At 44.4% G+C, this 67,639-nt stretch overlaps 1 protein-coding gene and 2 long non-coding RNA genes across 3 annotated transcripts; 1 reads left to right on the top strand and 2 right to left on the bottom strand.

Annotated features, from left to right (window-relative positions):
- Window positions 1-13,448: 13,448 nt before the first annotated feature.
- Window positions 13,449-20,395, bottom strand: LOC107214974. The gene is made up of 2 exons (XR_004496074.1): window positions 19,008-20,395; window positions 13,449-13,592 (listed from the first exon to the last, which is right to left on the bottom strand). It is a non-coding gene; the product is annotated as an uncharacterized LOC107214974 (long non-coding RNA).
- A 14,721-nt stretch (window positions 20,396-35,116) lies between these two features.
- On the bottom strand, window positions 35,117-56,120 carry GATA6 (GATA binding protein 6). The gene is made up of 7 exons (XM_015618943.3): window positions 56,032-56,120; window positions 53,786-54,705; window positions 50,249-50,415; window positions 46,767-46,892; window positions 45,366-45,453; window positions 45,121-45,227; window positions 35,117-36,757 (listed from the first exon to the last, which is right to left on the bottom strand). The coding sequence occupies exons 2-7, from the start codon at window positions 54,684-54,686 to the stop codon at window positions 36,590-36,592; spliced, it is 1,557 nt and encodes a 518-aa protein (XP_015474429.1). The 5' UTR covers window positions 54,687-54,705; window positions 56,032-56,120; the 3' UTR covers window positions 35,117-36,589.
- A 120-nt stretch (window positions 56,121-56,240) lies between these two features.
- Window positions 56,241-66,149, top strand: LOC117243938. Its single transcript, XR_004496073.1, has 2 exons — window positions 56,241-57,086; window positions 65,791-66,149. It is a non-coding gene; the product is annotated as an uncharacterized LOC117243938 (long non-coding RNA).
- The last annotated feature ends 1,490 nt before the right edge of the window (window positions 66,150-67,639 follow it).

Below are 67,639 nucleotides of genomic sequence, written 5' to 3'. Positions count from 1 at the left end.
TCCCTCCCTCCATCCCTCCCATTTTTCCAGTTATTTCCTGAAGTACAGCCTTGCTTTTAGCAACAGACCAGGTTGCTCTGGACTGACCTATTTCCCTCAGAGACAATTCAAAGCCCCTGGCTGGGTCAGGGCACCAGTGAAAATTTCAGACTGTGCACAAAACAGAGCGAGGCTGCAAGGAAGCCAAGGTGACAATTAATTTATTTTTAAAATAGCACTATGGGTAAATCTGTGTGGAGTAGTTCCTCAGCAATGGAACTGCTGAACCCTTCACACCCAAGGTAGCACTGATCAGTCTGTAAGCCTCTGATGCTGGTTCACAGGCCCACCTGTGGAATGATACTGCTGGCAGAGACATTGATCCCAGAGCAGCTGGGGAACAGAGGGGATATGTTTATACCCAAGCCTTATCTGAACCTGCTCACAGAATGCATTGTAGTGTTGTACTGGCTTTGCAAATGCATTTTGCATGTGAGATAGCTGCTTTTCCATAGTGAGAGATGAGAAGGTTGTCAATCTCCTGAGCTTTGGAGCCAGGCATTATTTATTTTTTTTTTTCTTTGTCAGCTTCTCTAGAAAACAGACTTTAAACCCAGTCTTTATCTTACTATTTTCTATTGTTAAGTTACTATTGTCCTGGTGCATCCCTTAAGACAGGAGAAAAGAAATGTGCTGGAACAAATGGCCACAGAGGATCTTGCTATAGTGTACCCACCTCTGGCATGGCCAGGTGCAGGCGGCTGTGAAAATGGCTATTGAGGGAAAAAAGTATTGCCCATTTCACCTGGGTGCCAGGATATGGCTGAATGGTTTTATTTTCTCTGAAGTCAAGAAAATATGCTCAGCATTCAAGCCTGCGTTACAATTTTAAAGCAAGATTGCTGAAGGCTGGTAACCACATAGGGTGTCTCAGTTCTGAAACACCACAGAGTCATGGGGTGCTGAGTTCTGAGTCTGTAGGGGATGCAACCACAGCACATTTTGTAGGCTGTCCAGTACTTTCTGATTTACCTGAGCCACTGCCTCTGCACATATTTGCTAAGGAAAAGCCTCTAGACTCAAGCTTGGGACAAAAGAGCAAACTCATCTGGCACTGCAAAAAATGGCACTATTATTTTTCTCCTTAGGAAATGTCAGCAAATGTGTGTCAAATGCCCAGTTCTGTGATTGCACCCATTATACTCATGAATGTCCTTACAGAAATAATGAGGTTACTGGTCCAGTTGTCTGTCTGTGATTTAGTGCCCCATAGTTGGGCTTTTCATTTCTCTATAGTTCTTCTTATCCATAAGCTTTCCAGTTTTTCAGATTTTCTAAGTAAATACACTCCAGAGTAAAAAAAATGTCAAGTACTCCTGTTTTAAAGGCAACCCCGCAGTAAAACACACTCAAACTTAGATAGACTGAAGTGCTGTGATTTAAATCAGATCACAAGGCTCCTGATTCTCCCTTCCTTAGGCGCATCATAGGGTGTCTGTCCATGTGCAGTGTCCCATTGCTGTTCACTTTACTGGTGAGTAGCCTTGATTTTCTGCTCCGATTGAAAAGGCAAAATCACTGTTGTTTTCTCATGTAAGAAGACATCATCCTGAATGAGGTATAAGGAAATAAACAGACAAAAAGCTCCTTATTAGAGAAAAATCCGTATTAAGTTTCTCTCCCATTCAAGACCTTGTTTTCAGTGCATAACCTGATGCTGGATGCTGCTTGGATTATTGTAATGGCTGCATGCAAGGCTGAGGAATACTTTGTTTCCACCCTCCCTCTTCCCCAGTTTTTCCTCCTTTTCACCTTTGTCTTCTATTTCTTTCACTGCAGGTTCAGAAGCTCAGTTGTAACTTACGTTGTTGACATTACATGTTTGCCAAGTTTGGGTATTACAGCACTCATGCAGCTCCAGTTTCATTCAGTTTTCCCAGTGTGCTTTATCCCTTTTATCTTTGGCCCTATTAATGTGATTGCCCTGTGACAACACTTGCTGGAGGACGTACAGGAGGGTGTTTCCTGGTGATGCCGAGTGAATGCTGCCTTCCCAAAGGCACCAGTACAGTCCCCCAGCAGGAGAGAGCAGGACAGCCCGTGCTGCTCTCCTGCCCCCTTCCCATACAGTTATCCAGCTCAGCTCTGCTCCTGCAGGGAGATGTGTGTCTTCCTTGGGGGTCTCAGATGGGCCTGTTTAGGATACCCTAAAGCAGCCCAAAAAGCACAGATTTTTGAAAATGGGCAGGTTTGCCTTCTATTTATTTCTCCTTTTATCCTGCTAGCGAGGGATCATCAGCATGCAGACAGTATCTAACACTCTCAGATAAACTGCATCTGTACAGGCTCATTCAGACACAGGCTATAAATACCCGCTGCCTGTGCACAGCCTGCCGCCACGCTCCCTGGGTGCCTCTTCCAGGGCAGCCTTTCCAAAAGGTTTTTGGAAAAGATCCTCGTGCAGTGCCCAGACCATGCTGGGACCTGAGAGCTGTGGTGAGCAGCGTGTGAATGCTGCTGCGTCAGAGGCACCAACCGCTTACCTTCTCCATTTGTACCTATGTGGTGTCAGGGCTGTGATTTAGGTAGGCTCCCTGTCAGCCAGGACATAAATTACAGCCAGCACTCTGGCACGGGACTCTGGGAGCCATTCAGGGCATTTCCCTTTCCAGAGATTTGTTTCCTCCAGAGCAACTCGCGAAAGTAATGCCTTCCTCCTTCCCACTGCCCTCGACTTCATGTTAAAGACACTGTTAACCTGGGCCTGCCCTTCTCTTAATCCTGACATGGAAAAATGGATCAGGATGTGAAGGAAGAGTTAAATAATTAATTTAGAGGTATCTCGTTTTCCAAATCTTGCCTAATCCGGCTTTCCAGTTTAGCATTCATTTTCCCCACCCTTTTGTATATACCAGTTTCAGCCCTTTATCTCTCCCACTTCTAAATATTTTACTGGGGTTTTGTTTTATACAGTTGAGAGGAATGCTGTTCTGATAAAACAGGGCTATAATCTCCTCAGGCTGCATTTCCTTAGTTCCCACTCTTCATCTGTAGCTTTTAAACAAAAAATCTTTACTAGATGAAAATAAAGACGGTGAATTTCAGTGGTACATTTAATAATTCATAAATCAAATGAAGTTCAAACAGGTTCAAAGTTTAAAAGTTTAAAAGTTTTGCTGAAGCTTTAAAGTTTAAACTGTCAGAGACTTTGACAAAAAACTTTTCCTGTCTGGAATATTTAAGATTGTTAAACCATATTACATGCATGGCTATTGCTACATTTTTTTCAACCATAAGTTGTCTTCTAAAAGAATATTAATTTTATGTTGTCTTTAAACAACTAATACATATGCAGTATAAAGAAGCATATTATTAATGTAAAGAAGATCACAGCTATATAACCTGCATATTGCACACATTTTTTTCAGGCCAACTTACTTTGGCCAGCAAGAAATCACTTGATTTATTAATGCTGCTACATGCTAGAGGGGTAGGAAAGGTCTCCTTTTAATGGCTTGGCTATTATAAAAGAAGAATTCAGGCGACTATACATAACTACAATGTCTGAAAAGCATTAAGTTTTATGCATGGTGTCCTTACAAACTTTGGGAAACACTTTCTGTTCTTGCTTATACCACTATCAATATCAGAGTCTAAATGCCACTGAAACCAGAATGCCACTGAAACCAGTGAGTTTTTATGTGGTCTTATCTATGCTGATTTAAATTCATTAATGTATTCAAGGATTCTTTTATTTACATTTTTATAATTTCCAAAGTATTTAAAGTATTTTCAGAAATATATTGATTTCATTCACTGCATTTCTGAATGCAGTTGTAGCTCTAAGTGACATTCTGTGAAAGGAACATATTATAAATAGCACACTAGGAAGATGCTCCTACCTAAAAAGAGGAACCAGTTTCCCTTGGGGAAAGACTGGCATGGCATCAGAGGAACCTCACCAGCATACAGTGGCTGTGGCCCAGGCTCAGCTCAGATGTAAGCACCACAGTAAGCCTAGAATTTGACATCTTTCCTTCAGTAAAAATAACAAACACTCTATCTGTCATTATTAGCCGCTAAAATTAATTTAGTTTCCATGAATGAGCTCATGAAGTAAGCTGTTTGTTATGGCAAAAGCAGAAACATTAATAGCTTTAAACGGTTTTAACTGATAAAAGTCTGATAAATGGGGAAAATGGAAACAGGCATCATAAGTCCCTTAGTTTCTCAGGGAAATCAGGATTGGAAAGGACAAAGTAAGGGAGAAAGTTAGTCCACAGTTCCTGATGTAGCATAAGGTGGTAATAAGAAATGTATGCCTCAGAGCACTTCTAAAACAGTTATTTTTGACTCTAAAGCAGAGCAGTTGCAATGCTGAAAGTTCAGCAGAGAGCAGAGTCATGTTCTTCCATCAGTCAGGAATCCCTTACTCCTTCTAGTAAGTGCAGATTTCTTCCAGCAAGCAGCAGGGAATGTTTTGCACATGCCACAGGACTTGTCTCCAGCCTCTCCAACTGCCTTGCCCTGGCTGAAGTTAGCAGTGAATAAAGGACAGTTTCTCAGCATCCTACTCCAGTGGATTTCCATCCCCTCCGAGGGCTCATTGGGATAGCATGTGAACTTTTGTGTGAATGAACTGCAATATGGGCTTACAAAGTGTTGTTTTGCCTGCCAGGAAAAAGTCAATAAAGTAGAGGTATGAAACTCACCAAATGAAGCTCTTTAAAAATATGCATTCATGGAATGGTGTTCAATCAACACAATTAGGAAATTTTGGCAAGCACCCAGACCTGGATGCCCACAAGCACATGTAAGGAGTAGTAGTGATAGAACCCAGAAAGCAGAATTAAGGGTTAAAACTGAACATACCATGATGGATGTACTTTCAAAGTGCAGTCCAGAAATCCCTCCATGCTGGGCTGGAAGAGCCCTGTGGGCTGAAAGCACATGCACAAGGTGGATCCAAAACTTAATCCACCACCTCCTTGCCACCCAGGGAGTTTAGATATCTGTCCTAGGGTCAGTGATAAGGTGCTGCTACCCCCACAGGGACCTGTTGCAGCTGGGTGCCTGCAGCTCTTCAGCTATGGGTCTCTAGAAGCTGAGTACATGTTCTCCATCTCACAGTTTCGGGCTTAAAAGTTTGAGATCTCTTTGTTTATTTTGGAGATGCCACTTCAACATAACAACATGACTTGGCAGCGTCTCACCCATAATGATTTTGATCTCGTTTCAATGATAGTTTAGCATCATCAATTTGGAGCTGACTTACTTTGCTCTGCTAAATGCCAACGAATTGCTGAATGACTCTTTTTTAACTTGCTGCCTGGGAAGAGGCAGCAGTCATCTTATGACAAGGGTATAAACGAATCTCAATTCATTTTTTCTGTTAGCTAAAGAGTCAACATAAATAGGTTCTATGGAGCTTTTTTGTTTCAGGGACTACTAAATGGTATGGCTACTTCCCCAGATGCTCCACGCTGATTTTTGCAAAATGAAAAGGCTCCACAAGCCCTGCAGCGAAGGGAAACCCAGCAGCCACACAAACAATGCTACAAGATATCTTCTGCCTAATTTCCAGGCCACAGCTCTTTGGGGACTTCTCTACATTCTTCTGGTGACTTGCCTCTTTAGTACCCTCCCTGCTCTGCTCATCTAGGGAGAAAAAGGGCTCATTACTGCACAAAAATGGGTAGGGCTGTGTCAGAAGGGGCATTTTCACCAAGGATCACTAAGCTGTCTTCCCTTGGTGAAAGGGGGAATATATATACTAATATATATATATAATATATATTATACTCCTTTTTCAGATTACAGCTTATTTGATTCCTATATTTAAAAATTTAAGGCACCTTGTGTCCAAGGTAGAACTGTGACAGGTAGGTGACAGAAAGCACAGAAAGCATGAAAATAGTGAAGAAGTTCTGACAACATGATCTGCAATTGTTACCACCCTGTGCAGGATTCTCAGGTCGGGGTACAGACCCAGTAAGGTTATGACCAGAGGTTAACAGCTTAGAGATGAGCAAATGCTGGCCCCAAGGATTATTACACAAATTACTTTTGTTCAGCATATTGGATGAGGAGACTAATCTGGTCAATTCAGAAGCACAAATAAGGGAAGTAGCTTCCCATGTGCTATCCAGGACCTTGGCACCAGGCTGCAGAAAAAAAGAAAGCAAACACCTGTTTGCTGGCCCACAGAGAGTACTCAGTTTCCCCTGGGAAGTGTTTTTCAAGAAGCCTGGAAGCTCCTCCATCATATACTCCCTGATCTTAATGCTGGTAGCACCCACCTAATGAAGTGTGATGCTGCAGGAGGACAGGACCCAGCCCTCCTGCTGGCTATTTGCAAGGCCCAGATCTGACAGATTTCCCCAGAGCCTTTGCCTTCATGCAGCAGTGGTTTTGCAATGCTCCCCAGCCACTGATGCAGCAGGAGAGCAGCAGGAGACCGAGGAGCCAAAGTGGTCCTTGAGTGAGTGTTTTTGAGGAATTCTCCTCAAAGCTACTCTACTCACAGTCGCCGCCAGTGGAGTGAGTCTGGGAATGTTCCCTGCGCACAGGTAAGGAGCAGGAGGAGCTCATCTGCACACTTGCTGCTGGAAAACTTCACAGTGCCCAACTCTCAGCTAGGTCCTGGCATTTAAAAGAGCTGAGGGTTGGGAGAGTGTAAAACTGATGAGGCAGCTTTGGATGTCACATGAATATCCTGTTGCTCTAATGTCCCAGCAGATATTGGCAATTAACTGAGAGGTTTATGTGATGTGGGCTTTGGAGTGTTACAGTTTTTTCTGCACCACATCTTAAGACAGAGCTGTGCTTTCTGACTACTTTCAATGAAGAAAATGTCTGAGGTCTGTCAGCATAGACTGTTTTTATATAGGAGACCTCTGGGTTTTGAAGACAAAAAGATAGGTTTCCTGGGAAGAATTTTAATTTCACTTGCCTTCGCAAAGGTAATAAAAAAAAGAAAGGAAAGGAAATAATGGAAATAAATACTGGTAACTACTATACTTAGGTGACAAAACCAAACGAAAACAAAATCCCCAATACATTGAGAAAAATCCATCAAATCTGAGACAAAGAAAAATGCAGCAAGAGAGTTTTGGGGATCTGGCCCTCAACCACAATAAAGCATGGGGTGCCTTATTATACCAGCTTGTATTGTAGTATTTTAGCAAGGAAATTGTATGTAGTGATATTAGGCTAGGGTTTGGGTTTTCTTTATATTACTGCTTCAGGGGAACCCTACTCATCCCCAAAGACCCCTGTGTCATGACATAGAAAGAGACTGAATTAAGCACAAAAAGGGGCCACAGAATTTTTGTGTGCAATTGACTTGACTGAGGCATCAGAATGAATAAAGGGGTGTCAATGAGCAGGGCAGTGTCTGAGCTATCCCACCAGAAATACCCTGGCCTGTCGCCAAAAGGGCTGGTGCACAGGGAACAGCATAGAATTTCTCTAACCCCTCCCCAGACCTGTAGAGTTCATCCCTTCCTTTCACCCTGGGGGAAACAAGTACCACATTTCATTCTGAGTTTCTACAGGACAAAAAGGATCCCCTTCTGTTTGTGTGGACTTTTCCCTGGGTGTATTTGATGAGGGGTTTGTGCTGCCATCTGCCTGGGAGGTTTCACTGCTGTGGAAGGGTGGGAAGGCCTCACCAGCTTCAGGGAAGACACCAGGACTGCGACATGCCCCTTTCTGCCACCAGTATTTACACTGCCTCCTAATCTTGGCATCACACAAGCCCAGAGGAAGTGCTCATCCAGCTCTCTGCCAAGCTGCTCCATGGAGCTAGACCAACCCAATACTATTGACTTGATTTGTTTTACAAACTATGAGAAGACAAGGTGGCCAAGGTCTGTCTTGGGTCAGTTTAGGCTGCTCTGGGCATGTAACTTTAATTCTAGGAATGTGATTTGTTCCCATTTCACATTTTTCACACCAGTCACTTTCCTGTAAACTAATATCATTTCTCTCAACACTTGTCTGTGTTCCCACTGGATACAAACAGATTTCCAAACACAATTCTCCTGAAGATTGCTGGTCTAACCTCACTGCAGTGCTGCCAATTATAATAACCTTTGTCCCACATGCTGAAAATAACCTCTTGAAAGCAAAGGATTCCCTGCAAAGTCATGCTCTTGACAGCATTATCAGGATCTTTCTTGCAAAGGCCACTAGCAGCCCCACACATGAGCTTGCTAAAGCTCGTGACACAAAACCAGGGGCAAGCCCTGGAGCTTTGTGTCCCCAGGATCTGCCTCCTATTTCTTTCAGGAGAGATTTGCCAGATATTCTGGCCAGGGTCTGTGGTTTTGGAAGAGGAAACATTATTTGTCTCATAATACAGACATCAAATACAAACATGGGAGCTGCAGTTCCTGGCATGAAAGCTTTTTGTAGCAATTTACTATCCAACATCCTTATAACTAATGAGGGCTGTAAGTACTATTTTTAGTACAACTAAAATTTGCTATAAGTTATTAGAGAAAGAACTGTTGTGTAATATGTGACTAATGTACCATCTCACCAAGAATTTGTATTAGATTGCTGAAAATTGCAGGGAAATTATTTCCAGAGTATTCCAACTGCTCTGAATGCTCTTTGAATGTACAGCACAAAGAAATCTACAGCTTAGCTGGCTTGGCTGGCTAATTATATTAAAGTTGTTAGAAAATTAAATTACTAAAATGTAAATTCAGTCCACACCTTACAAGAAAGATGCAGCCAAGTGTATTTCAGGTGTGACAAAATTGAAGTCATTGAAATTAATTGGGGCAAGAGGTAGAAAGTGGAAGTGGGAGAAGATTACCAAAGGTAGAATTGATGAAATAAAATGTTTCATTTTCTGGGGTAATTAACTTGGCTTTTAAAGACTCTCTGGGGTAGCAGGGCCAGAGGCACCCTGAGGCTGCAAGGCTCAGGCAGAAGTGGAAGAAGCTAATTTGAGGGGGAGGCAGCTGAAACCCATGTGGGTCCTGGGAGAAAGTCAGTGTTTCAGCATGCATTTGGTTTGTTCTCATCTCTGTCCCTGCAGAGGTGGCTGAGTATCTTGTATGATTTCCTTCTCATCACTCATTATTCAGCACCATCACTCATTATTCAGCATCAAGACCCCATCTTGGAAAATGGAAAGACAGAACCTATGTATGTACAGTCTGTGTCTCTGACCCACCATTTCAGTGCCAGTTTCCCAGCCAAAAAACCTCAACTAAAACCTCCCTCCCACACCCTCTCCCCCAGGTAGCAACCCCAAGTAACACCCTTCTTTTAAAAGAAGTAGCATAAAATATTTTCTCTCTCTTCTCTTGAATTGGGGAACATTTTTCCCTACATAATGATGTTGTTTTCTTGTCTGGCAATGTTGTACACACTGTCACAGCTATTTGCTATGCAATTCAATTCATAAAAGTCAGCAACCTGTTGAAGTGATTAGCAGTATTTGCTTAAGAGACGCCCAGTACTGGAATTGCAGGAGAGTGCATTACAGGTCGGAGTTATAATATTGACCAGGATCTGGGAGGAAGCTTGTACAATCACATTAGCCATTCCTATTTATGACTCCTTAGCTAGTTAACCTTAATACAGCTGCTCTTAAGAGATACACATGGGAAGTAGCTCTGTATAAACTGTATAAAGTTTATGTGCAATCAAGTTGAAGATGGAAAGATGGGGGAGTAGATCCTTGAATGCCGATTACTTCAGCTGCTAGACAAGAGCACTAGCCTTGGCTGGAGGATCAAGTGTCCCAGCCCAGACATCGACATGTTATTGAGAGAGTGCTCCAGCCAGGAATATAAGGTCACCAGCCCTGGCTTGGTGCCTCACTGCCCAGAAGAGTTTTGTCTGTGCCTGGAGAATTTTTGTCTGCATCTTCTAGGCACTTCCTAGTAAAGTGGTACAGTGTGAGGCACATTTGGTATTGGTCTAAGAGGCAAAACATCCAGGGAATCTGTGCGACTTTACCTCCACCAGAAAGTAAGACAAAGGTAAAAAGAGCAAGTATTCATTATGGAAGAGAAAACAAAAATCCCTGTGATGGAGCGCAGCCTTCAGAACACAAACTGGACAATAGAAACGGCAGCAGGATTTTTCAAAGCATGAAAGTAACTTAGCAACACATATTTATTTCCTGTTTTAGAAAAGGTGTCATGAAGGCATGAATTCCTAGGAGATGAATCATATATAAAAGACACACATTGTTTAGCTTTGAAATTGCATGTGGAATACCAGTGAGATAATTCTGCATATGTTCTCCTCCATTCATACAGACCTGGCATGCTGATCACCTAGCGGGTGTGCATCCAAAGAGAGGATGAAGCTGCAAAGTCCTTGAGAAAGAGCATTTGATGTATTTCCTCTCACATTTCTGTTGGTGGCAGAACAAGTACCAGGTATAGATGCATCTTAGAGAAATGTAATTCCTGTCCAAGAGATTATATTACTGCGTGAAAAAACTTTAGTTAGAAATCTCCTCTGTGGTCTTCGTTTAGTAAGCAGTCACATAATAGCTTACTTCCAGGAGTTCAAAACTAAAAGAACATGCTTATTATAATGTTGTTTCTGTTTGGGAAAGTGTAAAGCTCAATGATTCAGGATTTATGTTTCAGGGAAATCAAAAGAAAATAAAATTTTACTAAGAACATTGCCAGGTTTTTTTTCTTTACATGAAAACCTTTCTGTTTTCACTAAGATTTTCAATTTTCAAAACCAGCTATGCTTTTTCAGAAAAAAATCAAGTCTGAATCGTCACAGTTTTATGGGATGCATTGGTGACATTTATTATGCAGCTATAAGCGTGAGATCTTTAATGGTCTTGAGCAAGCTAAACTCTATAACTCTGTCCATAAGTGTACAAATATTGTTCCACCCGTGTTGAAAGATATTTATTGACACTTAGCAATTTATATGAGGTCATGGACCTTTAAAACAGGTCTCTTTTTTGAAAATTTTATTGCCGTGTTACATTGCTTGACTAAAAATAATTAACTATCTACATTGTTTAATGACACTGCCAAACTACCAACAGTAAGGTGAAACAGAAATGTGAGACTTTAGAAAATTCTGCCTCTGTCTCACTGAGCCTTGTTTTTCAAAAAGAGAAGCTTCTTTTAAAAAAAGAATCCACAAAGGTATAAAAATGTCCCCTATTCCTGAGGGGTTTGCATGGACCAGTAACTGCAATATTTACACTGCCTCCTAATCGCTAATATATTTTCCTCCCAGCATCTTTGTGAGAGAGTGAAAGGACTTTTATTTGTTTCAACAGATGGATATCTGAGACATGGAATAAATAGGAGAGGACATGGTGTGGGCATGGACTGATTTGTGAAATGCTGCAGGCATTAATACAGATTAACAGGAAAACATTCTGGAAAACATTTCTTGCAGCAAAAAGCCCAGGTATGTAGTTTTTCACCCCACAGGCAATACTCAAAGTAACCCCTGATATTTGCTCATTGCTAAGTGTCTTGCTTTTCCTGTTAACAGGAATTACTAAAAACTAAAAATTCACCTGTCTACCCCTGAAACTGTCTATAACTGGGGATATCTGGGCACATCTTTAGTCCTTTCACATGATGCTGTCTGTGGGATCACGATGGGAAAACTCCCTGTGGCAACACTTGACAGGGAAGAACAAAACACTGCAGCTTAATGGGTAAATTATGAAGGATGGAAGCAGAGCCACAATAAGACTGTGCTCTGGAATTTTAGCAATCGATAACAAATAACTACGACACCTGACAGCTGAGTGATGCTGTGGAATAATACTCTTTTTGAGATGTCACATATGGTTCAGTCTCATTGGCTGTCTTGAAATGTGTGAGAAAATGAGGACATTTCATGTTCTCCCCTTTTCAGAGTTTTTCTTTATAAACTTATACTTACAATGAAAATAGCAACTTAGTGTTTTTAGCAACTGTCTTTTATATTTGCCTTCTTACTTACAGAAATAATAACCCAGTCTCAAGTAACAAAGATTGATCTCTCCCTGACAGCTTCAGTCTCCCTCTCTCCAGTGGAAGATGGGAGATGGTTCAGGGCAGAGACACAAGAAGGGTCCTGGGAAAGAGGACTGAGCATTTCTCTTGTGCCTTTCCTTGCCCCACAGCCCAGGCCAGCCATACATGTCAGTAGCTCTGTATCTACTAAGAGGGCTCTGTAGCCATTTAGAAAATCAATTCCCAGGGTTTCTGGCTTGCTCAGTTCTCTGCAAGTCAATGTGCACATGATTTCACAGCTGATTTCAACCCAAGCCACTAATGACGGTAATAAATGTCTTCCAATTTTATTAAGTCAGATGTAATTGGATATTTCAAAGCAACTAGAGGAATGGGATAGATTAGATCTATGAAAATATGAGATTAAATTCCTCTTTCACTTGTGGCAGCTCTATTGGAGTATCAGAACTAGTGCCTGTGTACTACTGATTTATCTGTGTCTATTTATGAGGAAATGGAGTATCTGTGCACATATTTAACAGATCTGAGTACTTTTAAAAGCAGAATTTGCCTTGTTCTCTCTCAGAGGAAATGGGAATTCATCACTCTCTTAGCACATGCCCCAGAGCCTGCAGCAAACACTTTGCTTTGGGAAGCGTTCCTTGTTCTGCCTGTGCCCATCAGCTGGACAACACTTGTAAAGTGAAAACTGCTCTTTTTGGCTGAGTTTAAAGGGAAGAAAATCCAGCCACAGGATTTGCACATGCTCACAGGAAATGGACAGCATTGCTCTGCCAATAAAGCATGGTCTGAATGAAGGAGAAGGCAGGATGTGTGTATAGTGGTGGATATTAAAACTGACTTTTGGATATTTTGGAGACACTCTGTGCGCCCTGCCTGCCTAAGCCATGAGTCTCTTCCCAGTGACTAGACACTAAGTAGATACTGATTAAGAACCAGAGACCCCAAAGCCTGCATGTCTCTGAGAGAATCGAGCATTATTGACATGAGAAAAGGGAGAACAAATGCATATTAACTTCAGGGCTGCAGGCTTTTACCTCAAAGTTACAGGAGCAGCAGTGACTGAAGCGAAAACATGAACTATTTAGAAGATGTTACAGGAAGTATTTCTTTGCGAGAGCCAAATTGGGTGACAGGATTATATTTTGAAGGGGAGGGCTAATGTGACTGACTTAGAAAATTATGGATAGCTGTGCAAAGCCAAACCCACAGAGGCTTCAGAAAAGACCTGCAGAGTGCCAGAAGCATAGGTACATTGTAAGAGAGTCACATTTTCAACTCACAGAGTCATACCAGCTGGAAGGGAGCCCTGGAGGCTGCCTGGCTCAGCCTCCTGGCCAAAACAGGGTTGCTGAAGCATTGAGCAGGTAGGAATCAAGGTTTGTCAGACTATTAATTCATTCTACTGAGCTTCCTAGAAGAATTAATAGAAGTGGAAACTACGACTTGATAAGAAATTACATTGTTTAACTTATTCAAAATCAATAGAAGTTGGGAATTACTGAGCTTTATTAGGCTGAGAAATAAATGGAACAGTAAAGGCTAGTTACTTAACCAAGGATGTTGTGTGGTAGTGTTGCAGACACTGTATGCTCCTCCACACCAGCATCCTGCCCAGGTTTGAGATCCCACTGCCTGTAAAAATACACACAAAAAATATTAAAATATGTAAGCAAATGTCCAGTGTCACTGTTGAGGCGTCTGCATGACAGTCAGTTGGAGCAATTGCTTTCAGATGAACTGTCTTATCTAGGGGAAAGTCATAACATCATCAAGTTACTTTCATGTTCAAGATGATGAATCATTTGAAAGTGTCACAGATGGGAGTGAGCCTGGACCATTGCCTGTCAAATCCATTTTAGCCTTCCAAGTGGGAAGGACTCATATTATCCTTCAAACACTGGTGTAGTTGAGGTCTCTATGTACAACTCAGCAGAAAAAAAAAAAAAAAAAAGCAAAACCAAAAGCCAACAATCAACCCTCTAAAGAAAACTTACCCTGAAGGATTTTGGTACCAGATAAATATCATATACTGATTACCTGTACTGCCCATTGCAAGTTTCTATTATTTCAAATGTAATAAATTTATGGCAAGAAAACATAGAAATTACATATTATATATTTTTTATTAATTATAACTATTGGGGTTTCTTTCTATCTTCCTTCATTTTAACCACTCTTTTGATATGACATATGCACAGATTTGTCTTACTGAACTCTAAGAGCATATTGATCCATTTGTGCCTGAGATAGGAATCCTTTTAAGTCCTATGCTGAACTTATGCAGACCTGGTAAAATTTTTCAGCAGTAGAGAAAAAGCAACTATAGGGCTGATCATTTAAAAGACTAAATGTTTGTTCCTTTTCCTTCAGCATGAGCTGCTCTAGCCAAGAATATTAACCTGAGTAACAAAAGGGATGGCCGAAGGGGAAGTGCAAGATGAGGCTTAACATCCTCCAGGCCTGAACCTAAAGTACTTTCTGCAGCCAAAGCTGCTATTGTTGCTAAAAAGGCTGCTGTGAGTTCAGGGACACTGGAACCTTTATCTATATTGCTTTGTCTGGATCACTTGAAATTTAAGGAGAATAAATTACTGGATTTATAGTGTGAACAGAGTATCTTGTCATATGGGAACATCCAGAAATGTTCTCATGTGCATCTTCAGGAAGGTTCATATTTTCCTAGCTGTTAAGGATTCACTGCTTAACAGCAAATTTCCTCTGAAAGCTCTGAAGATGTTGGACTCTCACCCAGCCAGATCACTAGATAGCTGTGCTGTCTGGAGGAGTGGGAAGGACTGGGTTGGCCAGCCTTGGTGCCAGCAGCCAGGCTTGCATTCCCTGGGTCAGCAGAGCCACAGGAGACCTCAGAGCAGAGAAAGTGTCTCAGCTTGCACATGCCTCCATCCCCATGGGGCAGTGCATCTTTCTACTTCCTCTGGGTAAACTCAGAGCTTTTGCTCAGGCCCAGTTGCATCTTCACCAGAGCTAGTGAAATGCTGAGCCAAGGACTGGCCAAAGCCTGGTGTAATTGTCCTGGTGTTGGAGCACGTGGGTGTTTGTCCCAGGGTGTACCCATGACCGGCAGGGAGGGATCTGCTGGCACCCTGACTATGATGCTGAACACTTCTGGGCTCCTTGCAGACATGCTGAAATGGGGAAAATTGTTACTCATGCAAATAATAGCTGACCTTCTGGTCAGAGCATGCTACCAGGCACAAATAGGCATCCTATTGCATGGACTTTGTTTTCACTACCCCCTTGCACGAAATAAGCCATTTAAGGCTCAGAGAGTGTTTCCCACAAAGGCAGAGGGCAGAAGGTTAGTGGCTTCCTTCCTTAATGGGACTGTGGGGCTCCCTCAGCCGTGTTGTGGCAGGGGGCAATGGAGGAAGGAAGCGGATAACACACAGCCGTCCTGCACGCACCCAAGGGGCACGGAGCAAGAGTCAGAGGTTGTGAGCTGTGAATATCTGGGTGGGAGAATAAAAGCCAGGTGGTACCAATCCCCAGAAGCAGCCAGAGCTGGCTGTCCCCCAGAGCTGCTGTTGGGTCTGTGAGAACCACGCAGGAACTGAGGCCCTCCTGCACGCCTTGGGCAACACTTGCTGTCCTGCCCTCCAGCCCTCCTGCCATCCTGCCATCCTCCCATCCTGCCATGCAGCCATCCAGCCATCCAGTCATCCTGTCATCCAGATATCCTGCCATCCTCCCATCCTGCCATCCTCCCATCCTCCCATCCTCCCATGCAGCCATCCTGCCATGCAGCCATGCAGCCATCCTGCCATCCTGTCATCCAGATATCCTGCCATCCTGCCATCCTGCCATCCTGCCATCCTCCCATCCTGCCATCCTGCCATCCTGCCATCCTGCCATCCTGCCATGCAGCCTCTCACCTGAACCAAAGGGCCAGACTGTTCAGTGAGTGGCCAGTGTGTTATGGATGAGAAAGTCCCAAGAAGGAGACAGAAAAAAACTGCAAAACGGAGATAATTAGTCAACAGATACTCTCCTCCCTCCCCAAACCCTTCAAGCAAATGTTTGTATCTACACTGTTTTTCACTCTATCTGTGGCTATATACCTATTATCTGTCTTAACAAGAAGTAGTGTGTCAAGTCAATGTATGATTTACTATCGTCTACAAAAAAGATTGCTTTCTATGTTCAGTCTTACTATTAAATGAGCAGGGAAGCAAGTAACAGTCACTGGTTTTGGTGGGAGGCATGTATTTCCCAATATTATAATTTGATTTCTATTTTAAATAAATACAAAGAACCAGTAAAACAATGTGCCCACAAAAATTGCAGTGAAAATTACAAATTAGGTATTACTTCAATATCTAATTAGACTGAAATCTGAAGGAAATTAGATAATATCTAGGTAATGTGAATTCAAAAATTAAATCCTCATTCACAATTGAAGAATGTCTTTTGCAAAAAAATACACCAGATTAATTACAGGATTAAATGCAAGGATGAGGAAGAAAAGAAAGTGGGTGAAAGTGGGAACAAATGAACAAAAGAAGGAAAGATAGTAAGCTCTTGTGTTTCAGTAGAGCCTTCCACTAGGCCACAAATTTGTGTGAGACTGAGAACAACTTTTTTCAATTCATGTTCAAATTTCAATTCATGGTTCAAAGATGAAACACTGGAAACATGTGTGCTCTTTTCTGCCCTATGTAAATCACTTCAGGACAAATCCATCCCTGTTGTAAGTGGGTGTAACTCTGTTCAATCCAGTGGAGTTGCACCTGCTTGCACTAAGGGAAAATTTGGCTCAGATTGGATCCAAATTAACTCAACATTTGGAAATAAGAATTAGAAGCTTGGCATATTCCTGCATTTCATCTGGAATCTCATAAAGCCTGACATTAGTTTATCTAATAGATTTACAACTAGAAAAATATTTTGTTCTCCTATCAACTCAGTCCAAAACTCTCCCTTTCCCTGCTCCCTTCATCCTTCCTCCCTCCCCTCCCTGGGCAGGAGGATTGGTGCTGCCTTGGCCCCTGTTGTCCTGCTGCAGCTGGTGGAGAGCCCAGCTAATAACAGCACATCCTTTTTGATCTCCAAAGTGCTCCACAGGAGGTTGTTCCTGTTGGTAAGGCTGGCCCTGCTGCACTCATCTGCCAGCTTCTCCTCAGACTGTAAGGATGTGAGTGCCTGAGGATGAGGGACGCTTCCTGCACCAGCACTGCCAAGGACTGGGACAGCAACGTCTGGCATCACTGAGAAGGAGGAAGTCTGGTTTCCTCCCTTAATTGCTAAAGCACTGGTACAGAGGTTTGTGTGGGGAGGAAAGTAATTTTTTTATTTATTTTTTTTTTTAATCTTTGTCTATCTACGAGTTTTTAGGAGTCATAAGGGACAAGTAGTTAAGCCTGGAAACTCATAAGCGTTTAAAGGGATGTCTTTCAAAGAAATGCAAGCACAAGGAAATGTCAAAGATCCTCCACACGAAACCCACCCGTTCAGAAAAAGCCTGAGTAAATAGATAGCCTGTGCAATGTGTTGGGAAAGTCAACAAACCCAGGGCTTCTCACAGGAAGGGGGAAGTGAATTCCTGAATCAAGGATTCTCTCCTGAGGAGACCAAGCCCACAGCTCTGAGAAATACAGGGTTACAACCTCTTAATGCAGTTTCTTTCCCTCCAGAAAGAGCACTCCAAAAAAGCACCCCGGAGCCCAAGAGAATCTGGCTCAACAGAGCAGAGGAACTTGTGTTATGCTTGGAAAGGACTGGCAAGAGGGATTAGTCTTTGCATTACACATTTGTTACGTTTGACCATTGCTATATGTGCACAGAGAGGTGTGTGATACCCCAGCCTTTCAGGGACAACCACGTGAGCACGTTGTCAGGATCCAGGAAGGGCTGTGAAACCAATGGAAACACTTGCAGGTTTGGTAGGTGGTAGGAAACACGGCTTGGAGAAGAGGAAAAAACATATGGCTCAACTGGAAAGTTGGTGGTTTCTCTTGGATTAAGTACCTGCAGAATCACAGAATGGCAAAGGTTGGAAGCAACCAAGGGTTTGGGGTGAGGTTCATTTTCCTCATAGTAGCTAACAGGGGACTGCAGTTTGGATTTGTGCTGGAAATGGCGTTGGTAATTCAGGGATGTTTCTGTTATTGCTGAGCAGCACTTATACAGCCTCAGGGCCTTTTTCCTCCTCACCCCACCCCACCAGTGAGGAGACTGGGGGTGCACAAGAAGCTGGGAGGGGACACAGCCTGGACAGCTGACCCCAGCTGACCAGGAGGGTATCACAGACCATATTGTGTCATGCTTAACTTATAGAGCTGGGGGGAATGTTGACCAGGGGCAGCTGCTCAGAGGCTGGCTGGTCAGTTCATTGGTGGTGAGCAGCTGTTTTTCATTTGCATAATTCATCTTTTTTGTGGTTTATTTCACTCTTGTCCTTTTCTATTTTTTTTAAATTTAACTTCCTTTTCATTATGTGATTTCTATTATTGTTGTCGTTATATTATTATTGGTAGTAATATTCTTATTGTTAAATTGCTTTTATCTCAGCCCACAAGTTTTCTCACTTTTACCCTTCCAATTCTCCTCCCTCTTGTCCTGGTGGGTGGAAAGTGAGGGAGCACCTGTGTGGTGCTTAGTTGCTGGTTGGGACTAAACCACAGCAGTACCTTTGGAATTCACCTGGTCCAATCCCTCAGCTCAAGCAGGGCCATCCCTAGGATCAGGATCTACCTACAAGCATCTACCCCAAATTTTCACTCAGTATGAGTTAGTCAAATGATCTACCTTGTCTTTGCTTGCATGCTGCTTTTGTCACAGTATGTTTTTCATAAAGACTGCTTTATTAAGCCTTTTTTATCAAGCAGAAGACAGGAGCTTGTTGATAATGTTGTTCCAGTCAGGATAAGACTGAACACGTTATTTGTACAGTGGTGAGGCTTGGCTTTTCTGACGGAAGCTGTCAACAGCTGTCATGAAAGCTGCTTGAAAGAAACCGCTATTTGCCTATAAAAATTTCGTCGGCAATGAAGAACTTACTTTAAAAACCACAAATAGCAATCAGCTCACCTTCCAGTCACTTCTTGAGTTTTCCAACTCGGAGCACACTGGATTATTTCCTAGAAGCACACAAATAGCAGAGTTTGAATCAACAACAAGCTGAAGTAGAGCACACAGAAACAGAGGATTAGCCCATCCCAGACCAGGGTAGTGAGAAGCTTTTATTGAAGCAGATGTAAATTCTTGTTTTATGAAAATAAGTGGGAATTTTGCCATTTCCTTCAAACTGCTGTTCTCTGATCCATTACAATTTGAATCTAAACACAAAAACATAGCACTGATACTTTGGACACTGAGGAGAAAAAGATAAATTAGTCGTCAGCAGAAGTGAGATATTACATATTTTTTGGCTCTGTTTGGGATCTTCTGGAGCCGAGAATTTTGATAAGTATGCTTACTGTTATATTTTACTTTTTGCAGGAAACAGGCTAGTTTTTCATTTTTCCTTCAAATGTTCAGAAGTGATTTTTACACTCAGTAAGTCCGCAGTAAGAAGGATGAAAAGTCAAGTCCGTTGTGGTGTACCTTGGATGGAAGATTAGCAAGGATCAGCAAAATATTTTTGAAGAACATATCAGATTGTTTATTCTATGATAATTCATAACTGGAAGCCAACTCCTGCCATGAAGAAATCAAGTACTTCTTATTATAAATGATTTCTACTACCTTTGAGAAAACTACAGTTTTCTCCCTGTACATGGACTGGTGGCAAGAATCAACCGGTGTAACTTATAACAGCAACAAATTGTGTAACACTGTCTAACTGGTATGTAAAATGGTTCATCTTGGCTTCTGATGACACATCAGTCACGTCATCTAACTTGAGGTTGGGTTCTCTTGTTTTTTATATTTCACCAAGATGTGAGATAGAACCATCAAGTTTCAGCTGTCACAGGAGCTCAGGTTCCATTGGAGCCACTTATTTTCAAGTATGGAATTTAGCCAGAAAGCGGGAATACTTTTGTCTTTCCTGACAAAATATCTATGTGAGATATCTATGTGATATCTATCTATCTATCTATCAATGTGTACAGTTGCTTGTGTTTCCACATGCTTGTAAAAATGAGCAATCCTCATAGCTGTCTGTGGTAGCTACTTGCTTTGTTTTGACTAGCTCCATTACTTATTTTCTTTTGTCTCTCATTCAGAGAAAAAATAAATTGCTGATAAACTGTACTAAAGGAAGTATTCAGAGTTGTGCATTAAAGAAGTGGGAAGGGAGGGGGAAATAACAGAGGGTAATTTTATCATATATCTTTGACCTGAAGCAATAATAAATGTGAAGTCTGTATAATCATGGGTGATGTTTTTATATACGTATCATATTTTAGATTGGTTTAGGAGAGAAACACATAAAATTGATTGACTGGTGATGTGGCAGTAATTATGCAAATAGAGTACCTCGACCATAAAACACTTTAAAGAGAAGAAGGTAGTTCAATAACAAGTAAGCATAAAAAAAATGTGGTTATTGCATCTATCCTAATGCCCTGACATCTCTCCTGCCAAAACATGAAAGGAATGGATGTTGTGTAACAAAATTAAAACTTTATAAAATGTCGGATGAAGGTCATAAATAACTTTTCCATATAAAAAACATGTTCTTAATTGTTGACTGTGACTTTCTTACAATTTTGTTCGGTCCTGGGCAAAGTTCAGTTTTATGAGACCAGCCTTGTGCAGCAAACACACCTTTGCTCTGCTGCTTTACTGCACCATTAATGGTTCATTTGCCTTTGGGGGCAGGGGAAGGTAAGGCCTGCTGCTGTTCTAGCCTTTCCCTGATGCTGCTCGCATGAGAAATGTGAGGTAATAGTTCACTGAGTCATTCTGTGAAGTGTTCTCAGTTGCTGAGAATAAGTAATGGCAGAGTATTCCCTCACTGCCCACTCCACAGTCCCTGTATTCTTGCAGCTGCATGATCATTATGCATGAATCATGATCCATTTTTGGTGGATGCTTGAGAAGGGCAAAAGATAAAGAAAAAAATTGATTACGCACAATGGACTGTCTTTGTGTGGAAACTCAAAGGGGTGGAAGAACACCCATCTGAGCACAGGTTTGACCTTAATTTGGCCTAGATTTGAGATGTGAGTGAAGAACCCTCCAATACCTAGGAAACTGGAGATATTTGCTTGCAGGCACCCATGCATTAATTTTAGCGAAGCAGGAGCTTCCTGTGAGAACAGACTGGTGAGAAACAAGCAAAGAAGAAAATGTACAGCAGAGAGGATTGAAAGCATCTTCCAAAGCATCCTTCTTCCCAGCCAGACATATCAGGAGGTACATCGGAATCCTGGAGAAATCCTCTTTTTTCAGCTGTCCCTGTGTCCAGACTTAGGTTGAACATGTTCCTTATGAGCTGTGTTCTTTATGTTAGCCAGCTGCTCTCCTCAGCAGCAAGTCCTGTGCTTTTGAGCAGGTTCAGGATGTAGGGAAGTCTCATTGTGCTTATGCTCTTGGCTTGATGATTTTGAATATCACTGAGAGACCCACTGTGCACAAACAGGCTGGTTATGCACCACAGGCTTCCTTATGGACTAAACCACTTCTGTCCATTTTCTCCCAGCTAACTCTCCCAAGATGGACATGGCCTTTGATGGCAAAACACTGCATGTGGGCAACCACACTCCTCTCAAATATGCAGTGCCAATTTGATGTGGGCCACATGCTCTTGGAGGATCCGGGTTTTGAGACATTAAAGACAGTCATCTATCAGAAGTGACTTGAGAGTGATCAGCTGTCCAGAGCATCTTCAAAAGATGGCCTAGGGAACATCAAATAAAGCAAATTGGATCAGGGCTCATCACAAGGCAGCGGGAATGTTGGTTCTTGCAGGAGGTGCAGCTACCTGTGCAGCAAGAAGGAACAGGACAAGCTCTGGACAAGAGATTCATTGCAAGCTACTAGAAAAACAAACTGGGGTGTCTAGGAAAGTCCAAAACATTCTGAGCTGAAAATGGTCTGTGTGCAAGGGACTTCAAGGAAAATATATGCTTGTGTCCTGTTCTCATGCTTCCCAAGAATGTAGCCAGTTTTTTGTAATTTATAAACAGAGTATTGGACTAGAAAGGTATTTTGTTCCAGTCCATTTGCATGGATGTTTTCCCTACAATTAAACTGCTAAATGCTTTTTTTTGCCATCGAAATAGGACATAATAAATATAAATAAACACAATCAAATCTTGAACCTTTGACTTGCTCAAGTATAAAATCACTCCTATCCCCATTACTTCACAACTAATTGCAGAGTCTAGTTGGAACCAAGACTGCAAATGTGAAGGTGAGGAACCTCAGGTGCCTGCAGTGCTGTTTTAAGGCAAGACCAAAATCATGATAAAAATGGCCATGATCATATAGTCCAATAGTCAACATGAAACCAATAGATGTTGATTTCTCCCATGTGTAGAAACTGTGATTTATATACTGTAGGATAACACTGATAGGTCACCAAGCAGCAAACACCATGTCATGACATGTCAAGGTCTGTCTGTTCTGAGGAACCAAGGAGCTCCAGCCCTTTACAGCTTTCATGGTGACTGCACATATATTTTCTTCACCCTGTTTGTTTATCATGCAGGTTTCTGGAGCCCTTGTCAGGCATGAAGTCACATGGTAACAACTATCTTGGCTTCAAAAAAGACAGTAGCTCAGAATTACCAGTAAGATGTACAGACTTGGTAAGGCCATGTTTTATTGTTGCCACTTGCATTTAGTCCAGTCTCCAGACGGACTAACACAGAATTAGCTTTGGAAAGATATATTAATTTTCTCTCAGCAACAGCCAGTATAGCCAGGAGATAGTCCTTCAACAGAGGACCCATCAGACACCTAACAAAAGGCAACATTTCAGCCCATGTCCTGCAGCTAGTCCAAACACAGAAGCATAATTCCTGATGGAGTCACTTAGCACTTAAAGGTAACTATTAGGCAAGTGAGAAAAAAAATGTCCATCTCTGATTTAAAAGCAATATTTGAACCTGGTGCAGCAGAAACAATAGGCTCTTTCCCAAGTGGAGATCAGGTATGTTTATTTTACTGAAATATATGGGTTTGTGACAATCAAAAGCAGATGTTCATTAACAGGCAGGACATAGGTAGGTTTCCAAGGCATAAAGCATGAGGAGGGCAAAGAGGCAAAACATTCAATCTCCTGCCTTGCACCTGAATCTGCCCAGCCCCTTAAATCAGTTTTCAACAATGCTTTTTGATTTTCATGTTTATAAGTAACAGCTATGCAGATGCTGTTCCTGCTGGCCTTGCAAAACAAGTACTTTGGAGACCATTTTGATTCCTATTTCAGGATATTCTCCGTTTTTTTGCCTTTAACTTGACTTGGGGTCCAGAACTAGATTTGAATTCTGATGGCTGAAGATGTGCAGAGCTGAGAGACTTCTTTTATAAACTGACTGCAACCTTCAGTCTGGAGCTGAGGTCCTTCAGAGCCTTCATGTGCTCAAATACCATGTTTGGTGCAGAGGGACACCTGTGGATGTGTTACTCCTTGTATAGCCCCTCTGTGTCTCCTAACAGTTTGAAACTCTCTGAGTGGAGGTGAGTGATGTTGCACTAGACCGGGACAACCTTATTTCAAGCAGGAACTGTCAGCAGAATCAGTGCAAGGTCAGCCACTCCACTTGTTCCTTTCAGGAAACTACTCCTCCTACAGACATGCTTACACTAAACAAACCCCCTCAAATACATATGCTGCAGCATTCCTCCATACGCTGGCGTCATGAAGACTGGCAAAAATGCCATGGCAGCAAATGTTAGCAGACCTCCAGACCAAATCAAGCCCCATTTTCCCTTGTACAAGGACAACTCCAAGATAACTTGCCAACTTACACTTGGTTGTGTTTCTGTTTTCAAAGAGTGCAGCAGAGCATCAGCAAAAAGAAAGTCCCGGGAATGTTTCTGCCAGGAAAATTGAGTGATGGAACTGGTAACTGGATTCAACACACTGGCAAAAGAATTATTTTTATCAGCTGACCCCGAGTATGCCTATAAGATCACATTTTTTAAATTTTGTCTGCAAGTGCATCTGAATCTCAGTTCCAAACCAAACTGAGGTCTACATGTTGTGGATCAGTCACTTGAGTGCTTTAAGTTTTTTTATAAAAAGACAAAAAGAAAAAGGGTGGATTTAGATTTGTGGAATTCCCCAGGTGGCACTCTGTATCCACTTTCCTTCATCAAAAATCCTGAGACACCCCTGCCCTCCACCCATGTGGTCTCCCAATCCTGGTCTCAGACCAGGAGGGTTGGTTGCCCACTAAACTATGTGGCCTATGAGTTATCTTCAGTGGAAATGCTCATGAACCCAACCTGAAAAATAGCTCTGAAGGAGGAGGCACCCAGCTTCTCAGCTGCTCCATTTCAGGGGTAATGGTCCCAGTTCCAACTCCTCTACAAACCTTCCAGCTTCACAATTATACAATGTGATACCACTAACATAAAGGTAGTAATATTGGCTATCAGAAGCAATAATGACTAATTAGAAGTCCAAGGCTAAGTCCTGGTTCTCAGCAGCAGAGGCTCCTGGGTTCCTGATAGCCTGGGAAGGAGGTGGCAGAGAGAAGCTGGAGGAAGGTTAGGGAAGGATTGCAGGGACCACCGGTGGGCCAAAGAGCTCCTTGATGTCTCCCCACACACGGGCAGAGAAGAGTTGTGGCAAGGTCAGGGAACAATGGGCATGTAGGTTCCACTGCTGGCACAGACCTTGAAGCCATGTGAATAGGTCTATCACCCGCATCCACAGGGGCCACTGGAGCTGGAGTCTGAGCCAGAGAGTGGTCTCTGCACCCACAACTCTACTTTTCTTCCATTGCCTGATCCCTGTGCTGCAGACTGAGGGACGGGGCTAACAAAGTTACAGCAGGTATTTGACACCACAGACCTTATTTCAGTGTGTTATGAAAAGTCACACAGGCAGTCTTTTTTTCCTAGGCTCAGCATTCAGAGCAAACACACTGCTGTAATCTTTAGCAAATACATTTTTGCTTGCACAATAAATCTGTTCAGAAATCACACATTTCCATTCAAACTAGTCACTAAATGGTCACGTGTTGGGGCCTATCTCTGCTTTGTGCTGACACTGCATGGGCAGAGAATCACGTTCCTTCATGAAAACATATCCCCAGTCTTGAGGCAGGGCTTGGCTCAGGGTCACATAAGATTCATCCACATTTCATATCATGTTTCCTTCTCTTTCTTCACCAACCAGTCTTGAAATATGTCACTTCCGTGCCAGCAGACAAAAACAAACCACAAATACATGCCAAGTGGCTGTACCTATGCTGGCAAATAAAATGGGCCAGGGAACAGTTAAAGGAGGAGCACTGCAAAGCACATCCTATGTCCCTCTGGCTAAGCTCTCACTCTCCAAAGCAGGAGGACAACAATCCAAACCAGGAGCAGACCCTGGCCCAGATGCTTTTCCCTAACCAGGGGCAACAGCTGGGAAAATGTTAGGTAGTCCCAACCAAAACCATGCCATGCTGTGTAGTCACTAACAGGAGCTGTCGCACACTGCTGCCTGTGTCCTGGCATTGGTGAGATACTACAACAGTCCCCAGCTGGGACATTGCCCAGAATCTGGAAGATCCTCAGTAAGTGCCTTGTCTGTGAATGACTCCTGTGAGATGTTAGGAAAACTACAGAGGCTTTCTAAATCCCTGTTGATCCACAAAATTGGGATAAGGAACCCCACTGTATGTCTGAGCTGTGGAGGGAGGACAGAGCACTTTTCAGCTTAAAAGTAATAGGAAAACATGACAGCACCATGGCTGGACAAGTGGGCTTGTCCCACTGTGTTTGGTAATTTTAATTTAACAGAGAGCAAACGCTCATTTGAGGAATTCATACTCAGAACAGAACTTTGGCCATTGTTTTAAATTACAAATAAAACCAGTCATCTGCACTGGAAACAAGCATCTTTAAGACAAACAGGGATATATACCTTTGAAATAAAAAAAATATTTTGCCATGTTCTGAAATAAAATGTTTCATATTTTGTTTCTTATTGGTATATATCTTTTTTACTTCCTTCATTTGTGAAAGATGATTTTCTGTTCTATTTTTATGACCTACTTATTGCTGATATCAGGAATTATATCACTAAATGAACTTCAGTAAAGACAGACACAACGTTCTTATACTGAAGAATCTAATAAATGGGGTGGGAAAAAATCAGGAAGTTGTTGTATTCAGTGCTGTGGATTTAAAGATTTTCTGATCTCTCAATTGTCCAGTAATATATGTGTGTCAGACCTGTAGCTGGGAAGAAAGGAACCAAAATGCACAGGATGAAACAGAAGCATAGAGGGAGAAAAAGAGGGAGGGAGAGGAAGAAGGAAGGAGGGAAAACAGGCGAGAAGAAGGAACCACCTGAACCGATGTGCCCTTGCTCACTCGTGTACCCACCTTCCTCTACAGCATTTACAAGCCAGCAGCTCAGATGGATGCAAAGCACCCCTGATTTTCAGACTTCCGTGCTGAAGGTCCTCCAAATTTTACAGCCCATATGTAGAGCTACTCAGAGATATATGTTTGGAATGCACAGTTTAGCTACAGTTCTTCCAACCTGCCTGGCCTTCCCCTTATACATTGGATTTCCACTTAGAACCTGAAAGGAATATACCACCAGGGGCTGTATTTCCACCTTCAGGGAAGATCTAAGTGCAAGGGATGTGTGGTGGAAAGCTCTTGTTTTCTGAGGAGTTTCCCAGCCCCATCAGGCTTTACCTCTGAGTAACATAGATCAGACATGTGTAGGCTCTCCTTTGAAACTTGTGCACAAGACTGTTCTGTGGCAAAGCTTCTGAGCAGCATTGAGACTTTTGCAAAGGCAAAAGAAAAAATTTGAAAGACTCTTAAATTCGTATACTTCATGGGTGTGGGAAACCATAAATGCAAAACTACATCCTCTGCTGCCATGGGTTTGCAGAACTGCAGAGATTCTAGTACAGGGAGAGCGAACACTTGACACCAGGTGTGGGTCAGCTGCAAAATATCTGTTTTTCCATGTGGAAGGGTTAGCTGGAGAGATGGTTAAAGAGCAGTATTCCATGACGTCAGTGGTGTTTATGATATGCCCTTTAATTACCCTTACCAGTAAATCAGTGTGTGCACTTTAGTACCACAAAGTAGGACATACTTCAAGGAAATAATAGCTCTGCTGATTAGCTAATGAATATGCTATCAGAGAACTCAAGGAGCCTGTCCAGTAATGCTCACTTTAAATAATAATGTTAATTAAAAACCTAGTGCATGCCTCAAATCCGCTGCTTAACTTTTCAAACAGTTCTCATATTCATTCTTTCAATTATCTGCTCTGAATTTACTGATAGAAGGATGCTGTCCTGTTCTCTGGCTGCATGTTTAATTCATGTAAGCAGAACAGTACACACAGAACAGAGGAGTGAATCTAATCTTATCTATGTCTGGAAAATGAACCTCCCTTCTCCCTAGGGCTGGGGAAGCCCTCTCTGGATGCACACTGTCCAAGCCTGCTGGCTGAGACTCAGCCTCACTGCTCACATGTCAGGGGCCACCCTGCAGCTGAGGATGACACCCCAGATAAAGTGTTGGTGGCTTTCCCTTTCCTCCATTCACCTGCTGATGAGGCTGAAGACAGTGTGGCTAATGAGCTTAGGTGATTAAGAAAGCTCAGATATCACTGCAGTCTCTCATCATTGCTTCCACCTTGTCTGCTTACAGAGCTAAGACCCCTCTCTGCTTAGAGGGGTTTTACCTACATGATCCATTTAATCTGGATCTGGACTACATCCCCTCTACAGATCCCCAAACTCATATCGACTTTATGGGCCAGGATATGCCCTTCTGGGGGACTCTCTTTTGGGGGCAGTTGTCTTCAGGACAGCATGTAGCCACAAAGCCTGTGAGTGTCTATAAGCATTCTCTGATGCAAGCAGGGCAACAGCAGACTGTGCCAAAATTACTGCAACAAAACAGTTTGGCAAATTATAAACTTCCCTTAGCTCCAATAAGAAGTTTGCTATCAGAAAATCTGCTACAGAAGATATAATCAAAAATTCATTTACTCAGCCAAAGACACCCTGCAAAATTCTTGTATTCCTGTCAAAGAAGCCTGGCTGTAATGAAAATTAATTTGTTTTGAAAACCAGATACTTTCAACTCGTCAGTTTAGAACAGTAATTTAAATATTTTCCAAAGCTTCTGTTGAAAAGATTTGGTCTTCTGATCACACTACAGCCTCTGGTTCATCCTGCTTTTCTCTTGTGCTGCAGCTGTCCTTAATGCCGAGTCTTCTCCCTGAAAAGGTATATTCCCACTGCCTTCCATTGCCATGCCTCTTACCAGTAGAGCTCCACCTGACCCTTCCTACCTCATTTCCCTCCCTCCCACCCATGCTGATTAGGTAGCACATGCACTTTTTTATTTTCTTTTTTAACCACAGGGAATGTCTAGTCTCCTTTCAACAGGACATTTTTGCTCAAAACTGAATTTCTGGACCTGATGTGCAAGGTGTCTCAGAAGCTGACCTAGGGCTGGGAGGGATATGGAAGATCTCAGTGTAAATCTGTGGGAATAGAGAGGCAAGGGTAAGATTTCTCAGAACTGTGTAGAGCTGAAGCCTTAGGGTTTACATGTCACTCCCATAGGTTTCCCCGTCAGTGGAGCACATTGAAACACAAGTGAAGCATCCTGGCCACATTTTAGGTTGCCCAACATGAACATGAAAAGTAAGGTGCACATCAATATCATAGAGCCTCTGCACATAATCGGTGTGAAATATCAGTTTCTTTCCATTTTTCCCTGTGTTTTTAATACATGGCTCATTTCAGAAGTGCTAATCCCTTGCTTTAGATAAGGAAGTGCTTTGCAGTGTGGTAGACATGATCCTGTTGCCCAATGCTGAAGCAAGTGCTCCAGCTTGTATCCCTAGCCACCTGCAGAAGGGAAAACTGCATGCACAGGAACCAGGACTGGTTTATACTGGAGAAGGGGGACAGCACACAGCTGTCAGTGCCTATCCATGTCTGCCCTGATGAGCTCTGACACAGGGAAATTTTAAGACATGAGCATCTTGTTTACAAAGCCCAAATCTGCTGGAATCAGTATTTGAAGTTTCTTACTTTTGCTGAAAACTGATTATGGAGACTTAGAAAGACAATCTGTTTTCCCTGAATTTCCTGCTTATACAAAGCTTTCATTTAGTCCCAGAAACTTTATCTACCCAGAGCAAAGCATAAGACTGGGTAAAACAAAGTGAGAGCTCTCTGGCCTGCTTCTGCCTAGAGCACATTTAATCCCATCGATTCTTTTTTGAGGAGTTGTCTTTTCATTTTCTGAGAGTCCGTGAAGTATATAGAGTAAAATTATTCCATGCCTATTCTAAGTATTTTTTAAAAAACCTTGAAGGTATCACTTGGTGCTTGCAATAAGAATAAACATTTTATTAGTCAAACTTTTGAGCGACTTTTTTTCCTTTGGTTAAAATGGTAATGCTATTTTTCAGTCTCTAGGCTCTTACTTTGATCTGGAAAGAAAAAAAATGACATGTCAAAGTTACAGGAAACTACAGGACATCACCTCGTCATGAGGAAGGGAATATTGCTTCTTTAGGACTGTGTTTCAGGCTGAAAGGTTTCTAATAGTTTAAAATAAAATTGAATCAAATGAATCTTGTGACATATTTCGTTAACTCTGTGAAGAGCAGAGTTATGCCTTATATCTTGTCCAAGTCATGGACAGACCCAGGCATAGTGTGCACAATGTTGGGGCAGGTGTGTCTCCCCAGATGTCACAGGCACCACTTTTCACCTCTGTCACTGATCTAGAGGGGGCTCATCATCCCCACTGTTCCATTTTTAATAAGCTCTATTCAGATAAAATGGAACAATACAGAAAGTGAGGATTATGATAGAAAAAAAGACATTGAGTAAAAATCTCATTTTAGGAAAATGAAGACACTGCACACATACACACACTTGGAAGATGGGGATCTACAGCTTGCCAGAGTTGCTTGCAGATTCAGAGAAAGCCAGTTTCAGGTTCTTGGTCCTCATGCACCTTGAGTCACCGTGAGCAGAGGCTGCCCACAAGCAGCTCCTCATGATGCTGCAGTTGAAGCAGGACAGATCTCCCCTCCACCAGGCCTCCTTCCCTCTCCCCTCCACAGAGCCCTGGCCAACCACGCATATCCTCTCCTGTCAGCAAGGACACTCCAGGGAGACACATCTGCCAGGCTTGTGCAAAACTCCTTCAGGGTGGGAACACTCATCAGGATCTGCCTGGATGGTTTGGGCTCCTCTCTACTGCAAAGGGATCAGACACATGACCAGCCAAACAGACAAAGCTCATCCCTTCCCTCTCACGCCACAAGACTGGATCCTCTGTAAGCAAGGCAAAAAAAGCAGCACTAGTGTTAATAAAGTGTTATTTATTCCCATGAGAAGAACAAGTAGAATTTGGGTTCCAGCTGGCATTCAGTGCTATAACTAAACCTCCCATTGTGCTCATTTTTTTTTTAATTGCCACATTTGTGAGGTGACATACACCTTTGTTCCTCCTTCAGGCTGTGATCTTCACAGCATTGAAAGGTCATGGACTAAAGACCTGCGGACTGCTGTTTTCAGAGAAGGTTTCCTTCCTGCTTCTCCAAGAGCAGGGGCTGCTCAGCAGCCCCTGTCTCTCTGCTCTGCTGTAAGAGGGGACAGATTTTTAAGTCTTGTTTGCTCAACTTTGAAACTTTTCTTCTATGTGACTCAGGATGTATTTAGCAGGAAACAGTAAAGATGCAGGACAGTTTTGGAGAGGAAGTAGGATGTTTTAGATATGCAAAAAAAAATAATTACTTATGCTGAAACTGGGTCAAAACACCACAGAGTTTACCACGGCTCTCAGGAAGAATGCCATGGGTTTTTTAATAACAACAAAAATTCAAGATCTCAGCATTGGGTCTCATCCCAAAAAGTAATATGGTTTCAGACCAAATGGAAACTAATCCAGCCTATAAATCATGATGCAGCAGATGCAACAAGCTCAGTCCTGAACTCAGTCACTTTTGGTCAGCTAAAGCTGATCTTCCAGACAGCTTTGTTGGGAAGGCAACAGGAGATTGAGCACTAGTCTTCTTTCCTTTCCATCACTAATTATGTTCATTGTTTCAGCTGAAGTTAAATTATCTTTTTAATTAATCCAGCTTCACCTTTTAGCCACTAGATCTTGTTATGTCCTTCTCTGTGAGGTCAAAGGCCTCTTAGCACCTATCATTTTCTCTCCACGAAGGGACTTACTATACCAGTCACGTTATAATCTTCCTTTAGGAACTCGAAGCAGACCATGGTCTTTAAATTTATCAAGACCAGATATTTTCCTCAGTTCATAAATCATTTTAGCAATTCTTTTCCCTACCTTTGCCAATTTTTAAACACCCTTTTCCAATGTGGATGCCAGGTCTGTATGCAGCATTCCAAAGCAAAATTGCCTCCTTACTCCTACTCACTATTTTCCTGATTATTTGTTCAAGGAGTACATTAGCACTTTTGGCTACAACATTGGCAACTCTTGTTTGATTGCAAGTCCACCCAGGCACCTAAATTTACAGATCAAAGGTTGGACTTGATGATCCTGAAGGTCTTTTCCAACCTAAATGATTCTGTGATTCTCTGAAATTCTACTCCACTCTCCTAGATATGATACCAACTTCCATCAGATAGCTTTGAGGAAATATTAAAAAGTGTTTCCAAAACACGTTACAAATATGTAGTGAAGGCCTCAAGCCTTTTGCAACATATGGAGCAGAAGGCACGTGAAAATGCTCCTCAAGCCTTCTGTTTCCTTCTCTCTGGCCTACTGCAACAACCCTTGCCCTATATTCTAATACTGAATTCAGTGTGTTTGACAAAACCCTGGAATGCCCAGTGTATACAGATTTAGGAACTGGAGGATCTGTGAGGAATGAAGTTCATGACAGCTGGATAAAGGAAGATCTGGAGCTGTGATCATACAGGAAGAGTCAAAGCCCATTTTGGGTTTCTGCAGCCTGTGCTCAACTGAGGTTCACAACAGCATGGACAGGATGTCACCCCAGAATCCCTTCTTCTCTTTGAAAAGAGCAGAAGTTATCTTATTTTTGTGCAGGAACAGACACTAAATTACCTGAGTTCTATATGGTAGATGTTACAAAGCTGATGTATGGCTTTGTCTAGCTCTGCAGCTGGAAAACAAAAATCAGCTACTTTGGCTCACTTCACACCCAGGTTTTTTGCCCTCTGATCATTCACAGGAAACAAAGCCCACCTGCAGTTCTGGAAAAGCCAGGCACCCCTTACTTCCTTCGGGCAGCCTGTCCAAGGCTGGTTCTCTTTGCCTGGGGTGGTTCTCTGAGTCACCAGCCCAAGCCTGGCAGCTGGTGCAGCCACTCATACCACACCACTGCCCTCACTGCCATGCTGAAAAATACCACTCTGAGCCACAGTAGGGACCTCATCTTATCTCAAGCACTTTGAGCAGAAGAAAACCTGATTATGTGTGAGGGTGTCAGGAACACTACGAAAAGAGGATCTAGGACCTAGGGAAGACTGGAGGCCAGGGTAACACACACGGACAGGAGCAGCCTGATCTTGAGGGGCCACTCAAGCAAATTAGAGCCTTCTAATGTTGCTTGATATTAGCACCTGAAGCAGATGCCCTGGGACATTCGGTATTTAATTTTTACTCTTTCCAGAGAAAAGGTGCTAACCTGATAAGTGGCCGTATACCTTTTCCCCCCACCTCCAAATGTTAACCCTGAAGCTTCATTCTGGTACTAGAAAGATGCTCTGGGGTCAAGTTGGCTTGTTCAGCCTCACTAGTAACCAAAACTCATGGTCAAATTCTTTCTTTGCTCTTTCACAGCACAGCCCAGGGCTGTCACTGCAGAGAAATGGTGATAAGTGAGGAAAGCTTTTGGCCAGGCTATCCATGGGGAGTGGTGATATCACCAATGTAAGAGCCAGAGCAAAGTCCAGCTCACACACTCAGAGTTGTGCTGGCTCAGCAGGATTAAAATGCAAAATAATTATGAAACAAGAAGAAACCTTTATTTTGTCTACGAGTAGCAGCTCCAGCAATCCAGTACATTTGGAGAGCAGTTTTGGTAAGTGTGGAGGTATGGTCTCAAGTCTTTTTCTATGTAAAGTCATAACACAGAACCCTGCTTTGAGGTCCTCAGCACATTTTAAGTAAGGCAGCATCATGTTGCACCCCTTTGATTCTTACATAGGGTTGAAAACCTGGAAGCCCTGCTTCTGGTCCAAGGAGGCAAAGCATTCCATTCTTGATTTTTTTTTTCTAAGAAATAATTGGAAACACCTTCCCTATGAAATATTGCTGGTTTCTAGGGTTTGTTTTTTTTTCTCCTGATATCACCTAAAAAAACATTTTAATCCTCAGATCCAAGAGGAATCTTTTCCCATAGGGCATCTTTATATGCCCTCTGCAAGACTGATTATCTGCAGGAACCACCCTAAGATAGACCCTGGGCTAAGGTGGTGCTGAGAAGGGAGCTGGGCCTCCTAGGAGCCCTCCTAAACAGGTGCCACAGGGTTTCAAAGCAAAATGGCCTTCCACAGGCTGCCATCAAGAGCATCAGCAACCACATGACATTTTCTACTGGGTCAGCAACCTGAAACTGGAACACACTGGTCTCCTGTTTTATGGTTAATCTGAGCAAGGCAGCTCTGACACACCCAGCAGGTATGGGTTATGTGCTAAGCTTTTCAGCAGTGGCACATCAAAGATCACCCCAGGAAGAAAAATGGAAAAGCAAAAGGGATATAAGAAAGGATGCTGACCCTAACTAAGGCTGAACACTCTGCAACACCAGTTAGCAACAGGGCTTTTTAAGTGCCAACACTTGTAAAACCACAAATAATGGCATTTTAGACAATAGGTGCTTCAAGAGGAAAGATATCCACACTCTAGTCCACACTCTTTGTTTTTTAAGCCCAGTGTTTCTCTGCATGGCTCAATTTGCACTTAAGTATTTATTTTTGTAAATCACAAGATCCAAGCCCACATGGCCTCAGGGCTAGCAGGGCTGGGGTACTTGGCTACATTAACCCACAGGCAGCCAGGACATGAGGTGGCCCAGCACTGAGCATGGCATGACAACTCCACCAAGAAGGGCGAGTGATCCCCACTCCTGGCTGGCCACAGCAACCCAAACCCCAGGCAAGACGCAGCCAGATCCCTTTTTGCTAGGACCAGTTTTCCTCCTGGGGCTGTGAATCAGCATTCATCCCATAGTCCTCTCAACACCTCTGGCATAAGGAGGCAACAGGTTTGGAATACCAAGAGGCAGATCCTTGACTGGTGCAAGTCAGCATAGCTTCACTGGAGGCCAGGGAGCTACCCCAATTCACCCCAAAAGAGGGTCTGGCACAGAGAGACAAAGAGACACACCGCAGCCACTCCATGGGTATGGAGGTTGGGCATCCTGGCTTTCAGGACTGATGACATAGCTGGAAATCACACCTGGCAATAAGTCTGGCTCCAATGAACTGAGCAATGAAGATAACCAGTCCTCAGAGCCAGCAAAAGATTTCCCACTTCCCTTAGTAGCTAAAACTCATTGTCTTCTCTTTTCAGCAGCAGTGCCTTCAGGTTTTGCTGCCCTTCACCTTTGGCCACAGGAGGATGCCAGCAGGCACTCAAAACTTCTGCCACTCAGCAGAAGTGACATTTGACATTCTGATATTTGCCTGCTCAGGGAACCTGGGTGTTGCTTTTGTGTAAAGGGCAAGCAAAACAATGACAGTCCTCACAGAGCATGAGCTCAGTTCCCCAGACTTTCATCACAAAAACCTCACGTGTGCCCGTGAGGAGCCTGTGCTGGTAGGTGGAAGCCCTGGTTTTACAGATCATCAGAAGGTATAGTGAAGGGGGTTGCAGAAAAAACACACAGTGCAGACTTAGGTAGACAGAGCAGGAACTTCAGCTGGAGACGTTCCTTGCAGCCATCAGAAATGCCACCTGTACCAGGTACTTTTCCATAGGTTTTAATGTAGCTTAAAAATTGAGTTGGAAATAAAGGAAAAGGCACACTATACAGAAAAAAAAACAAAAAACAAAACCAAAAAAACCCCAACTCCTAAAATGATACCCTTTTATTTGTAAAGCTCTGATGAAACAACTTTCCAAATGACATCCCATTTAAAAAACCAATGAAAACCAACCTAACTATGCATCAGTCACACTATACAGATTGCATCCTACATTTTCAAGATGCCTAGATATCTTCTGTAGTATTTACATATGTATCAGTTAGGTAGTAAAATTTCATTGCAATTTGTTTCTTTCCACCAGACACTTATTCAATGGCAAAAAAACCCCTTGGGGATGCATTTGCATTTTTGTACAACACTTCGGAGCAAATGGCTTGGGCAATTTTCCTGAGAGAAGGCTTGTTCTTTGAAACTCTTGCTTTAAAAACTGGAAATACAGAAAGTGGATGCATTTTTGTTGCTCTAAAAAGCCTAAGGATGCCTAGTTCAGTTTTTCTCTTAAATTATTTACGTACCATTAAGTTAAAATGTTTACATTCATTCATTCATATAAAAACCGTTGTTAAATCTTATGCAAATGATTTAACACTGATTGCTGCAACGCAAATTGCACTTCTTTAAAAAAATTATTGTATATATGGAAGAAAAATATCTGATTGCTACCCTGTTTACAAATTTTGACTGACTCTATACAGTTCAGCCAGGAAATACGGACTTTCATAAATCTCAGTCACAGTGTACTTTAAAAGTTATATCGCAGTCTTGAAAAGTGAGTAAATATTTTAAACCAAAAAACACCAGTCCCAAAATCTCCTTAACCAGCTGGACTTTGTGGGACTTGTACCAAACATTGTGATTTCTTCCAGGGACATTGCTGGGCTCTGAGGAGCAGAGCAAGGCACGCTGAAGATGGAGAGCGCAGAAGGAGAGGTCTGACAGGGCGAAGACATCAAATGCTCGGTGCGAGAAGTCTGCGTCAACTCAAGCTGTAAGCACGTCTGACACTCATTAAAAAGTATCTCACTATCTCTGGTAATTAAAGTCTTTGCTACTCCCTTCCCAACACTGACAACTTCCACCAAATTCTTAGGGGAAAAGGCGATGAGAGAGTGAAAACAACTATACAATCACAAAGGCAGCACTGCTGGGTAAGTCAAGGATGTATTTCTGGAATCTATCAATAGGTGTGTGTTTATCTCTTCTTTTTTCTTGTTGTTTTTTCTTTTTCTTTTCTTTTCTTTTTTTTTTTTCTTTTTTTTTTTTTTTGTTTGGTTTTTTTTGGGGGGAGGGGTTTGAAGGGTTTTTTGAGAGTGTGAGGCTGCATTAGCTATCCCCGGTGGTCATTTGCTTTCCATACATTTTTCTTGCATAGATGAGGAACTGGATGCTTCTGCAAAGCCACTTTCGGAAGTAGAGAAACACCTCTGCCACCAAGGCTCACAAACTGTTTCAGAGGAATGGTCTTTGCCAGCACTCTCACTGCCACTGCGACCGCTCCACAGAGGAAACTGCGCAGATCTCTGGGGGCTGCCAGGATCCAGCTTCCCTCTCACCAGGTCACGCCAGAGCCAGGGCACACCAGGGATCCTGTCTCACAGATGCTGTCACTTCAGCTGTGGAGGTCAGGCTGACTCCTGTGTACAGCCCATCTTGACCTGAATACTTAAGGCTGCTGCTTTCAGGACTGGTGCTCTCTCCTGGGCCAGACATCACCGACGAGCTCGCCTGCAGGGAGGGGGAGAGCAAAGAGACACTCATTGAGCAGGTGAGCTTTGCACACAGTGGGTTGTGAGTGAGAGGGCAGCAGGCCTGAAGCACAACCATCATCGCAGAAATTTTGCTCAAAAACAAGGTTTGCCTTCTGCTTGCCCCTGTGCCTTGAAATCCTGAAACAAAAAAATGTCTCAGCATGAGCCCAGGCGCCCAGCCCTGCTGATGGGAGTGATGTCTGTGTTTGGAGAGGTGGAAATGAAACCATGTGATGTGCAGAAAACCTGGAAACCAGTTCATGATGAAGAAGGAAATGTGCATGTGTCCCACTGCCCCCTACTGAAGAGACACAGGTGCCGACACCAAAAATGCAACCTGGGAGTGGTGGCAGCTCTAGTTTTTCCTCCCCATGGGAGAAGACTAATACATCCCAATTCTCCAAGAGCAGATACAGAGCACCTCTTAGAAAGCAGATTTTTTTGGGCTCTTCAGCCCTTGAAATGCTTTAAAATCATTCCTGACCCTTCAAAACGCCAGCCAAAACCACTTTATCCCTGTAGGACTGGCCACTAAAGAGATGCTCTTCTAATCTCCAGTGGAGAAACACTATGCCTTTGAAGCTGGAGCATTTTTGTTCTGCTTCCTGCACAAGACAACAAGCAGGGGAGCCCTGGTAGGCACAGAGATGAACCTCTGAACCACACTGGAACCAGTCCATTTATTTCAACAGAGAAATGGAGAGTTAAAAAGACAAAGGAACAATCATTTTTTCCATGAGGCTGAGCAGATCCGCTAAAGAGGAAAAATTTGCAGTGCCAGACAGAGAAGGGGCAACATTTTCACCTGATAAAGGAAATGTTTAAGAGCTGACTTCATGCAAAATTAACTCTTGGATATGTCAACTTTAGAACCTTAATTTACTTGTTAATGGATAGTCTTTGGATGAAATTCCTTAAAAAAAAAAAAAAAAGAAAGAAAAAGGCTATCCTAAACTGTGACTGCAGAAGCTTCCTGCCTGCTGTTTAAGTATGAAGTATACATATTTAATCATTTTACAAGAGTAGAGCTCTTGGCTCTCCTGGAGCTGTGCCAAGCTAGCAGTTCTGACACAGGAAAAGCAAGGCTTCATTTATTCAAAGGTAATTTCCAAATGGTGTGGTGCAGGGCTCTTGCTTAACCCAGGGAAAAACCTCACCTTCTGAAAGAGATACTGCTAGCAGTCATTTTTGTCTGAAATAACCTGGGCTCAAATATTTTCTTAACCTTTTATTAAAATGTTGACCGCCACTATTCTTCCACCCTGTCGTCAACCCTGATCCCTCTCCATTAGTCACTACCCAGAAATGCAGAGAAGGAAGGAAGGAAAAAAAAAAAACCCTACCTGTCCCCCAAAACCAGCTGAAACAGCTCTAAACCTAAGAAATAAGTTTTATCACTCCCTTGAACATACAGTTGCCTATCAGTGACAACAAATCTCTGTATCCTCTTTCCCTGTGACTGCATGGAGAATTCAGTAAGGCAAGTCCCATGCTAACGTTTGTGTACAGTCCTGATCTTGCATCAGCCTAGCTTTTCAAAGCCTTCCCTTTATTTCTAATACCTCAAACAGATTTCTGTTAGCACAAAAAACATAATTTTTAACAGCTTCGGTCTCCCCACAGTGGAAGAAAGGTTTAAATTACTGTTGAGCAGTGTTTGCTCAACCTGAGCTAAAAATACTAGGAGCTGCTTTGAAAGGTTCCCATTTGCCCATATTTGCCACTGCTGTTCTGGTAGGCAAATATCTTATCAGTACCTGTTTTTTCCGGGCTTGGAAAGAGTAATTCACCTTTTCCTGATTGAGCCCTATAAAGGTGGGGGGCAGGGACCCACAGTTTCCATATGGGGTTATCAGGTACCCCTCCCTCGGGCACCCCGAAAGGGAGGACATGGAGGCACGTCCTGTTTGAAGACTGCCCATCCCTGCCTGTCCAAGGCCGGATCCTGGCTCTGTTGAGCCAGGACGGGCAGGACCCGGGCAGGACTGCCGGCCCTGGAAACCCCACCCCGGTAATGTCATGACAAATCCAGGCAGCTTGGGCAGCTCCCAAAGTGAGACATGGAAAACAAACTTTAGCTCATGAAAGGGACATGACGGAATCACAGTTCTGTTCCTGAGCCTCCCTACCTTTGCTCTTACTGTTCCAGCTTTAAGGGATGAGAGGACAGAAGTTGCACTTAGTTATTAGAAGACTTTCTTCGGTTGAAATAAATAAGCTGAATAATGCTGATGAAGTCAATGAGGTCTAATTCACAGCTACTGGCTCTATCTATAAAAAGATAATGCCTTTATTTTATTGGTGAAAGCTGGTAATAGCATAGATAATCAACTGAAGGTCAGCTTCCAGAGGGAAAAAATTAATGAAGCCCACTGCAAAAAGCCCGCCTCCCAAACAAACTTGGAGGCTGTGTTTGTATCTGCAAAGGCTCTTCTTTTTACTCAAAAAAAAAGAAGAGAAGGAGCTGGTCATTAGTCAGCCCTCAGGAAGGTTGTCTGTATCAGAGGTGTCCTTTCTGTGGAGGACCTGCCCACCATGTACACAGGAGGGCTCTGCCAGAGCCACAGAGACACCCACATCGCACCCAAACCTGCCGTCAGCACCGTAGAGGTGAATGTACCTTCACTAGAACTGCTCCAGGTCAAAACCAGGCTGCTCAGGCTGCACTGGCCAGCACTCAGGGAACAGCAGCAGTAGCTCTGGCTGAAAGACTGCTGTTTTCTTCCACCCACTCCTTCCTGCACCATCTGCCCACCACAGAGAGCAGGGAGAGCTGATGGACACTTTCCCCTCTGGCCTTCCCCCGCACCTCCGCAGCCAAGAGGAAAATGCACTGGGCAAGGACAGCTGCAGGGGGTGGCAAAGGGCCTTGATCTAGACCTTTGGTCTATCAGATAGACCTTTGCTCTATCCACTTGACATGTTCAAAATGCTCCGTGAATTTTGGACATTACACTAAGTCAGCAACAGGCTGAGTCTCAGCTGAGACTCTCTCTCTTCCTCCTAGTTTACTTTCGCAACACTTAAATAATATCTGCAGTCAGTTAAAATACACTTGCAAAGAATTCTTTCACACATGAAGTGCTGTGGCAAACTGGTGGAGTCCTTAATTTTCCAGCCTCAGCCTCCCTGTAATAACTTCCATCCCCACAAAGAGAACATTTTCCCAACGCTGTCAGTCCCCGGAATCCGAAGAGCAAGTCTTGGCACTGCAAAATGACGGCTTTTTTTACTGATGTAATGACCCTCTTAGTACACAAAGTTGTCATTTCTTGCTAGTCCAATTGATCCTTTTGTTTATACTGCAGACGTGTAAGTTTACATGTCTTCTAATCTCTCCTTTGTATTATAGCAACATAAATCTGTGGTTAATACTTCATTAATTTCCTAAGGGAGGCAACTTCCAGCATGGCTTGGAAAACTGATGACCCATTGCTGTCAAGGGCTGTATGAGTAACTGGCTTTATTGCTTTGGCAATAAAACAAAACCAAGCTAAAGGTATGCATCCATATGCATACAGAATTTTAAGATAGAAGAAAAATACTTTTTCCTTGCTTTTCCCCACTGAAACAAAAAAGCTGGATTTCCCCACTGAAAAAGCTGGATTGCTTCCTTCTGTTTGATATAAAAATTAAATGCTCTCTTTTGGATACATATACACAGAGCAAAGAAAATGACTCAGTGTAAAACAAAAAGGCTCAGTGTATGAAATAGAGTGGGGAGAAGAAAATAGCATCCCATTTATCCAGGGGTGAGGACTGATGCAGAAGATGTAGGAAACCAAGAAAGATTCAAACTAGACTCTAGAATATCAGATCTCCCAGCACACTGCCCTGTCTGCCACACTCTTTGGTATTTTAGGTTGCCACGTTCCTCATGCCTCCTGCTGATCTTATTCCATCTGGTTTAGATAAATATTTACTCATATCAGGACTGAGGCACTGTGTTCCCATTTTCCAGGTGAATGTCCTACCAACCATGCTGGTGAGCCTTGTCCCAGAGCCACCAGAATTATTCCATACAACTGGAATATTATCATCAGATAATATGAAGGACCCCTGGACATTCAACTTCCCAATATCCAGGTGGTTAGCATATTGTTTTAAGAGGCTAAATCTCCAGCTCATCCAGACTCTGGAACATACTCTGTGGAGGTTGATTTCCCCATATCCAGCATGAATGTCCTATGAATTTACTGCCTAAACAGGTGAAAACAACACCACCTCTAACCAGCTCACTAATCTTGTGACAGAAAAAAAAGAGAAAGCAAATGCAGGAGAATCCATTCATCTGATCCAGCCCCATTTGTCCAGCATTTTGGAGACACTTAGAATTGCATTCTCCTACGAGTTCACCCCATGTCGAGGCCATCTCAGTCAGCTCTCTCATTTCCCACCCTACAAAACTGAAGAGCCAGTCTTAAACCACTTCTGAAGGTAAACTTCTAGGGAAGTAAGCATTAATTTTACCTCCATTTTCTGTGCTGTAAGATTATGGCCTTTCTGAGAAAACTCCGAAGTGGAGGCAAAGGACAGGAGAGTCTTCTGAAAGAAGAGTTCCCCTGGTGCTGCTGAGCTTTTTCTGACATCAGTTGTGGCTCAGAGAGCCCCCATGTCCTGCCATAAAAAGCAGATTTTACAGCAGGTTTCATACTGCCTTTATCCTAATAAGGGAATAAAGTCCTTCTAGTTATCATTCTTGTTGGAGTCCCTGCATGGGAATGGATGGGTTTGGACTGCAGACCATGCCCTTCATTTAGAAATTTATTTGGTGGAGCTTTTCCCTGTACAGTTTCAGCAGCATCAAAGGGAGAACAGGTATAGATGCAGATACAGGCTGACTGAGACCTTCAAATCTTCTTTTTATGGGGACATAAGGCAACTTCATATATCATGCAGCTGGACCCTTTCCATATTAGTAACACAGGACACCCAGTACTTAGACTGCTTAGGAAAACAGAAATAGGCCTAAATCCTAGATCCAGATGTGAATTTGGCAAGTAGCCCCTTTACAATGGGACAACGAAATATCTCCGATCCAAACACTTCTACATTTTGGGATGTTTGAAATCAACTTTGCCCCCACAGCAATTCATTAATCGTATCTCTTAAATGTTTAAACTTCAGCTCGAACGTAAAATCAACATTTAAGGTTCTTGCTAATTTGTCTCAGAATTGGCATCATATAAGATTCCCTCCATGAAATGGATAGTCTCAAAGACATTGCCAAGAGTAATTGCTGCCCTCCTCTTTTTCTGCCCTCCCTTCTTTATTTTACTTTAAAGAGATAAAGAAAGGTGGGGCGAAAAGTGAATGTTACTGACAAGATTTCTGCTGAATTTCATTTCCATTAGATTTCTACATAACTGGAAACTTTTTTGGCAGCCTCCCACTAAAGGCATAATAAATTGCTTTTGTACCAGCAGAGGAATTTGTTTTCTCTGTTTCATTTAGCAACAACATTGCTGTGAATTTCACACAACAGTTTCTAAAACGTCATCAGATTTCTCTGCCTAATGTCAATTTGGCATTTTCCTCCTTTTCACAGAGTAAAGGCTAAAGAAGCAAAACCAGAGCAAAACAAAAACAAGTTTCCATGCTCGTTGTATAACGCACGGGGAACGAGCCAGGTTTGTTATTCAAGCAGGTGCTTGTTTTTGGGCAACATCACCAACACCACTGTCAGGAATCAACTTCAGTCTTGTAAAAGTGACAAAAGATCATAAAGCCTGGATTCATCCATCTGATGGTTTGTTTTTTCCCTTCCTGACATGAGCTGGAGAAGCTTATTCTCAATTTGCAAAGCCATTGCCTATTCTAGAAATAATTAAAAACCTTTGATCTGTCAATGGATCAACTCAACAGGAAAAAGAAAAAATAATCAAAGAAAACAGACGTCTAGTAGAGCATCTTTGCTTCAGCATGTGATCAGGTTACAAGCTAGCTTGCTCAAAAATGCTGACATCCCTCCACTCACAACACCTTAAATGGGCTTTATGAGTGCTCAGTCCCTTCCATAGGATTTAGACCCTTTAGAAATTATTTTGCATCCTTTGCAGCTAGTGATCATGTTCCCAGATTATATCTGGGACAACGGGAGCCAGTCTTAACCACCACCACTTTCTTCTTTAAACTTCCAGTCTCCCAAGTCCTCATCCCTTTTAATTACAGATGTTTGGGCAAAGCTAGGAGCCTGAAAGAAGGATGTGACCATGTCTGCGACATATCCCGACAACTGCTCCCCTGCAAATCCTCTTTTCATTTTCATACATCTGGGTCTGGGGCACAGGGGTGGGAGATCAGTGGCCCTTCACATCATTTGGGATGGAGGAGTCAGAGGGATGCTCGTATGTGTGGTTGCTGCTGCAACTTCCTCTCTTCAGTGCATGTCACAGCCCCTCTCCATCACTTCCTTTCATTGAAATTTTTCAGGAGGGGGTATTTGCAAGTGCTTTGCATATGCAAGGCACATCTGATCAAATCATGGCTATGCAGATGTTACCATGCTGCCTGCTGGATATAAGGGGACAGATTTTCCCAGCTGCTGTGCAGGTGTCCTCTCCCAGTCTGCTCTACTATGGAAAAATCAGGGAGCACTGAAGTCCTGTCACTGGGGATGCCATCATGTAACTAAGAGCAGCCTCAGGGTCCCTCCTGGGAGTTGCTCTCAGTTGCTAATAGCTCTCAAGAAGTCTTTTAGCTCACAATCCACGAGCCTACAATACTCTGCTCTGGTACCCACACAACTCCATCTGGCAAAACCATATTAAAAATGGTACTACAAAAATTATTTCATAAAGATATTAATAACACGTTTGATGTGCCCTTCTAGGGAGAAATACTGCAGAAAGGAAGTCGGGTTTCAGCCAGCCAAGAAGGCAGCAGCACGGTGGAAATGAGATCTCGTCTATATGGCCTCTCCTTCCCCGAGCTGCACAGGGTTGTGCTGCCTCAGTCTCGGCTGGGATTGCACTTCCATTTCTATCCGTTACATAAAATCTCACCACATTACTCAGGATCACAGGCACTGCTTAAGGCAGTGCAAGGAAAATTTAAGGAAAATTTGGCTATGTCTTTTCCTTTGCAAATATAAAGGAGAGCCTAAAACAGTGCAGAGTAGTTCACTGGGGGAAGTCTAATACTGCAATGGTTCACTTTTCAGTTAGTGTTTCTCTTTTTTTGACGTGATCCGTTTATTTTGCTGGATTGACAGGGTTTTCTCATGTCAAAGACAAGCCCTTTTAGTAATACCCTCGTCTCACAGGATCCAAACCCAAAAGCCAGTGCCTCTGAAATTGGGTGGCCCTGTCAGTCCACAAACAATCGCATTTGCTAAAAAATGGGTTTTTCCTCCCCTTGTACAATGAAACTTTGTATATTTGAAATTAAACTATTGAAAGGAATTTGGATGTTGGGAACACCAAGACATACTGAAAAATAGCTATTATAAACAATGTCTTCTTTTCATTAATAAAGGACTAAAGAAAGCCACATTAGGAAATTTTCTCAAAGAAATTATGCGGCAGATTAAGGGATACAGAACGCTGAGAAACGAGTGTGGATATGGATATGTACAGCCAAGGGGTTAGAAACATTAAGCTTCACAACTTTAGCAGTAGTATTTATCACACATGCTGAGTGAAGGAAGGAAGTTTGAGATGATTGGAGTACATGATGTAAAATAAGGATCAAAATTAAAGCAGGGGATGATCAGCGCTCCTCGGGTGCTCCTCTGGAGCTTGGTGCTGGCAGATGCTGAGCATCTGGCCCCTGAAGAACCCTCTGCAGACAGAGGGCTGAACCCCTGTGCCCTGCAATCAGCAGGCTGCTCCAGCCTGGTTTCAGCTGGGTTTGGATCAGGGTTTACTGACACCTTTTAGTTTTAAACAAAAGCCTTTATGGTTCAATTCATACAGCAGGATAATGTTTTTCTGAGTTTTACCTGTTGGGATAATGCATAAAAATATGTGTGTGTATATATATATATGTACATATATTTAGCATTTTTTTTCTTGAAAGGATCGGTTGAACATGTTTTATTGTCTTCTGTCCAAAAGAAAACCTTTGAAATTAAAGAACCAGAATATTTAAAAACAAAATGTCTGCGGTTAAGCTGTAGCTAACAATCATAAAAATTATACAGATCTTAATCAAGAAGGTTTGCAAGGTACTTCAGCTTGTCGTTCTGTTTACAGCTATATGTAATATCCTCCGAAAATCTTGTTCTAGTATCAGCTAACAGAACTGGAAAGTTTGTTTAGATTATTGTTCTGCTAGATAAGATAAAAGCTGTGATAACATTGCCCAGTGATCAGCCTGCTTGCAGATCCAGACACTTACCCCGGAGGCTGCGGTCTGTGCGCCGGGAGAAGCAGTTTTACTACAGTCATCTGAGTTAGTAGAAGACGTGGATGTCGGAGTCATAGGAACTGCAGTAGTACTGTTACCTGAAAAATCGGGAATTGGTATTCAAAAGAAATATTTTTCCAGACAGAGAAGAAAAAAAACCAAACAAAAATAAACCAATAAAAAACAAAAATTACTACAAACTAATGCAGCTACTCTTTCTTATATTTTATATTTACCAGAGCATGCCTTTGATTTATTTATATTCTTAGGTTTTCGCTTCCTTGTCTGAATTCCTTCTTTTTTCATAGCAAGAGGCCGAGGAACCTGAAAAGATTAAATTTCCACACCAATCACAGAGTTGCATACATACTCTAATATCAAAAATCACAATGCAGTACAAGACCAGATGTGATGTTGCAAATGTCTGTGTAGCAAGTCAATTTTTTCTGTGTCACAGTACTAATTATAAAAAATTCTTACATTTTATTTGGGCAAAACAGTAGTTTGATTCAAGGGGAGCTGTAGCTGAATTTAGAAAGCAGAGAAACTTTTTTTTCTCTATTCAAATCTGATAGTTTTTTCAACCCCTTAATCAATGCACAGGAAAACAGCACAGAATTAGGGAAAACCAGCATCATTTGGCAATAAGCCATAAGAAATTAAATTGGATGGGGTATATCAGATCCTTGATTTATTATTCCAGACAGTTAGGAATTATCTCCAGTGCCTGATTCTGGAAAGAAAGAATGCATATGAGAAAAAAAAAATCATCCTGTGGACCAGCTATGCAAACCAGATAGTCTTGAGGAAACATCTTAGGACAGAAGCTTTAGAGTAGAAGAATTTACTTAGTTTTTGTTCCTATAAGCAGTTCTGCCCATAATACAGCTTTATGGTATCTAAAGTTATATTTATAGGGATAAATTTATATTTATATGTGCTCAAAAATCATCTTTGTGTTCATCACAATGATAATCACTCTACAAAAACACTGGCTTAAAATAGATTTTAACACAAATTTGAGAAAAGACAATTCATGTGTTTTCTATCATTATAATATTTAACCTGTGACAAAATTTACATTTTATTGAAGCCTAGACCACATCTTAATCATTCTTAATGCCCTTGCTCTTCAAACACTTATGCTTGACTGTAACACAATCCACAGGGGGTCTCACCCAAAACATGCTCCATCACATCCAGGAGAGAGCTTATTTTTTACTCTATTATTGCCCAACAAGGCTGAAAGAGCATTTAAAGTTTTTCTGGCACAGCTATGGCTGGAATTACACTCAAAGTTTTGCTGGCATAGCTATGTCTGTCCATGAAAAACTGTCTCATTCAAGGTCTAGGGATTTTTTTCTCCACTAAGGAGCTGGTTTAAATCCCAGTGGCAAAAACATCATGGCTGCTCATCCAGAGGTGGTTTCTTTATAGGAATCTGTTGAGAGAGCTACAGTGGCAAGCACATAACTAGTCAAAAGCACAACAAGCTAAAATGGTACAACCACTTCCTAATGTCACACATTTTTCTGTTGTTCTGTGCACTTCGCTCGTCCCTTTTTTTAGGGACCAGCCCTTCCCCAGAGGAGCACCAGAGCTGGCAGGGGATGTCCCTTGGTGAAGCAGCCACTCACCCCATGGAGCTTCATGTAGAGGCCGCAGGCGTTGCAGACGGGCTCGCCCTCGGCGTTCCTGCGCCACAGGGTGGTGGTCGTGGTGTGGCAGTTGGCACAGGACAAGCCCATCCGCCGCGACGAAGGCTGGACGCAAGCACAGGCAAACACAGGTATAAACAGGCAGCCAGGAGAGAATGATTTATGCCTTTATGGTTTGTAAAAAGTCTTTTAACACAAGGCGGGGATGGTAGGAGCTTTTCTTTATAGTATCTGTCAGCAGCAACCCAGAACTGGAACAAAATTATCCTTCTATCAGAGGGTGGAAAGCTGGTGTGAAGAGGTACCCAATATCTTTCAACCCTGGGCAGTCACAGCAGAGGCAAAATTCTCATCTGGGAGCTGGTGACTAGGAGAAGTCTGTTCAGACCACCAGACATTGGTTCTTTTTCCAGCAGGACAGCTAGGAAATATCTCCACTACAGCTCCATCAAGAGGAGGCACATCACTCCTGTGCTGCCTCTCCAACCAGTTAAATGCCCTCTCCCCTGTATGGTGGGTGAAGAGGCAGCTCTGATCCTGCCACTGATACTCCTGACTCATCAGAAAAACCAGCCACATTAATCACCTGCCCTTAGTGGCACCACACCTGGGGAAAACTTTCCTGGGAATCCCAGGGGTAACACATGCAACAGCATTACTTTCATAAAAAGATCTTTTTAACATCACCCATTTTCTCTTCATACAAAAAAAAACATGCCTTGGGAGCATGTTTTAGAGAGCAGAGCCTCCCTTGGCCAGCAGAAAAGCTGGTGGGTGACAACAAGGTTTCCACTGCAAACAAGCCATTTATGACACTCTTCCGTGGAGTTTGGAGCCAAGATGAAGCAACTCTGTATCAGAAATAACCGTATAACCCAGAGCTTTATGGCCACAGGCTGTATATCATAAGTGAAGGCAGTCCTCATAAACATGTGAAATGAAGGTGAATGGGTTATAAAAGTCCCTGTAACAACTGATCTCTTTTACGTTCATCACAAGTAAAGAATTCCAGCTACATCATAAATCTAGTCTTTTTCAAAGTATCGCATTGTCAAAAAAATACAAAAAAAAAAAAAAAAATCTGTGCCTAGCTCTGTGTCTGGCAGCTGAACAAGTTTACACGGAGAAGTCAGTTTTAGAGGATTGCATTAATCTTATTCTGACTATAAAGTGCCCATAACTGAAATTACTAACTTAAGGGTACAATGCCCTTCCTCTTGAATCATTTACTGCTGGGTTGTTAGACATAACTGGGTCACCTTTGATACCACAGGGCTGCCTGCCACTGGGGAAACCGATAAAAATGTTTTGAGAATGAAGAAAATTCCAGAGTAATAACTGAGTTTCTTGAATATTGAGTTGTTTGAGTGTCTTTAGCAGTACGCCGTCATTTTACACCACAGCTCAGAAAGCGCTCCAGATTAAATACAAATTTTTTAATCTTGAATCAGTAATCCATTATTAATTGTGCAGGAAAGAAAAAAAGCAAACCACCCAGCCAAGTGTTATATAGGCTGAAGTACACAAATACCATTTTGAATCTTAAAAATCCAAGTATCATGAAAACAGAAGTTTTGACCTAGTTATTAAATAATGTACGCACACAGCGCTCAAATTGCGACCTTGACTCACTACGTGTTTTACGTGATCACACGGAGTAAAAGAAAGCTGGTCATAACACATATTCTTCATTTTCTTTCTCTGCAAGTGAAATGCTATCAGCTGTTTCACTCTGTTAAATCTTTCTTTTTCCTATGCAGGTCTAAACCTTCATACATTTTATTTCAATAGCTTTTGCTTATTCCCATATCTAAACAGACATGGAATTTTGGCATGTTTTGAAGCTAAAACAACTTTTCTGATGCAGGAATTTTATCAGAAACTTTGGGGCAATCTAAACATGTTTAGCGTTTTCAAAACATTTTCCCTTCTCACCTACATATTTCCAAGTGTATGAACACACAGTCATGGTTGATTTATAGTTATGGCCAGGGTACTCGGTAGGGATTGTTACACAGAGCTATTTCAGAGTTATTTCACTGAGGTGTCAGACTGAAATCGGGCTGTAGTTTGACTCTCCTTTAGTCTTCTCATCCTGATCCCTCCTTGCACCCCCACCAAAAAAAAAAAAAAAAAATAAAAAATAAAATAAAAAATAAAAAAAAAATGCTAGAACCTGGTGTTAGCTGCTTGAAATCTGCCTTGGGCCAGGGTGCCACAGCAAGTTGGGCTCTGATACTTGAGACAATTAGCAGATCTGGCCCCTCCACTGCATCTGTCCCCACTAATGAGATAACACCTAGTGTCATGAAATTTACCCGACGAGCAGCTAGAAAAAACAGGCACCTGGCAGCAATAAACCTCTGGCTAAAAGTTAAATTAATTCTTCAGCTCAAAGAAAGATCTATAAGCAGAGGTGAGTCAGTTCCCAAGCGCTTACTGTCTGCTCTGATCATCGTGTATTTGGGTCTTGTTTTCCCTCGTTCCCGTAAGGGCACTAAATTCAAACGGTTGTGAAATAAAGAACATTGGGTGTTTTAGCCCTAAGAAAACAGGCATGGAGCAAAGCAGCTGGCATGACTGAAAGGGGCTTGAAAGGCTGATGGGTTTGATACGCTGTCTCCATACACTAGGGTCCAAACATCAGCTTGGATTATAGTGGTGTGATTTATTGTGGCTCGCTCTGTAACAGCCATTACTGAAGAGCGTATTCTTTCTGTCTGCTGACCTCCACCCAGATTTGCTAAACATAATGTGCAGTTCCCGCTTGTTAAATTTTCTCCTTGCCTATTCAGTGCCAGCCTGAGTTATAAACAGGGGTTCTGGTTTGTACTATTTATTTCCCCCCGTAGTTTTAGGAGTATATTTTTAGAAAAATTGCCGCTCATTTCTTAGGAGTAAAACAAAACAAAAGCTATTATCATTGTTTAAACAATTGGTTTTCTTTGAATTATATACAAAACTTGCTTACATTCCCAAGGATCGAGCTCTCAGCAAACAAAGCAGGTCTGGAGAAATTCCTAGCCCTCTGAACAAACATTTTCCAACCTTGATTTCTTTTTTTTTTTTTCTTTCTGTTGGAAATGTCCAACATCACCGGCAGAAATTTCTCCCAAGCCACTGAATCCCCCTCAAAGGTGGGATTCATAGCTCAAAAAGCCAGACTGGTGCATACCTGGTATGCAGCTCACAAGGGGACAGAGAGAGATTTTGCCAGCTCAGAGCCTGGGAGTGGGTCTGAAGCAGTTCCTGAAAGGCTGCCAGCCCTGTCACCCCTCATTGTGACTGGTTTGGCCTGCAAACCTGATCAGGAGCCCCACTTCGGGTTTGCGGCCAAGATCACCAGGCTAATAATGCTCTCCTCCCCCATCCTTGCCCCAAATTTCTCCCTGGCTAGCGCTGACTGGGGCTCCGTAGGGCAAAGCTCCTCCGGACCCCTCCTCCCCTCCCTCCGGACTCACCACTCTCTTTTGGGGTTTGATGAGGGGCCGGCTGAGGCCGTTCATTTTGGTGTAGAGCCCACAGGCGTTGCACAGGTAGTTTCCGGTGCCGTCCCTCCTCCACAGCGGGGTCTGGATGGAGCCGCAGTTGACGCACTCCCGGCTCTCGGACAGGTCCTCCAGCAGCTCTGGGGGCAGGAGCAGAGGGGACAGGCGGTGGGGCACGGCCCAGGCTGCCGCAGAGCCCGGTGTAGCCCCGCGCAGAGCGGCCCCGGCCCCGCCGCGCCGAAAGCCCCGGGCGAGCGAGCAGCCTGCCCGCAGAAAAGCAATTCCCCGGCAGTGACGGCTGCCATGCGGCGATTTATTTTTTTACAAAATCCCGGGTTATTTCTTTTCCTTTTTCTTGTTGTTTGTTCGTTTGGGTTTTTCCCTATTTATTTAAATGTGCCAGACCCGCTGCCGGCCCCGGTGCAGCGGCTGCTCTCGGAGCCGGAGAGAGCCGACGCGCCCCGGACACTGGCCCGCCGGAGGGCTCAGCCCCGGCCTGCCGTGCGCTCCCGTCGGGATTTCACCCTTGGGAAATCCGGCTGGGGTCCGCTCGAGGGACGGAACCCCCGCCGTGGTGCCCACAGGACGGAAAGGGAGGTGCACTTGCCTTTAGAGGGGAGCAGATTGGGGAGTGAGGTGGCTGTCAGAATAGCCAGCTCCAGAGACACCCTGGAAGCTGGATAGAAGGAGCTGTCGTTTTGCCCAATATTCCCCAGGGTCGAAGCTTGGCAAGAAGTTTTCTACCCTAACTTCTATTTTAAATGCCTCGCAATTAGCAGAGCTTCAAGTTTAGAGGCAGCGTTCAGGGCCCTGGTTGCTCCAAGGCAGAAACGAGCAGCGGTTGCTTTCACCTCGGCTATTTGGTCAAATTAGAGCTGGTTTGTAGGAAACAGAGGAAATGGAAAAATAAGCGGTATTGTGCCTCCTGCTTTCATAGTTACTGAGCACTGAGGGGAAAAAGAAAGGTCTAAATGCACGGGAAAAAAAAATAAAAAGAGAGAGAAAGAAAAAAAATGAGGAAAAATGAGAGAACCCACCTACAAAACCTAATACTTTCACCCATGCGAATCCTCATTCTGATTCACCTCTCCATATTTCGGGGAGAGGAGAATAAAAACTTATTTTACATAGACTGTGCCACGTTGTGAAGAAATAATAAAAGGAGACGTTTGGATTTTTACAGCAGCTTTCGAGTCGAGTCTGGGAATGTATGTTTCAGACTCAGAGCTTCATCATTGCTGTTTTTTTCTTCCTCCCTCGGCTACCTGCCTAAATTCATCATTGGGTTATTCTCTTACGTTTCTCTGTACAGGGAAGGAGAGCTCGTAAAGGTCGAGCAGCTTTGGAGACTGGGCTGCGGTGCTGCGGTGATACGGCGGGCATTGAGCTGAGAAAGAAATGGCCTTTTGGCCCGCACCCATCCAAATACGTTTCTCCCTTCGTTTGCGAATTATTAGGCGCTAAAGAAGAACGAGCACACGGCAGAGTCCAGAGAGCACAGTTCAACTTACGTTGTCAGCTCCTAGCTCTTAGCACATCGCTAAGATTTATTAATCTTTGCACTAAAAGCACCATTGAGGACTGTAAGCAGAAAAATGCTTAGGGCTTCAAGGACGCTGGAACTTAAACAGTAATTTGTCTCAGCTATTTGTTTTATAGCATTGCCTTCGTGCCTGCAGAAAGAAATTCTGCCGTGACAATATTTCTGGGGCATTTTCAAATGTTTTTTTTTCCCCTTACAGAGTGAGTAATACATTTATCCCCAAGAAAAAGAAAATGAAGTTTTAATTTTAGATAGTTTTAGCATCTCTACGAGTAACGTCAAGAAAGCTTGGTCAAACTGTCTAATACTTAGCCCTAAAAATATGTATTTCGGCTACAATTTTCCTACCATTTTGAAACGGTACAGAGCGTAGCTTCGGCTTTGCTGCCGCGTTTTGCCTCGCAGGAGCAAAAACCTCGCCTGGCCCAGGAGCTCCGGGCTGTTTTGCCCTGGCGTTACACCGCGATGCGGCTGCCCTGGCACCCGTCCTTTCTCTCATGGAAAGGCTAATCGCTACCCCTCCGGCCCCCAGCACTGGTGAGAGAGGGGCACAAGGGCAGGAGAGACCCCCCTGGAGCAGGGGAAGCTGCTGTGCTCCACGGCTGCCTTGACACTCCTGCCCCAACCTCCTCCAGCGCCCAGCTCCTTCACGTCTCTGCTCCTTGTTACTAACCCCTCTCTTCTACCTGCCCTGAGATTTTCCAACCCTACGTCTCTCCCGACAAAATAAAAATAAAAAAAAAATTAAAAAAATCAAAGCAACCAAAAAAACCTCCACAAATTATTTTTTTCCCTCCATCACCCAGTTTCACACCAAAATATTTTTCGTGTTACCCTGACATGCAGCTTCTCCTATCACTGCTACAACTGATTTTCTTCCCTCAGTCATGATAGTAAACATCAAGTGGGAGGCTTAAAATGCTAAAATCTACAGTGTATCATCGAGAAACGGGAGGAGCATTATGTGTACAGCCCTACAGAAAGACGAAAATCCATGGGGTAATTTTTCTGCAACACAGCACTGAAAAAGAAAATCACAGTGCCTATAAAATAGATGCACCTGGTGGGTAGTTTATGCTTAAAGTGAATGATGATCAAATGTGTGTGCATATTTACATAAATATGTATATATACATAATATATATATGCATAACACATATAAATAAATATATGTACATAGCCACACACACCTCTCTATGCACCTCTATTTATATATACATAAATTTATTCTAAAGCTGAAGAGACTGCAATAATCGTTAATCTTTTTATCTCTGACTAAATCATCGCAGCTCAAACTCCACTTCTACAATTGATTTAATTACACTGAGAATTCCTTTAGCTAAAACAAAAAGTAAGGATGGGACACCTCGGGAATTAAAGCAAAACCCCATAAGGAAGTGCTGTATTTTACAGCAGCTTACAAATTTAAGTTTCCTCATTCATATACGAGGCTTTGCTTTGCTGCTTTTCTTTTCAACGAAGCAGCCAAGTGTTTTGTAGTTGAAATAATCCAAAAAGGGTTAAATGAGCCGCTGCAATTTTCCTCTACGATACAAGAACGATTAATTTGCTGTGAATTTGTCAACGTTTAGAGTCCAGATGACAGCATTTAGGGAAACAGGAATGTACTGACTAGGAAAAATTAAAAATTAAGTTTACACCGGGCAATTCGTTTTGGGATCTTCGGGTTGGTAACCCCGATACTCCAAACAACGCCGATATTTGGAGGTGTATTTTTCCCCCTAATCCAACACGAACGAGTTTCCTCCACTCCAGAACAGCCATGGTCCCGGGACCGCCGTCCTGCCACCGTCACCGGGGCCGTCCCTCGCCAGCGAACCCCTCTCCGGCGGACCTACCGCCGCTCCCCCGCGCCCCCTGGCACCCCCGCCGCCCCTCCAGAGGGCAGCCCCGGAGTGCGGCCACCCTCCCTGCCCCGTGCCCTGTGTCCCGCCCGCGGGTCCTACCTGCGCTGGGTGCCCGGACGGGGATGGGGGCTGCCCGGCCCTGGAGGCAGTGCAGCATGGAGTTCTCGAAGGGCGCCGTGGGCCAGGCAGGAGCGAGCTGCGGCCCCACGTAGGACGTGTAAGGGCCCGGGTAGGAGCCATTGAGCGGCCGGGCCAGGGGGCTGTACTGGTCCCTAGCGCCCAGGCTGTTGCTGTAGGCGCCGGGCTCCCGGGAGGCCCCGTTGGCCACCGGCGGGCTCGGGGAGTAGGGGAAGCGGCCCGAGGGGTGGGAGCCCCCGCCGCTGCTGTACGAGGGGCTTTCCGCGGCCGGCTGGGACCAGACAGCGTGGCCGCCGCCCGGGTGGCTGGGCTGGGCCGCCCCGCTGCCCTGCAGGTAGGGCAGCGTGGGCAGCATGGAGCCCACGCGGGTCGTGGGCACGTAGACGGGCGAGCTGGGCGTGGAGTGCATGAAGCCGCCCGGAGATCCGTCGTAAGGCGTGGGGCCCTGGGCGGCCGAGATGGCGAGGGTCTGGTACATCTCCTCGGGCTGCTCGGCGCCGAGGGCGCTCAGCTTGGGGCCGCGGCTGGACCAGATCAGCTTGCTGGTTTGGTCTAAGTCCGCGAAGAGCAGGATGTCCTCCCAGCTGGGACGGCCGGAGGGGTGGGGGGTCCCGAAGTGCACGTAGGGGGCGAGCAGCGACCTGCCCTCAGTGGTCGGGGGCGGCGGCGGGGCCGGCCGGTGGCTGTCGTCGGTCTCCGGCCGAGGAGTCTTGGAGCAGCCGCGTTCACCCTGGGAGCCGCAGGAGGAGGAGGGCGAAGGAGGAGACGGGCGCGGCTCCCTGGTCGCGAAGGGACAGGAGGAACCGCCGGAGTCCGCAGCGCACCGCTTCACCGCGCACCAGCCGCCTTCAGCCACGGCCATCCAGGTCCCCTTCTAGCCGCTGGGTGTGGATGGGGAAGGGCGAGGAGGGGAGGAGGAGGAGGAGTGGAGGGGGGGGATCCGCAGGGCAGGGCGGGGAAGAAGGACACAAAAGAGCAGGGAAGTGGGGGAGAGAGAAATAATAAAAACAAAGTTTGCAAACAGGACAGCCCGTCTCCCTCCCGTAATGAGATTCATCAGGGCTTATCTGACCCCTCTGAGCGCTTAATCAGTCATGTCGCCTGGGCGCTGCTGTCCCTCGCCCCGGCGGAATGAGATCAGGCAGCCCAGGTCAAGACGGGCCGGGAGACGCCAGTCCCGCGGGGCCAGGGCTACGGCTCCGGCCCCACTTTCCGCACGGCGGGAGGGCTGCTCCCCTCTCCCTTCGCATCCCGGGCTGCGGATTTGAACATGAAGCACGTCGGGGGCAAAGGTGGGCGTAAGGGCGTGGGGACAGAGGGGAGCGAGGGGGCATTTTTCCCTGTCTCTGCCCTTCCTTGGCTGCTGTCGTTGTTATGATTATTTCAATGAATGAGTCATTTGACTCGGTTCCATGGAGAAAACAATTAGTAAGGCGATCCCTTTAAGGTTACTTTTTCGGAGAGAGATGTTAGCTCCTCCGCGCATCGCCTCGCTTGTTTGCCTGTTTCCAGCCCAAGGTCACGGAAAGGAGGAGGAGGAGGAGGGAAAGGCGCCCGGGAGACCGGAGATGCGCACGGGCCGGGCCCGAAGTCTGCGCGGCGGAGGCGGCGGGACACTGACCGAGAGCGGGAGGGATGTGCCTGCCGTAGGGGCCAGCTCCAGCGGACAGCCCTGGCAGGGGGCCTGCCCCGAGCCCCAGCACACCTTGCAGGGGTGACACCCGCCCCGGGCTGAGCAGTGTCAATCCGGAGCTGCCAGCATGAGGAAGGCCGGACAGACAGACACAGAGAGCCCCGTGCCCAGCCCTCAGGAGAAGGGGCGGAAAGCGAAAGGGGACACAGAGAAGTGACAGCAAGAGAAGGCGAGGATCTCCGTTCTCAGCCCACCTCGGGGCTCTCCAGATAACCACAGGCATAAGAATACAGGACACACACACACACACACATACACAACAGAGCCCCTTCTCAGATAGGCACCAAATACGTCTCTCCCTCCTGCGAGATAACTGGGAGATAAGACTCCGGCAGATAAGAGCTCCAGGCACCGGCATCGGATGTTTGCCCACACAGACTCCCTCGGGCTCCCCCGGCCAGGGACAGCCGCCGCCGCGCTCCCCTCGGAGCGCCCGCGGGAGGAGAGGCAGCGGCAGAAGGCCGAGAAGGAGCTAGAGAAACCGCGGCGAGGCAAGGAAAGAAAGGGGCCAAACCTGATGCCGGTGCCCCGCATGGGGCCGGGGAGCGGGGCCGCGGCGGGCGGTAAATCCAGTGCGGCGGGGGCGAGTGGCGGCGGCGACTCCAGCGGCGGCGGCCGGCGGCTCATGTATAAAAAGGAGAGAGGAGGCGCCTCTCGCAGCCCTGCCGGAAAACTGCAGGCAGCCGGCCCTGATTGGGCTCGGCCAGCCCTAAACAAACACGGGGCTCCGCAGGGGTGCCAGCCCCGGGGCCAGTCGGGCCGCCGCAGCCCCGGGGGAGGGGGGCGCGGGGGCACCTCGGGGCGCCCGCAGCGAAGGGGCGACGGACCCCTGCTCGGGGAGCAGGAACCAGCAGAGAGGGCTGGCTGGCTCTGCCAGATACCCCAGTTGTTTTTTTGTTTGTTTGTTTTTTTTTGTTTGTTTTTTTTTTTTTAATTTTAACCCAGAAATAATACACACTCTTCTCTCCTTCCCGGATAATTTATTTTTTTATGGTGAATATTCAACTTCTGTGAGTTTTTTTGTTGTTTTTGTTTGGTTTTTTTTCTACACTCCTCCCGGCATGTCAGCAAATGTCCCCTGGCAGCGGCCCGGGGGGGGATGTGTGCCTGGCTTTCGCCCTAAGCAACCAGGCGAACTTATCCCTCCCTCAAATCTCCTTAGGTTTTGCTCGTCAAAATCCGAGCTATCCGTGATGAAAAAATGTGGCTCCTCCTTGAGTTGCCCCAACCATCAGGTGAAACCAAAGCAAGCTGTGGGATGTGTCCATCCCAACAGCTGGCGATTTTTTCCTCCGTTTCTTTCTTATTACCCCCCCGCTCCTCAACCCTCTTATCTCAGCTGTGTACAAACTGATATGGTACTTAGCAGGAAAGTGACTGGAAATTAAAATAACTTCGTTCACCAGAGGTTATCAGCTGGATATCTGTCATCATCAGTTTGTACAGAAAGTCATCTGCGGCAAAGGGCTGGACTAGAGCAGAGTCGGGCTCTCGGCAGCCGGCAGGCATGAGCCCTCCTGACAGAAACCGAGCCCAAACCTGCTGATGCGCGGTGCTGTCGCTCCTGGGGTAGGCACGGCTTTTCTTTCGGTCTTTCCAGGCGAGGTGGACGGGAGGTGAAGAATTTGCAGTGCCGGGGGTACGGTAAAACACTGGCTGTAGCGATCCGCTCTGCCGGCATTGCTGAACTGATTGTGACTTGGAAGTTTACTGCTCGCGTTAATTTTTGTGGTATAGCGCGGCAGGGGTTTGATCGGAAAACAATCGCTCTCCCGAGAAACCGTTTCTTTATTAAATGGTATGATTAAAGGTGATACTTCTTCCTTGTCAGTTGTCTCTAAATAATATCGTTAAATAATATCGGTCACCCTGCCAGGCTAAAGTGACTTTTTTTTCCTTTTTACTTTTAGGTGTACTTTAGTGAGTGCAATATTAAATAGAAAATAAGACTTTGCAAGCGAGGGCAGTGATTTGTTTTCTGCTAGGCTCGTCCTCCGATCCTAGCTTGAAACGTAAAACATTTTTGCCGTGGCTTTTACCTGCAAATGTGAGACAAGAGCAGTGGAAGCCGCGGGAGTCGATGCCCACGCCGCTTCTCCCCAGCTTGGGTTTCTGTGCTGAAAAGCGCCGAGCTTTAAATCCTGCGTTTCCTTTCAGTCTTTTGGATGCCCCTTCTCCAGCTAAACACGAGGGTATTTCAAACACGTGTAAAACTCGATATAAAGAGGGAAATACTATGAGGGGTTTTTTTTTTTCAAGCACCAGGCTTTGTTTGCTGGGAGAGATTTGCCGGTGCTCACGTAAACCCATGATGGGCGATGGGGAACCCGCCCGGGCCCGGAGGGTGCCTGCCCGAAAGGTGAGGATGGCTGGGAAGAACGGCAGCGTTGGCCTGGCAGGCGCCTCTTTCCCTGGCTCCAAAGTGACCCGTGTTTTACACTCAGGCGCCTTGGTTTTTTTCCCTGCCGATTAGCCTGTTTACGTTATAGCCGGGCAACAAGCTTCGTTTTATTTCCTCCGATAAACACGATAAGAAAACCCGACTTACACTGGGACCAGCGTGGGAAACCATTCCCAGTTACCCCGTTCCTCTCCATTCCTTTTCGTTTCGGGTTTGCTGTCGAATTGCTCAAATCATAGACTCCTAACTCTTCATTACGTCACTCTTTTCCCAAATCCCTCTCTGCTGACGTAACTTTCACCCCGGGGCTCCGGCAGGCTCTCGGGTATCTCCTGCACCATGCCTGGGTTAGGTACCGGGGCTGCGTGTGCAGGGACATTTTTGAGGGCAGGGGGGTGCGGGAAGACACCGCCGGGGAGGAGGTGCCAGCGAGGTGACCATCGCTCCTGGTGGTTGTGGCCAAAGAGGGAAGAAGGCAGATTGGGGTTAAAAAAAACTTTCGTATCCAATTAAGGCAAATTCCCTCGCGGGCACTTCAACCTCCCAAAAAAGGGTTGGGGGTAAGCGGTGTGCAAGCGCAGAGCTGTTGCTCCTTCCCCCACTCTCAGGTCTCTGCAAACGTGATTCCTTACTGAGGGTGCACTAGGGAGGAGGGGAAGGCTCGGTCCGGCCGCACCCTCGCTGCCCCTCGGCCAGGACAGTCCCGGGAGCAGCGGAATTCACCCGCCGGGTCGAGCCCCAATGCTCCCGTGGCGCTGCGGCCGTGGGGGCCCGGCGGGTTCGGGTGCGAGGCCGTACGAGGGGTCACTTTGGTGACTATCGCAGGCTGGAGTGTATTCTTTTCCGAGACGTGTTTATGTAACTTAATGTACTTTAGAAACTGCTGGGGAGTTTAGGCCGGGCTGATAAGCGCCGCGGTTATTACGGGCGACGTGCCGGCACCTCTCCCCCTCTCTTCTCCCCTTCGCTTATCCGCGCTACTTAAAATATACTTTTATCAAGGCCACCCCACGATATGAACTGTTTCCATTGTCCAGCGGCTGTGACATTGAAGCGAACATATCGATCGGGGCACCGGCGGCTCTCGGGAGCGCTCAGCCCGGAGGGGAGCTGCCCGCCGGCCGGCTCCGAGCTTCCCGCTGCCGGCAGCGCAGGGCTCAAGCTCCTGCGGCAGGAACGGCGCCCGAAGCCGGCGGAGCAATCCGCATCCGCAGGGGAAAAGATGGATTTCAGAGGGACAGGGGCCTTTGGCACCACCCACCACCTCCGTCTCGGGCCGGGTGGGACAGCCCGGGGAGCTAAGGGTAGTGGTCAGCCAAACTGACCCCCAAAGCAGCAAGGTCCTGTACACACCACTGCACGGGCAGGGGCGGGCACGGTGAGCGTGCCCTTTGCGATGGATCAGATGTGTCCCATGGTGAGGACGGACCCCCAAACTATCAAGGATGAGGAGGGATTATTTTTTCTTTCCCTGAAACTCCTAACGAAGGGCTGCCGGGTGTTCCTCGCGGGTCGCAGACTGCAGGCTCCGGGTCCCGTGGAGCAGGACACTCTGACCCGGCTCACGAAACCTTGCCCGCTCGGCTCCCCCCACAGGCTGAAACCGTGCCCGACGGCGGGGAGAGGGACAGAAGGATATTCCCCGAGGCAGTCAGCGGCCTCTTGGTCACTGGTGACCTGCTGCCGCGTGCTTTTGGGTGATTTCCACGGTGTCTTTCAACACTTGACGCTCAAATAAACATCAGGCAGCAGAGAGCCCGCACGGACATTTATGCAGTGTGTACCCAAGCGTGTGCTTTCTGTGTGGCTGGGGGTTTTTTGTTGTGATTTTTTTTTTTTTTGTTATTGTTGATTTTTTTAATGATCTGCAGCTTCTTTTCATTTGCCCTTCCTCCAGTCTCTGTGGTCCGGCTGGTTAATGATTTCAACCTTAATAAATAAATGAATAAATAAACCCAACAAAACGAGCGGAGGAAGCTCCTGTTGCCGCGTAACCTGACTCCCGGAGCCGGCGCTCCGCGGTACCCGCACGCCGAGCCCCGGTGGGGCGGACGCGGGCCATGCCCTCCAGTTCTCGGGGTGACCGGGAGGCAGCCGGAATCCACGCAGCACCGAAAAAACCACGATTTAGCTGCTTCTGTCCATACACGTTTTTTCTCTTTCCAGCACATACATAAGGACTTTGAAAGTGAGTTAAGGATTACTTTCATTGTTCCTCGGCCGTTTTAAAGGTTTTGAGAATCGGTGACTAAAATGGCCTAATTCTGACTCTTTTATCAACGGCCATCTCAATGTCCTTGCTACAAAGCGCTGGGACTGTGTTCCACTTACTGCTTACGGCGACGAATATTATGTATTACTTTTAATTGCAGCACCCCTTTCTGCGCACAACTGTAGATAAATCAAGTACCTCGACCCCGTGTGCTAATCGGCTTTCACACCTAGTGAAAGAATCCGTTTCGAGACAACAAAGCTAGAAGGAAAGGCCCCCCACCCTGGCTCCCGTCGCCCCGTCGAGGGGAACGGGGGGCGAGGGGTGGGAGCCCAGAACCCTTCCCGCCGCCGCGTCTCCCGGGCCGGAGCCGTGGGGATCACTGTCCTTTCCTGTCTGGGTGCTGGGGAAGGCTTTCAGAGCTCTCTTCTGCTGGATCTGGGAGGGAAACCCGGGGAAGAGTTTCTTGCTGCGAGAGGTCGTTGTGGGAGAGAGCCGGGAACGGCGGGACATGGGGCACGGCGGAGCCGCACTTCTCCTCCGCAGCGCTTTAAAGCCGGGCTGCTCCTCATCCTCCCCCCGTTCCCTATCACGGATGTTAGGCAATATCAAATCCGATCTGCAATTAGCTATCCTGCCTCCGCCCCCTTGCCCGCAGCACAGAGTTAATTCTTTCTCACTTAAACCCACCCCTCCCAAAAGAACTCCAACAAAAACTAAACTAATCAAAACACCAACAAAAAAACCAATCAAAGAAAAATCATCGCCGACTATTCCCTGGGACTGTTGTCGCCGCTGCCGCACAGTGTGAAAGAAATACCGGTTTATGCATGCACCGAAAGCCGTCGGGATACCCCACACACAGTTGTCTTCTTACTTCTCTATCCAGGAAATAAAATAAACCATCAGAACAGGTCACAGTCTTCCGGTGAAATGTTTTCCAGGGGTCAAAATGAATACTGTTCTCTTGGAAACATATTTCGGGGCTATCTCCGTTTCATACGTGTCCACGCCGAGCTCCGGCGGGGCCGCTCCGTTTCTCTTGGCATCGTGGCAACCTCTCGTCTTCCTTTTTGAAACCGCTTTCCTCTCCATTTACCTGCCTGACCGAACCATCTGAGAACACGTGTGGATAATAATCATAATAAACCCCCAAACAACGATATTTGTAATCCCAGCTAAGCGAACCGCTTCCCTCCATCCCAGCTAATAATTTTTTAACTTGCTTATTTCGTGTGAAATGTCAAATTTTGGGGACTTTGTTCCTGCTTGGAATGAAAGTAAATTTTCAAACGTTAAAATAATATCTTCCAGAGCGAGTCTGACCAGTTCTGTACGTGCAAGCGCTACTAGATTGGAAAATCAAATCAAAACAACCACATCACAGAATGAGAGAGATTTTAGAGTTAGCAGCTCGGGGTAATTAGATAGCCTATTAATAGCCTTGCTCCTCGCTGCTATTAAAAGTACGTGGATGGCTCCTGCCTCGAGAAGGTATGAGCAAGCATGCCACGGGAGGTAGGACGGAGACCGAGGAGATGGGGAGAGGTTTCCAGCGAAGAGACGTGTGCGGCCCCACGGGCAGGCAAAATGTGTGTACCCCCCTTGGCGCTGCCTGCCATCCCCGCAGACCCGGGCTTCTCCCTCCTTTTGATAGATGGAGGTGTCGGAGGGAGTCCCGGCCGGGCGGGACCCAGCCCATCGGCCCGAAGATAAGCGATGCTGCTAATTCACCTCCGGGGAGGCGACGCCTTCCTTCCCTTTTGCTTTTCTTACCCTCGGTGTTAATGGCTTCGCGGACACAGCCCTCTATTTGCAGTTAGAAGTATAAATATATACGTTCGCCGTGGGAATACCGCAATTTCCATTTCGTTCATGTGATCACTGCCAGTGTTTATCCATTTCGCCTAAGCCTCCACGACCAAAGAGGGTGTGCAAATAATTCGTACTTTTCGATTACTTTAGGAGAAGGCTGGGGTTATGAATTCGTTATTGCTGCTCACGTTGAATTTATTATTCAATAGTAAAGGACGCCAGTATCTGCAAACAGTGAAAAGAACAATTAAAAAGCTGATAATCCCAAAACTGGGTGACTCTAATATATTGTTCCCCTGCTGTTATTAATTGATTTTAAGAGGTCACAGATGATTGAACTTTAAAGAGTCAAACGACTTTCTTTTAATGCCAATTAGATGAGGAAGTAGTGTAGTCCAGTATACATAAGGTTTTTCTTACTGTATTTTCTTACATTTTTTACATACACACATTGTAATAATTTCTGATTTATCTTTCTTGATGGACAAAATAGTCTTACTATTAAAGATGGAACACTGTAACAAAGGAGATAGGAGTAATCCTAATGTTACTGAGGTTTGAGGTTTTTGGGGTTTTTTTGTTCTTAATATGGATAGTGTTAGCAGCCTTTTTCTGAAGTAAGCAATCCTCAGAGTAAATCAATGTGATGTATAGAGTGACTACTGTTTCCAAGGGTTAAGAAAAAAAAAAAAAGGACCTATGCACTTTCAATAAACTCTGAAGAAAATACCATGCAGGAGCAATACAGGATAACTTCAGAGAGTTGCTGGTAACATCCATCAGTAACCAGGATGATAGCTGGATCTTGCATTTAGCATTTGCCAATGACAACCACACATAAGTTTAGCAACACACAACTTTAATATTCACCTCAGAAAAAATAATTTAAAAACTGTCAACAACACAGTTTTAGTATAAATTTACATAGGTTATTTGCTTTGCAGCAGCACATTTTCATTGCAATGTTACTGTAGGATGTTTTCTTCTGATAGGGTGTGTGAAAAGGGGCTTACAAAGAAGCTCGGCTTCTGTGTCTTAGCACATTTATCCAGATCTAGGTCTAAGGCTACTCATTCAGCTGAAATTTGTCCTTGTTCATGATGACTTGAACATGGAGAGCCAGTGGCACAGACTTCAGTGGAAATACCTCTTGCAGAAGTAAACCTTACCAGTGGATCACTTCTGCGGTTACCAGCAAGAATTGCAACTCGGCCCTTCCAGTCGTGGTTTCAACTTCACTAAACTGGCTTTAAGCAGATTCTTATACAAACTTCAGATGAATATTTGGTCACCTAACACAGCTTGGAAGCTGTTGGTCCCAAACAAACCTAATCAGTGCTAACTCAGCAACTACCATAGCTCCTGTAATGAACTCAACAAGTTCAGTAAAGGTAATGTAGGTGCTCTCATTTATTTATGTTAGGCTCGGTCAGGTTTAACAGCACCTCTTTATGGCACAGATGCCGTGCCATTGGACACTGAAGATGGCAGATCCATCTCCATGGCCAGCACACCCTTATAAACTTACATTTCCTTAATTCTGGGGGCCAGTGACCCCAGCAGAAAGGACAACCACGAGCACTGACATCAGTGGCATCTCATGGTGTCACGGATAAATCCAACAGAGGTGGGATTGTCAGAGTTTAGGAGTGTTGGGAGATGAAAACTCAGCAGTGCTTAGCTGGCTGGAGGGCTATTCCCTGCCTATTTTCAGCTTTCCCCCAAATGCCCCATAGGTGACACCCTATGCAGTGCCACTCCCCACAGACCACCAGCTGGGCTGTAGGGACACAGCTTTACATGCCACTACTTAAATCAAAGCGTTTCAGCTTCTACATTAAGCCAAACTCCTTCCCTCCAAAATTTTTTGTATCAATCAAAACATTTCATTTTGTCCAAAATTAAGATTTTTGTGCTGTTTTTGAAGTATTTAGCCCGTTAAAGAAAATCACATTGGAATCAAATATGCAACAAGGTTCATCTCGAGAGGGTGGAAAAAGTGCTTTGTATTTTTTTTTTTCACTTTTCTCAGTGAAAATCTGCCTCACATCTGGAGTGCTAGGAAAGGTCTGTCACTCCTGGACCAGAAGCCAAAACCTCAGCACCTCATCTTTTCTCAGCCACCAGAAACCATAGCAAAACCTCTTGTTTTCTCTGTGGTCAGCAGGCACAGAGAAAGCAACAACGCCTGAACTGTTTGAAACTGCTGCCTGTGCTCTGCGCTGAAGATTTTAAGCCTTTTTTATTTTAAAGGTAGGGGCTTACATGATATTTCACACATGGAATTGGAGAGGGTTGTAATTCAGCCTGAAACCAGAATTTATGCTACACTCTTATTTTAGTTCCTACTGCCTAGGAGAGTAGTTACTACCCAAATCACAAACTGCGTCTGTGACCTGTGGTAAGTTTTTTAATTCATTTGGTTTGGGTTTTCATAACTTCAACAGAATTGTTGAATGACATTTCCTTTAGCATGAGTTTTCCAAACAAATTTACTTCATTTCTGCTTGCAAGAAGTGGGAAAAAATGTATTTTTCCTTGTGCCTACTTGGAACTACATGTGCCTCTGAGGTCCAGAAGGTGACATATCTTTCACAAGTGATTCCTCTAATAGGCGTAGGGAGGAAAAACTAATTGTTGTGAGCTGCAGCTACCAGAAGACTAAAAATATTCTGTACTGAAATAAGTTAACCATTGCTCAGCATTTGGACTTGTGGAGCATAGAACTGACTAGGTCAAGCCTATGGAAAGAATTGGAAAGCAGACTTTTCAGCTTGAAAAGGAGACCCCCTGAATTTAATGGTGTTGGACCAAATGAACAGGAACAAACCTGGAAGACCTTGGCTGAATGCTAAATGTGAGTATGGACCCAAAACAGCATTTCTTCCATGTGTCAAAAGTGCACTGTTTAGTGGATTAAATTATTTTATCAGTCCTCTATTTGAAGGCAAAGACCTGCTGTGCAAAACTCCAGAAGTAAATAAAACCAAGTGATGGAGGACTTAAGTCTGATGGGAATTTTGATGAAGAAAGGCCTGCTCAAGTTGACCCATTTAATTAAAATGCAATAAAATGCAATTTCCTTTACATCATTACATGCTAATGTCAGCCTTAGAATCACAAATTTGTTGAAACCTGAGCAATATTGTTCATCTTACTGTGATCATATCATCAATGTGCTTACCTCCTGGCAGTAAAAAAAATGGGAAAAGATGATTTTAAGGAAACATGTTAATAATTAAAAATAAATTTGGTGATCTAAATGAGTAGTACTAAAAAGGACATTGACTTAATTATTTTTGTTAATGTCAATTATTCAGTTGTCAGCCATCAAACTATAAACTGGGGTACTTTATTGACTGCAATATATTCTGGATATGTGCCATATTATTCAAGAAAAACAATGCACCGCAAAAACAATACAGAGAAGAGGTAATTTGTACAGAGTTCATGAGATAATTATATAACCTAATTACAAAACTGACTCACTATGCCCTTGGTTCTATTTATTAGAAGAGAATTGAAGGACATACTAAACATACTCAGAGTCTAGGAATTTAAATTTAAATCCTGCCTGTACACCCAAACATCCAGGAACTGGAGTGATCCAGAACACAGATTGTGAGTCCCAAAAGAAGGATGCCTTGGTGTGGCACTCAGGATGCTGCTTCATTTTCCTGTGTGATGGAAATTAAACTACTGCCCCATTTTCCTGAGAAGTGCTTTGAAACTCAGTCAATATCACAGAAAAACTTTTAATGCTGTTAATGACACACAAAAAGAAGAGTAATTAATTATTTATTTCAAAAGGTGACAGCAGTTTGAAATCTGCTCATGTCTCACAGGTACAAAGAGTCTGGAGAAATGCATCAGGAGCATTTGAATGCATGTGAAGGTGTTTCATGTTCAAACAGAAACAAAGACACAAGACATCACCAAGGCTTTGCACGTCAGTCACTCACCAAGAAGCTCATCTAAGCACAGAAATGACCAAAGCCAAAATAAAAGTAAATTGCTGAATTAGCCAAAACAAAAGTAAGTTGCTGAGTTATTCTGTGAATTTTCAATTTGTAGCTGCACTGCAACTGTTTGAACTCTTTTTAGATGCTTTTCCTTAAACTTTCAATGCTTTTTAAGCACTGTATAAAATATTTCCTTTCTTGATCTTGAGAAAACTTTATTTAATAAAACCTGATTTTCCATCTCTTGTGATGTTTTTTTGTTCTCAGTTCACTGTGCATTTTGTATTTGAATAGATTTTAATGGGTGACATCTAACCATACCATAGTAAATTGTGGAGGAGGCTAGTATTCAGAATGATTACAAGGAGTATTTGTTTATAAAACAGGAAAAAACCCTCAGTGTCTCTTTATTTGTTTTTATTAATGGTAATGCTGGCTCGCATGCAATAATTTTTTAATGAGTGCTATGAGAACCTAGGAGGCAGAATAGCTAATGGAGAGCCTGGGACACCTGAGTCTAGTTTTGGCTTGGGTAGGGAAGTCATAATTCTGCATATTGGAAGGTACAGTTCTGCAACCCACTGGCCCTGGTGCAATCCTGGCTCCAGAAATCCTTTCCCCCTGCCAGGAAGGACTCTTCTGCCTGGAGGAGTCACTCCAGTGCCAGCACAGCAATCCACTGCCTTCTCCCAGTTCTATTAATGAAATTCCTTGTGGGACCACACTAGAAGAAAGACCATTGAAGTGATTACGATTAAAAATAGCTCTTCCTCTGCTCCACCCACAAAGAGTTTATTTTTAACTTCCATCACTTCAGCGAGCTGATTTAATCCCTGCTCTACACGAAGTTGTTTTGGCACAGCTGAGGAGGTGACAAACTGCAGGCCAGAGGTGGGAACAAGCATCTGGGGCAGGAGCTGGCTGCAGCAGCTTAGCTGGCAAAGGCAGTGTATCATGGGACTGTGGTGTGATAGTTCACTGTATGAACTTAAACTTTGCCTTTCCTGAGTGTTTTCATAGCCATGAAGCATCTCTGCTCCAAATTCCTAGTACAGGAGAGCTAGTCTAGTGTTGCTTTCCTACCCCAGCCTGGTTCATTTTACATCAGAGATTTACAGTCATGGGAGATGTATCTCTGAGAAATACAGTGTACACGAAGCCTCAGCTGAATCCCTAGGCTGATATCCTTGAAGACATTTAGACAGCTAACTTGCAGGTAGTGGAAGGCTTAAATGGATAGGGTTAGGAGCAGGTATATGGTCAGTGACAACACCTCGGCCACCAACAGTGCCCACCCATCCACCCACCCTCCTGGGTTTCTGCTCACAGCCTTTTATGTTTGGCTTATATGCAAAGGATCAAGCTGTGTGTGGGACTCAGCACTGAGTAAGAACTTCTGGCAGGTCATTTGGGCCACGATTTAGGATTCTTCCATCTTTTCTTAAAGTGTGGACCGTGAGTCACTTGCTGAAACCTTCTTTCTCATCTCTCCATCTTCCTGGCATTTTGTGGACCTCAGGATAGGGTGGTGTTTGACTTCTTCTGTCCCCTGCCTGCAATTTTGGTTTTTTGAGGACTTGAAAGCTATGACCTAATTTGAATTTTTATCAACAGCTATGTAAGTAAGCACTTGGGTGAACCTGCATCGCCTTTAAGCAGCCAGGAAGACAGATAACATCTAATCTTATTCCTGTTAAGGCAAAAGTGTTCCTAGCACATTCTTGACCAATGT

The sequence above is a fragment of the Parus major genome, chromosome 2, assembly GCF_001522545.3.
Source record: "Parus major isolate Abel chromosome 2, Parus_major1.1, whole genome shotgun sequence".
NCBI lineage: Eukaryota > Metazoa > Chordata > Aves > Passeriformes > Paridae > Parus > Parus major.
The sequence above is the reverse complement of the archived record's forward strand: the minus strand, read 5'-3'. Positions and strand labels throughout refer to the sequence as shown.

Coding starts and splice junctions, on each gene's coding strand:
- GATA6 (XM_015618943.3), bottom strand. CDS start 54,686: ATGGCCGTGGCTGAAGGCGGCTGGTGCGCGGTGAAGCGGTGCGCTGCG. Junction 50,416..53,785: donor CGTCCGGGCACCCAGCGCAG/GTAGGACCCGCG, acceptor TCCTGCCCCCAG/AGCTGCTGGAGGACCTGTCC. Junction 36,758..45,120: donor CACAGACCGCAGCCTCCGGG/GTAAGTGTCTGG, acceptor CCCTCCCTGCAG/GCGAGCTCGTCGGTGATGTC.